The 60,948-nt window shown below is 42.9% G+C and overlaps 2 protein-coding genes and 2 long non-coding RNA genes across 6 annotated transcripts; 2 read left to right on the forward strand and 2 right to left on the reverse strand.

The window, feature by feature from the left end:
- Nucleotides 1-15,874: 15,874 nt before the first annotated feature.
- LOC130454480 (uncharacterized) lies at nucleotides 15,875-28,801 on the reverse strand. Its single transcript, XR_008912074.1, has 2 exons — nucleotides 28,490-28,801; nucleotides 15,875-19,293 (listed from the first exon to the last, which is right to left on the reverse strand). It is a non-coding gene; the product is annotated as an uncharacterized LOC130454480 (long non-coding RNA).
- Nucleotides 28,802-28,842: 41 nt separating this feature from the next.
- LMBR1L (limb development membrane protein 1 like) lies at nucleotides 28,843-40,454 on the forward strand. 3 transcript variants are annotated; one of them, XM_001362899.4, is made up of 17 exons: nucleotides 28,843-29,240; nucleotides 33,016-33,100; nucleotides 34,043-34,076; nucleotides 35,295-35,434; nucleotides 35,582-35,685; nucleotides 35,874-36,000; nucleotides 36,175-36,243; nucleotides 36,433-36,497; nucleotides 36,885-36,957; nucleotides 37,089-37,172; nucleotides 37,291-37,367; nucleotides 37,632-37,709; nucleotides 37,954-38,027; nucleotides 38,207-38,297; nucleotides 38,939-39,005; nucleotides 39,589-39,750; nucleotides 39,836-40,454. In XM_001362899.4, the coding sequence occupies exons 1-17, from the start codon at nucleotides 29,169-29,171 to the stop codon at nucleotides 39,901-39,903; spliced, it is 1,470 nt and encodes a 489-aa protein (XP_001362936.1). In that variant the 5' UTR covers nucleotides 28,843-29,168; the 3' UTR covers nucleotides 39,904-40,454. The 3 variants fall into 3 exon arrangements, with proteins under 3 accessions (XP_001362936.1, XP_056654314.1, XP_056654315.1); XM_056798336.1 differs by lacking the exons at nucleotides 28,843-29,240; nucleotides 33,016-33,100; nucleotides 34,043-34,076; nucleotides 35,295-35,434 and having other exon boundaries at nucleotides 35,938-36,000; XM_056798337.1 differs by lacking the exons at nucleotides 28,843-29,240; nucleotides 33,016-33,100; nucleotides 34,043-34,076; nucleotides 35,295-35,434; nucleotides 35,874-36,000 and having other exon boundaries at nucleotides 35,667-35,685.
- On the reverse strand, nucleotides 38,333-44,518 carry LOC130454479 (uncharacterized). The gene is made up of 3 exons (XR_008912073.1): nucleotides 44,239-44,518; nucleotides 42,784-42,946; nucleotides 38,333-39,306 (listed from the first exon to the last, which is right to left on the reverse strand). It is a non-coding gene; the product is annotated as an uncharacterized LOC130454479 (long non-coding RNA).
- On the forward strand, nucleotides 41,396-46,870 carry DHH (desert hedgehog signaling molecule). The gene is made up of 3 exons (XM_056798341.1): nucleotides 41,396-42,023; nucleotides 45,254-45,515; nucleotides 45,714-46,870. Exons 1-3 carry the CDS (start codon nucleotides 41,712-41,714, stop codon nucleotides 46,337-46,339), a joined length of 1,200 nt encoding a protein of 399 aa, XP_056654319.1. The 5' UTR covers nucleotides 41,396-41,711; the 3' UTR covers nucleotides 46,340-46,870.
- Nucleotides 46,871-60,948: the final 14,078 nt, after the last annotated feature.

Below are 60,948 nucleotides of genomic sequence, written 5' to 3' on the forward strand. Positions count from 1 at the left end.
AGGCTAGGCCGGAGAAATCTTATACCCTTTCCTCTCTCTCTTCTTCTTAATTTCTTCCTATTATTGAAATTAAACCACCATAAAAATCCCAAACTGACTTGAGTATTTTATTGAGATTGAATTTAAATCCCTGGCAACCACTAATATAATATATTCAGTCAACAACCCTAATTTTACCCTTAACAGTCAACACCTTTTCCAACAGTCAAAACAATAGCCTGTCCATTCAGGACACAGGTATTGGAAATACCTATACCAATACCAATATCTTAAAAGGGTTAGGAAATCCTTACAACACACATAAAACAGAAACAAATGTCAGAGTGGATTAGAAACTAGAATCCAACAATATGTTGTTTAAAAAAGATACACTTAAAACAGAACGAGACAAAAGAGTTAAAATAAGGGATTAGAACAGAATTTATTATGTTTCAGTTGAAGTAAAAAAGGCAGGGAGGGGTAGTAATCATGATCTCAGACCATGCAAAACCAAAAATAGGTCTAATTAAAGAAAATAATTAGGGACATTATATTTTGCTATGAGACAAATAAGTAATATTTTAAAAATTTACAACATCTGATAAAGTCACCTCTCAGATATGTAGGAAACAAGAGTCAAAAATTTTTTTTAAATGATCTATTTCCCAAATGATAAATGGTTAAAGGAAATGAACAGGCAGTTTTCAGAAGAAGAAATCAAAGCTATCTATAGTCATTTGATTAGCATTTTTGTTATATTAGTTTAGCCTATCCATGAGCAATTGATATTTTTACAGTTGTTTAGATTTAATTTTATTTGTGTGAAAGTGTTTTGTAATCCTGTTCATATAATTCCTGTGTTTGTCTTAGCAAATAGATTGCCATATAGTGTATATTGTCTAGAGCAGTGATGGTGAACCTTTTAGATATGAAGTGCTAGGTCCTGCCCCCACTCCACCCTCCAGTCTGAGTGTCATGCTTGTCCCTCCCAGCAAGTGAGTGCCATTCCCCTCCCCCTCTTTACTCCAACAGGGGAGAGAGAAAGCTCTCCCACTGGGCTACTGGGTGGAGGGGTGGGTGAAGTGAGGAATGTTCTCATCAAGTGTAAAGAGGGGAGAAGAGTGGCCTGAGTGTTCCACCCCACTTCAGCTCTGCCGCCTATGAGTCACCCACCTTACTACCTGTGTACTCCCAATCAGCTGCTGGGCATAGGGATGGGTAATATGAAAAAGCGTCATCAGGTGTGGTAGAGAAAGGGAAGAGAGTAACTCTGCCCAAGTCCCTCTACCTTTCTAGTAATGAGCTCTTGGGGAGTGGGGCAGCCAAATGCCCATAGAGAATGCTCTGCATTCCATCTTTGGCACCTATGCCATAGGTTTGCCAAAACTGGCCTAGAGTGATTTTAAATTGAGTTTTCTAACTCTTGCTACTGAGTTTTGTTGGAAATATATAGAGATGGTGATAATTTGTGGGGGTTTCTTTTGTACCCTGCAACTTTGCTAAAGTTTAAAATTATTTCAACTAGCTTTTTAGTTGATTTTCTAGGATTCTATAAGAATACCATAATATCACCCAAAAAGAGTGATAGTTTGTTTCTTCATTGCCTACTTTAATTCCTTCAATTTCTTTTTCTTCTCTAATTGCTAAAGTTTGCATTTCTACTACAATATTAAATAATAGTGGTGATAATGGGCATCTTTGCTTCACTCCTGATCTTATTGGGAAGGCTTTTAACTTATTCCCCTCCTCCCCTCCATTATAATAGTATCTCCCCCACCCCACACCTATTTATGTAATATAATTTGCCCCATTTTATTTCTCTCTTCCCAGTTTTCTTAGTGCGGGAAGCCGACAAATCCCCACTGGCTGACAAAGTCACAGTTTGGGAGATGGGTGCTGAAAGGCAGCCCCCTGAAAATGAGGCCCCCACTGATCCCCCTTTGTGACTTCTCTCTCTCTCCAACTTTCTTTACTAATGGACTTGTTATGATTATTGTTCTCTCCCCAATCCAGGAGAAATAATATGAGAGTAAATACTTATGGGGTTAACATACAAATATCCCACTTCAATCCCCCTAGATTATTACCCTAAAAAGATTGCATTCACAGAATTAAAGCCTAAAGGTCATTACCCATTTCTCTCTCAAGCAGAGACATGCTCCAAGGACCCACAATAAACACTGGCCAAATGCTTGAGTACCGTTATAAATCTTTCCTTACTGTTAACACACTCCAATGAATTTATTGGTGGACAGAAACCAGGCAACATTGCCAGGTATTTTAAAGTAACACAAGAAAAACAGAACTTGTAAATTGAGGAAAACCCCAAATATGTTCTGCTTTATGCTACCCTTTAACCCTGTACTTAGACATAAAATGTTTTGTTATCCATTTCCTAAGTAATTGTGATTGATTGTGAAAGCTGATAAAAAGCACAATGATCCTCCTAGAACGTACTAACTTCCAAACTACCATATCCATTTCATTCATCTCCATGACAAAGTTTCTGTTGTAATAACATGGTAAATGATCACAGAATCCTTTGTTATAGTAACATCACAAGATTGTTGATTAAGTGATTTGTTAATGTGTGACATATCCAATTATATGTAGAAGATCATGTATGTAGAAAATTGATTGTGTTCCAAAGAACTATGTACTCACTAAGCCTATATAATAAACAAACCTTCGTGCCATGGCAGAACACTATGTGACACTTACATGTGTGGAACTGAACACATAGGGCTTCTCACTCCATTATTTGCCCCAAATCGTCACACCTGGACAGAGTGAACCTTGGACCCTCAGAGAGAGACTGCTAGATGGCTCTCAAAATCTTAGTACAATTCTCTTTTTCACCCCTAGATTTTTTTTACATATCATCCTAAACAGCTTACTACTATATTCTCTATCTATGTATACTTCTTCTAACTACTATGAGAATGATCATTTTTAAGAGTTACAGATATCATATTTCCATATAGGAATATAAACAATTTGACCTTATTGAAACCCTTAAATTTTTTCTCTTTCTTTCTTATTTATTTTTTATATGTCTCTTGAATTTTGTATTTGGACATCAAATTTTCTGTTTAAATCTAGTCTTTTCTTCAGGAATACTTGGAATCTTCTATTTTATTAAATAGTCATACTTTCTCTGAAAGAATATAGTCAGTTTTGATAGGTAGGTGATTCTTTATTGTAAACTCAGTTCCCTTGCCTTCCAGAATATTATATTCTAAGCCTTGTAGCCCTTCAATGTGGAAGCTGCCAGATCCTGTGTAATCCTGACTGGGCCTCCATGATATTTGAATTATTTTTCTGACTACTTGTAGTATTTTCTCCTTGGCCTGGGAGCTCTTGAGCTTGGCAATAACATTCCTTGGAGTTGTCATTTGGGGATTTATTGTAGGAGGTGATTCAATTTCTATTTTACTCTGTTGTTCAAGAATATCAATGCAGATTTCTTGGATAATTTCTTGTAATATGATGTGTAGGCCTTATTTTTAGGCATCATTTTCAGGTAGTCCAATAATTCTTAAATTGCTTCTCCTCGATCTATTTTCCAAGTCAGTTGTTTTTTTTTCAATGAGATATTTCATATTTTCTTCAATTTTTTCATTCTTTTGATGTTGTTTTATTGTTTCTTGATGTCTTATGAAATCATTAGCTTTTATTTGCCCAATTCTAATTTTTAAAGACTGAATTTCTTCTCTGACCTTTTGACCCTCCTTTTCCATTTGGTCCATTCTGCTTTTCATGGAACTCTTTTCTTCATTGGATTTTTGTGCCTCTTCTTCCAGTTGACTAATTTTGCTTTTTTAAGCTGTTATTCTATTTTTGCTTTACTTTCATTTCTTTTTCCCATTCTTCTTCAACTTGTCTTATTTGATTTTTGAATTCCTTTTTGAGTTCTTCCAGAGCTTGAGACCAATTCCCATTTTTAAAAAAGTTTTTCATGTGGTTGCTTGGATTTAAACATTCCCTGCTGGTTCTGCTCTTTGCTCTTTATCCTCATAGAAATTTTTGAGGGATAAGTATTTTTGGTTTGTTTGGTTTTTTGTTTTTGCTGTTTGCTCATTTTCTCAGCTCTTTTTTGCCTGTGGACTAGGAATTCTGAAAGCTATTAGCTGATTCTGTTTCCTCTACTGCTGGCTTGCAACTTTGTGAACTATTTTGTCCTGGGGCTAGGATCTCACTGAATGCAGCAAAAGTTTGAAAGAGCCTAGCAGTATGGATTTCCAGACCTGACTTCAGGCTGATGACAGAGTCTGGGACTTCAAGAGGTAGGTCTGAGGTGCTCTTTTGTTGTTAGCCTCTGCCCAGTTGCAGAACCTGGTGCAGTAGTGTGAATTTCAAAACTACTCAATCCTGTTCAAACCATTCTTTAGAGGATGGGATTTGGCTATTTCCTGATCAATAACAATGGAGATACTTGGAATGACAGAATCAGGTCTTGGAAACTACAATCTCCACCCTACTCAGGGTAACAGGATTTAGGAAGGGCTGCAGCAGAGCTCAAGATTTAATTATTTGAGAATATGACCTTCAACAGACATGTGCAATGGGGACAGACCTCTGGGTGGTCCTGGGTTAAGCTAGAGTCACCATTGGCACAGGGGAGACACAGGAAGTGAGGTAGAGGACAGCTGAGGAGTCTGGGGACTTCCTGTGTGGAGGAAAGGAGGTTGTTGGAGCCTGGTGTTTTGGAGTGGAGGCCCTGAGACTGTTTCTCCATTTTGGTCACGTGAGTGATAGGGACTGATCTCTTTTCTTTGCCTCAGCTATCTAAGGGCTTGGGCCTTTGGCCCAGCCTAAGCAAAGGGGGTATTTAAGCCCTATTCCCTTCTCTCCCCTTTCTCTCTCTCTCTGTCTCTCTGTCTCTGTCTCTGTCTCTCTCTTTCTCTCTCTCTCTCTAATACCTTTCTTCCTCCTGTTAGTAATTAAAAATTCCATAAAAGGTTGACTGCTGACTTGAGTTTTCATTTAGGAATTACATAGCTGAATTCCTTGGCGACCTTAAATTAATATATATCAGTTTTTTAATGTGATTTCCATATCACAGTAGGTAGGAAGTGATTGGCCAGCACTCCTCCATGTGCAGTTTTGCTTCAAGTTCTCTCTTATCCCATGAAAATCAACTCTCTATGCTGACCTTTTAAGTTGTATTCAATGGGAGAGCTTCCCCACTCTGCCTGTTATTGGTCTTTGACTTCTATTGTTATGAGGTGCTTTCTAAAGATCAGCTTGGAAGGATAGTCAGAGCGGGTTGGGCTTTTGCTGCTACTGAGCTGCCATCTTGGCTCTGCCCTCTCTATAATTGTTTGAAAAAATTGCTCTAAATCACTATTGATTAGAGAAATTCACATGAAAACAACTCTACTGTACTTTATCCTTATCAGAAATGGCAAATTCTAGAAGGGATGAGGGAAAATGGGTACACTAATGAGCTTTTGGAGGAATTGTGACCTAGTCCAGTCATGCAGGAGAACAATTTGGAATTATTCCCAAAGGGATATAAAATTATGCATACCTTCTGACTCTGTAAATCCACTATTACTGTACCCCAAACAGAGAAAAGGAAAAGTAAAAGGATCTATAAGTACAAAATATTTTTAGCAGTTCTTTTTGTATTAGCAAAGAATTGGAAATCAAGGAGATGCCCATCAATTGGAGAATGGCTGAACAAGATATGGCATATGATTGTGATGGAGTACTATTGTGCTATAAGAAATGATGATGGGAATGGCTTCAGAAAAATATGGGAAAATCTTGTGAATTTTAAAATCTCCATCTTGCTTGGTCTAGCACCCAAAATTGTGCACACCCACACTACATGGACATGTGCTAGTCAAGGACAAATCAGAAATAACTAACTGCCCACCTGGGCTATCCTAAGCCAAGCTTGAGCCACCATTGGCATTTGTGAGAAACAGGAAGTGAGGTAGGGAGCAGCCTCTGGAATTTGCTCACTTCCTGTGGACAGGGCTAGGCGGCAGTTGGTGCTAGGAGCTCGAGCAGGGAGGTGGCCCACAGACAGCTTTCCTTCAGATCGGTCATGTGAGTCAAGGACTGATTCTCTTCTCTATCTTGGCCTTTTTGGGCCTAAACCTCCCTCTGGCTCTGCCAGAAGGTTGAGTTAACCTTTTCCCCTTTCTCCTTTCTCCTCTCCCTCTCCTTTTTCTTACTCCCATTGTGATTAAACCACCATAAACTCCATTCTGACTTGAGTGTTTCGATTAGGAATTTCATTAGTAAATTCCTTGGTGACCATAAATTAATATTATAACAATCTTTAATGGTGATTTTCACCACAACAACCTATATGAACTGATGCATAGTGAAGTAAGCAGAACCAAGAGATGATTGTATACAGTAATAGCAATATTATGATGATTAAATGTGAAAAACTTAGCTACTCTAATAAATATAATAATCCAAGACAATTCCAAAGGACTCATGAAAAATGACTGATGAACTCTTAGTAAAAATGGAGGAATAATTTTTTACTTTATTTTTATTTCTTTTTTGGTGAAATGGCTAATATGGAAATATATTTTGTATAATTTCACATCTATAATTGATATCATGGTGCTCATCTTCTCAGTGGGCAGGAAAGAGAGCTTATAACTCAAAACTGTTTTTTAAAAAGTTAAAGGTTTAAAATTGTTTTTACATGTAATTAGAAAAAATACCAAAATTACTTTTAAAATGCTAAAAATAAGTCTTTCTTTGTTTCAAAAGGAAAAATAGCTTATGTTACATTGTGAAGAATTTGTTATAAGGAAAGTTTTTGCTCATAGTTATGGAAAGCTTGTAGAATCTTTTCTTGAAGAGCTTGAAAAAGATGATCTTTCCTTTTTTGTTTAGGATGACTTGAGTACTTCTCTGATGCACAATGTAGAAAGCAGATCCAAGAGAATAATATAAGAAATGCTTACATAATTGGAGTTTGAATAGAGCATATTCAGTTTTGCCTTTCCTGCTTCTAGCCAACCACATGTGTGACTCATCACTGAGTAGACTTGGTGCTTTGAAATTACAAGGCAATCTCTTTGTTGGTCCCTGAGCAAGACCAGCTGAGTTAGAAGCTCTTTTAAAAAGAGTGACTCTAACCTTGACCCTTTCTTCCTTCAACCTTCCAAGTGACATCATCTAGCAATGGGACCTGTTGTGGTGATGGTGCCCTTTTTCCTACTTTACTTTCTATGTGATCATGAACAGCTGACATCTCTTTCCTGAGGAGGTAGGTGTGATCTTGAGTTTTGGCTTTCCTATTTTGTTTTTCTTCTAAAGTGAATAAGCATCAATCCTGAAATTCATCAATTCATGCCTTAGAGGCTACTTTGTGGATCCTAGAGGTCTGGAAATCTTAGGTGCTTTGCTTGAAGCTAACTGGTGGCAAGGGGACAAGTCTCCAACTACTATGTTAGCAGTTTTTGGAGAAAATGACCAACCAAAGAATGAATCAGTCTCTGGTCTTGTTTGCCAGAAGCTATCTACTGGGAGGGAAATAATGCAAAAAGTAATTAAATGTAATGATGCCTTCTTAGCACCCCCCCCCACAAAAAAATAATATAATGAAGTTCATTTTATTCATGTTTTTTGCATTTAAAATTTTACTTCAGATGTTTGGAAATAGTTGGGGAAATTACAAGACCAAACAAAGATAAGAATCAAGAGTGTTAAAAATGCCATATCGCACCTTTTTGTTTTCTTTTAAAATTTAAAAAAAAAAGTTGAACTTAACAAATATTCCAAACAAAAATGAGTTTTTCTACTGACTGAACACATAAAGATGATTATCTATGAAACCATGAACCTCTTTTATATAATGATTATTGTTTAAATGTATAATAAATTTAATATGTAACTTTTAACTATATATTTAAATCCTTACCTTCTGCATTGAATCAATACTGTATATTGGTTCCAAGGCAGAAGAGTGGTAAGGGCTAAGCAATAGGGGTTAAGTGACTTGCCCAGGATAACACAGCTGGGAAGTGCCTGAGGCTAGATTTGATCCTAGGACCTCCTATCTGTAGGCCTGGCTCTCAATCCACTGAGCCAACCAGCTGCCCTCTCTTCTATATTCTTATATGCAGTTTTTAAAATGTTTCAGTGGTCCTAAACTTTTTCCTTTTTTTGTATCATCACTGCTATTGCTCTCTGAATAGTTAAAAACAGAAAGACAAAACAACTCTAATAGATAAACAAAATTAAGCAAAACAAAACCACACAATGACTATGGCCAAAAATGAATCTACGCATCAGCTCTCTGTCAGGAGGTGGATAATACATTGTAGTGTGGAAAGGAAACAAGACTGACAGTTTGTGGGGGAAGGGGCAACTGAGAGTAGCTAGCACTTCCTTCCTACTGGGAGTGGCAGTTGGGTCTGGTGACTAGCACTTCCTTCCTGGTGTGTGGGGCTTGCTTCCAGGTGTTGGAGGAGAGAGGAGCTTGTTCAGCCTAGTCTGGTATGGTGTGCCGCCTCTTCTTGGTTCAGCCTGAAGATTCAGGCCCATTCACCTATGAAGGTGAGACCTGTTCTTGTTTGCTTTCTGTCTACCCCTAAGATTCTAAAAGACAAAACTGGACTGATATAGAGTAGATGGGAGTGGGACAAACCCTCCGCCGGCCTCTGGGGCCTGGCCTCAGGTCTGAAGCTGAGAAAAAACTCCAATCCCAACTGGTTATTAAACTTTATATTATTTGAATTCTCAGTCAGATAAGTGGACTATCTTTTCTGGTCATAGAGGGAGCTGAACTTCAGTTCAGTCATTCTACAACAAACAATCCTTATCGGACCCCTGCTGTTTCCTCTCAGCAAGGGGCATCTCCCTCCCTTGATTCACCGAGCAATATACCTTTAACTCCTCCATACCTCATACAAATACCCCATTTATGCCATTTTCCAATCCTATTTCCTTTCCCAATAAATATTACAATAGATTTTCTAGAGATATTGTCAGGCATTGTTTTGATGAAAGTTCTTAATAAAAAGTATTTTTATTCACAATGTTGTTAATTATTGTTTAATTTGTTCTCCTGTGTCTGCTTATTTCACTTTATCTGAAATAGTCTCATTTTTTTCTTAAATCATATTATGAGGTGCCATTGTATTAACTTACCATAATTTGTTTAACTATCTTCAGTTGATGGACTTCCCCTATTCCTTAGATTCTGGTTTTCTCTTTCATTTTTAAATTTTTTCCTTTTAATTCTCTCTGCAAGGAAGTTTGTTTTACTTGTAACTATTCTCTTCTTTCTATGATATCCCTTTTAAGCACCATCCTTAATTTCTACCTATTGATTTTGATGTATTTCTATACTTTTACTCTAGCTAGTTAGATGGTTCAGGGATAAAGTACTGGACCTGCAGTTATGTAGACCTGAGTTCTGATCTAGCCTCAAATACTTACTAGTTATATGATCCTGGGCAAGTATCAACCTCTTTGCCTCAGTTTATTCAATAGTAAAATGGAGATACATGAATGAAATAGCTGGAACAATTCCACCAACGCTCCCTCTGGTCAATCATGAGGATCCGATGGCAGGACCGAATCACCAATCAGGAAGTCCTCGACAGAGCCAACTCCACCAGCATCGAAGTCATGGTCCTCCAAACCCAGCTATGATGGTCTGGACACGGCATCCGCATGGACCCACAGCAAATACCAAGACAGGTATTCTATGGTGAACTGTCAGCTGGACTCAGGAAACAAGGCCAACCAAAGAAAAGATTCAAGGATCAGCTAAAGTCCAACTTGAAGTGGGCTGGCATGACACCAAAGCAACTAGAACTTGCTGCCTCTGACAGAAGCATCTGGCGAACCCATATTCACCATGCCGCCACCACCTTTGAAGATGAGCGACATTGACGTCTTGCCGCTGCGCGTGAACGCCGACACCAGGCCACAACCGCACCTCCCGTAACAACTGGCATCCCATGACCCTTGTGCCAGAAAATTTGCGCCTCAGCCTTTGGACTCCAAAGCCACATGAGGGTACACCGTAGATGAAACTGCACAAAGACAATAGTCATTCTCAATCACCGAGAGATTACCACTACTAAAATGGAGATAATAATAGTCTCTACCTCCTAGGGTTGTTATGAGGATAAAAGGAGATATTATTTGTAAAGAACTTTGTAAACTTTAAAGTGACATAGGAATATTAGTATATTATTATTACACCAAACTATGAGTGTATTCAAACCTTCTTAGTCTTTTTCATACAAGTAAATTTTACCACATGCCTGCTTCCTCTACTTTCCTGTTTCTATATCATCCCCATTTTCCTTCTTCCTGAAACAGTATGATCATTTTACCTTTCCTTCTTTTTCCTCATTTAAAATTTACAGAAGAAAAGCAATCTACCATATTCTCTGTTTTTTTTAATTAATTTCCTTAATTCCATTTGAAGACACTGGTTTGAAGTGATCATTTTGTTTTGTTTTTTTCTTTCTGCCCCTATTAGAATATTAGTGCTACATAATCACATAGCTTTTTCTGAGTGCTCAAATAAATTTACTATTTTTAGATTTCTCTTGAGTTTTGTATTTGCATTTCAGGATTCCTACTCAGTTCCAGTCTTTTCATCAGGTTTGGAGAGCTGGCCAGCAGTCTCTCGAAGCCAAGGATTTTCCCGAGTAGGTGTGGTAACTTAGGCAAAAGATGAGAAGTGGGAGACAACTTGGATGTTTCTGACCTGTTGCTCAGGCATGGCAAGAAGCTGCTCTGCAAGGCACAGGGTTTGTCTTTATCTGTACCTCAGTGGTTACATATTTCTCTGGCACACAGTCATTTTTCAACATATATGATTTCTTACAGGTAATTGGATGTGTCACACATTAACTTTTAACAAATTGTTTAATTAACATTCTATGATCATCTTACATACCATGTTGCTACAACAAAAATAAAACTTGCTAGAGATAAATGACACAGGCAGGGTAACCAGGGGTCAGTTCCCACTGACCTGTGGGATGACTAGCTAAAAGAGTCATTGTTACTTTTAATCAGCTTTCATAATCAATCAGAATTACTTAGGAGATTCCTAACAAAAATAGTGCTGCTAGGTGCAGGGTTAAAGGGTAAATTTAAGACAGACCAGATTCAGGTATTTTCCTAATTTCCAAGTTTCATTTTTCTGTGTTACTTAGAAGAGTTGCTGGACTTCAATAAACAAAACAAGTTGGAGTGTGAGATACCAGATTCTGCCTAAGGGGGTGATTAATGTACCTGTCCTCTCTAGTTTGTAATGGGGGTGGTGAACCTGGATGTGATCCTGCTGGGGGTGGATAGTGGGTACATGAAATTATTTAGGTTTTAATTCTTTGAATAAGATCTTTGGGGGTGGTATTCTGTGGGGATTAGAGTGGGACATATGTATTAATCCTGTGAATATTTGCTCTCATATTATTTTTCCTGAAACTAGGAAGAGAAAAATAATCATAACAATTTCATTAGTAAGGGAAGTTAGTGGGAGAAGTCACATAGAGGAGTGCTGAGTGGGTGTCTCCATCTTTCCAGAAGGTTGCTTTGCAACTCTGGTATCCATATGTGACCATATCAGACAAGGTGGGTTTGACAGCCCTCAGCAATCAAGAATGCCCTGGAGGGATTTCTGGCTTTATTGCTTTTGGTACTGTTTTGTGTCTTTCTCCCAGCATGGGAAGGCAGAGTCATGCCCTTCACTAGCAGTGCCCAAAGCACTCCTGCCAAATACAGGAAAGTCATGGCAGCACAGGCCTGCGGCAACCTTCTCTATGGAGGAGCAGAGCAAGACCTGCCATAGGAAGATAAAGTCAGGCTCCAGTAGTGGCAGTTACAGAAAGACTACATAGGGAAGAACAGCTCATGCCCTGCACCAGGCTCAGCATCAGTGGACAGTAGTGGATGGTAGGCAGAGATATGGGCCCCAATGGCAGTAGACAGAGGATTTGCTCCCAGAAGCTACACCAACCATGTGGCTGAAGAATGGATGCAGACATGTGCAGTGGCAAAAGACAAGCATATGGTAGCCCATGGTATAAAAATATTGACCCCCATATCACTGCTGATACAGCCCAAAGAGATCATTATGCATCTCTTCCCCAGAGAGGCTTTGGAGGATGAGGGAGCATCAGTGTTGCAAGGAAGCTTGGTTTCTCATTCCAAGGATGAAGTGTCTTGCTAGCTTCTATCCAAGAAGGAGGGGATTCTATCACCAGCTTCTCCTAGGGCAAAGACTTCCTATTCCCCCATTGCATGGGATTCCAAGAAAGGGGGAGGTCCCGGCTGCTGGACCAGGGATGACAGTAAAGGGTAGGTCTTCCTAACCCAGAGAGTATCACCATCTTTGCTGTACATCCAATGCTAACTATGTACAAAGATTTGTCATCATTCACCAAAGCAACCTGATCATTTAGAGCCAGCACGTGGTCCTTCCCAGGACTCTCCCAGATTCAATTTCTCCTTTAGGAAACTGCTATATTTTATTGTTTTCTCTTTGTATTCTCTTTTAGTTTTTCTCTTCCTCCTCTGCATTGCCTGTCTCAGCTTCTTGAATACTAGAGGTCACTGATGAGCAGTAACAACGTTAAGATCATTTAAATGGTACAAAGTCTTTTGGAGAGACCAAGGAGTGGGGTGTGGTTGGAGCAAGCAATATACTAACTTTTCCTTCCCTGCAAGTTAGGCTGGTTTTTCCTTAAAAGAATCAAGTCCTTCTAGACTACATTGGCTCAGGAGACTGTTGACAACACTGCCTCATTACCCAAGTACAATGCCACCACAAAGGAGATCCTGGTACATCTAGATATTTGTCTGGTGGATCACAATTGGTGACTCAACTCAGGGAAAGGATTTTTTGCTCAGCTGCATCAGTTCAAGGTATTCTCAATGCATAGCCTTCTCTTGCTATGGCTAAGAAAAATCTCTTTGTTAACTGTTGAATGACCATAAGAGAATTTCATTTTGTTCCATTGTTACACCTAAACCACCAGGGGATAATAATCCTGAGACGTCAGCCCAGGACAGCAACTCAGGGCAGAGTGGTGGGTACCTACGGAGCCCATGTGCCTAAAGATGTCCTTGTCTGAACATTGCTTTAAGTGGAGCCATCCTGCCCTGGTAACTCCCATTCCCGGTTGCTTCCAAAGTCCACACTGGCTTTCTGAACACCATGGAGGTTTTTCAGAGGAGCTTCTAAATAGAGTCTCAAGAATTACATGTATCTCTGGGCAGTCTCTGTTCCAGCTTGGAAGCTGTGCTCATTTGCCTGAGCATACGTGCTACTTGGTTTACCTTTTCCTATTGCCCATGAGCTTCTGGCTGACTTCTTTTAATGTTCTGCAATGGAGTTTTTAATCTAGCCCACTTGAATGCCGTAGGAAAAGGGGACTCTCTTGCATTAGAGGGACCCGGTTTGAAAATCTCCTTTCGTCAGCTGCTAAAGCTCCACCTGCTAAACAAATGACATGTTAAATTCCCTTGTTGGTTAATTAGTAGCCTCTGTTTCTGAAGCACTGTGCAAAACTGGGAAATGAGCCAGGTACATATGGGTGGTTTGTCAGCAAACCTAACTTACACTTCCTTTTATAACAACACCTAAAAGTGGTCAGTCTCTGATGAATTGTAACAAGCCATCTGACTATAAAATAGAAAAGGTTGGCTATGGACCACTATATGCTCTCAAACTTCCCATGAAAGCCCAACCCTGTCTTCTTGGTTCTAACATTCTACCTTGTCATCATGACAAGCACAACATGGAATAAGGAATAAGCAAGAACTGGAACACATGTGTAAGTGCCTGCTGTGCTCCTGGAAGGGCAGTCAGGTGGCCTGAAGTCAGGAAAAATCTAAGTTAAAATCTAACCTGAGACATTTCCTAGCTATGTGAGTCTGGGTAAATCCCTTAACCCTGTTTGCCTCAAGTTTCTTCATCTGTAAACTGAATTGCAGAAGGCTATAGCAAAATGCTCCAATCTCTTTGCCAAGAAAACCCCAAATGGGATCATGAAGAGTTGAACACAACTGAAATGACTGAACAATAAGAGTTATTAGGATTCTAATAGAGTATTTTTTTAAAGAACAAGAGTTTTAAAAAGGACTTCATTGAGAATGTATATGGGAGAATAAGAAGATGTGTTACTCATTTGACAGGGAGTGATTTGGTACATGACTAATGTCATGGAAAGAACTACATGAACTGATGCAAAGTGAAGTGATCAGAACCAGGAGAACTTTGTACACAGTAACACTAATATTATATGATGAACAGTTGTGAATGACTTATGATTTAAGGCAATCCCTAAGGACTCATGATGAAAAATGCCATCTGCCTCCAGAAAAAATCCTGATAAAGTCTGAATGCAGATTGAGACATATTATATTTCACTCTTTAATTTTTTTTGTCTGTTTGAATTCTTTCACAAAATGACTAATATGGAAAAATGTCTTACATTACTGAACATGTAAAACCTATTTCAGATTGCTTATTATCTTGGGGAAGGAGAAGGGAAAGGAGGTTGAAAATTGAGTTCAAAGTTATTTTAAAATGAAGGCTAAAATTTTTATTCATGTAATTGAGAAAAATATAATATTAAAAGAAAAAAATAATAGTATTAGCATCAAAAGAAAAAGAAAGGAAAAAAGAGGCAGCTGGATGGCTCAGTGGATTGAGAGTCAGACCTAGAGACCAGAAGTTGTAGATTCAAATTTGGCCTCAGACACTTCCTAACTGAGTGACTCTGGGCAAGTCACTTAACCCCTATTGCCTAGCCCTTACTCTGCTTCTGCCTTAGAATCAATATTCTAAGATGGAAGGTAAGAGGAGAGAGACAGAGACAGAGACAGAGACAAAGAGAGAGACAGAGAGACAGAGACAGAGACAGAGAGAGAGTCAACAAATATTTGTTAAGTATCTACTATGTGCTAGACACTGTGCTAAATAAACCCTATGTTAGGAAAAGGTAAGGAAGGCATCCTTCAGATTGGGTGGATTTATAAGACACAAACAAGAATCCTCTGTAGTTGGACAGATACCAGGAGGTTGCATTGTTAGAGGGAACTCCAAAATCAATGAGGCCAAGGATCCATTTAATTACTTGGGTATACTAAAACACAGTTCCTGTGCCACTTAGCTTTGCTCAAATATTCTTTGTAACAAGAGAGCACTCTATACAGGGAATTTTTTTTCTGTCAACATGTAATAACAAATTTCCACATAAGTTTTCTGAAGTTACATGATCCAAATTGTATTCTTCCCTCCCTTCCTATTCCTCTCCAGGAGCTGGAAAGCAATTTGATTTATACAGGGTATTTTAAGTGAGAAAATTGAGGTGTCAAAAAAAGGCAACAATGAACCATTAAAAAAAATTTTCTTAATAAACCAAGTGCTTCTTCCTGTAATCAGGGGAACAAGCTACATCTCCCGCTCCCCAACCCCAAGTCACAAAGTCCTACAGATCTGAGATTACAAATCATAAGTCTCTGGATTTGATTGGGCTCTTGGGCTGTAAAGTACAGAGGGCAGAAACTAGGGTTGATCATAAATGAACAGACCACAAATACATAATGATGATGGCTGAGGAAAAGCTTTGAGAGGCTTCCAGCTAAGCCAAAGGCCAAGTGAGGATTAAAAGTTTTAGGTCAATGCAGTGCTCAAAGAGGAATGAGATCTTGAGAGACTTCTCTGTTTGTCTTTCCTTATGCCCCTTTGGAGCAATAGTACCCTGAAACAAAGGGCAGTCTAAAGGTCTAGGGAAGAATAGACTGAGTCCAGTAGCCTTCTGGGTCCCTGATTACAGATGCCTTGGGCCAACTAATCCTGGGTTTCCATATGCAAAGCAAAGTAAGTTTCCAAATGACTTTCCTGGACACTGCTGGGAAGAATGAATGAATAAATGAATGAGTGAATGAGCATTTATTTAAAATTTCCATATAGTTCATTTTTTTTTACATTTTATTTGGTCAATTCCAAACATTATTTCTTGGTTACAAGAATCACATTATTTCCCTCCCTCCCCTACCCCCACCCTTCCCGTAGCTGAGGTACAATTTCATTGGATATTACATGTGTCCTTGATCAGAACCTGTTTCCACGTTAGTGTTTGCACTAGGATGTTCATTTAGAGTCTACATCCCCAATCATATCCCCCTCAGCCCATGTAATCAAGCAGTTGTTTTTCTTCTGTGTTTCTGCTCCCAGTTTTTCTCTGAATATGGATAGTGTCCAAGTTGTTCAGGATCACTGTATTGGCACTAATGGAGAAGTCCATTACATCCAATTGTGCCACAGTGTATCAGTCTCTGTGTACAATGTTCTGGTTCTGCTCCTCTCACTCTGCATCAATTCCTGGAGGTCATTCCAGTCCCCATGGAATTCCTCCAGTTCATTATTCCTTTGGGCACAGTAGTATTCCATCACCAAGAGATAACACAAATTGTTCAGCCATTCCCCAATTGAAGGGCATCCCCTCATTTTCCAATTTTTTGCCACCACAAAGAGCACAGCTATAAATATTCTTGTACAAGTCTTTTTCCTTATTCCCAGCAGTGCTATGGCTGGATCAAAGGGCAGACAGTCTTTTATCGCCCTTTGGGCATAGTTCCAAATTGCCCTCCAGAATGGTTGGATCAATTCACAACTCCACCAGCAATGAATTAATGTCCCTACTTTGCCACATCCCCTCCAGCATTCATTACTTTCCATAGCTGTCATGTTAGCCAATCTGCTAGGTGTGAGGTGATTCCTCAGAGTTGTTTTGATTTGCATCTCTCTGATTATCAGAGATTTAGAACACTTTTTCATGTGCTTATTAATCACATAGTTCATTTTTGTAAGCAAATCTTATAAAGCCAAACCCCCAAAGTATATGAACAAGTGGTAAATCATCTGCTTTCATCTGCATTCGTACTCTAACTGTTCTTTCTCTGGAGATGGAGAGCATTCTTTGTCCTAAATCCCTCAGAATTGTTCTGGATCATTGTGTTGCTGAGAGTAGCTCAGTCTCTCACAGCTGATCATTCCACAATGTTTCAGTTACAGTGTACAATGTTCTCCCATTTCTGCTCATTTCACTGCATCAGCTCATGAAGATCTCTCCAGCTCTTTCTGAGATCCTCCTGTTCATCTGAATGAGCATTTATGAAGATCTTATACTGTGCTAAATGTTGGGGATACAAATTCAAGCAAGCAAGATAACACCTACCTATCTTACTTTTATTGTAGAAAGATAGCTCATGAAGGTAGGGAGAGGGTGCACCTTGCATGGTTTGGAAATGGCCAGGAAGTCACCTCTTAGAGTCCAGGGTCCCAGGGGCAGAGTCCAGGAGGAAGGTGAGGAGGAGAAGAAACAAAACCGAAATTTGTTTTAGAGGGAGAAGCAAGAAATAAAAGGAGGGTTCTTTGGAGAAAAAAAAATGCTTACTGAAACCCATCATCAAAGTTGAGTGAGTGGCAGAGCTTTACCAAGCTCAGCTTCTAAGTTTTGATGCTTTGACTACCCAAGGTACTTGGAGTTTTCCTGATTCTTTTCTTAGCCCCTGCAAACCCAAATTTTTCAGTTCTTGCTACTTCATCTTTTTTGCTGTCCCATATGTGGAACTTCCCCTAACTACTCCTTAAGTAGTTAAGAAGTTTGTTTGAATGATTTGTCCAAATGTATTTTGTTTTTTAAATAGCCAGTCACTCACTCCCTGTGGACTGGAAGCTCAAAAAAATTTAAAATTGATTATTATCCCTTTGGCATGACTCTTAGGCTCTGAAAAAGTATGGTAGATGATAGTTTTATGACCTTCAAAAGTAAGTTAAAAGGAACAGCTAGATAGATAGAGTGCCAGGCTTGGAGTCAGGAGGACTTCAAATTTGACCTCAGATACTTTCTAGCTGTGTGACCTTGGACAAATCATTTAACTCTAATTGCATAGCTCTTATCTTTCTTAAGAGTTGTTACTAGGACAGAAAGTAAAGGTTTAAAAAGAGCTATTACTCAAAAATCTTCTCTGGGTCAGCTAGGTAGCCCAGTGGATAGAGCTCCAGGCCTGGAGTTGGGAGAATTGGGTTCAAATCCTTCCCCAGATATTTCCTATTTATGTGATCCTGAGCAAATAATTTAACATCCACTACCTAAGTCTTGCCATTCATTCTGTCTTAAAATTGATACAAAGACATCAGCTAAGAGTTTTTGAAAAAGTTGAGCCTCAGTTTCCTTCTATAAAGAGAGGAACTTGGACTTTGGTCACTGGATAAGTTCCCTTGCTTCTCTAGGATCCCTCGCACCTACCTTGTTTCAGAGAGCAGTGAGATCATCCTTGAGAGAATCTTGAGCTTTGAGAAGAAAGCTTGGGGACTCTGATCTGAATGCATTACCATCCCTGGAAAATGACTGTACCAAGTGCTAGTGTTTTATACCCAAGGACTCCACCGTTCTTCCTATCTACCTACACTCCTGCTGCTTCCTTGGACTCTGAGACCCTGTCAAAGGCAGAAATAAACAAGGAAGTCCTCAATGTCGCAGACAATGATAATTAACACTAATAGCATTTTGAATTTCCTGCATCTTTTTTTCTTTTAATGAGGTCAGACCCTTAGCATCAGAAATTTAGAACTGGAAGAGCTCAGCAAACCTCTCATTTTACAAATGTGGAAACCAAGGCCCAGAGAGATTAAGCAGCTCAGAGGAAGCCACCCAGCCCATCAGCATTAGAGTCAGGAACTGGCCCCAACCAAGCCCCACATTCCAAACTCTGCAATGCAATGTGTCCCTTCACCAATAACATTTTATCATCTTTTTTTGTCTGGAAGGGATAATAGGAGGGAGGAGGAAAAAATGTTTTCCGATAAGAAAATTGGCCTGCAGAGAGCAATGACTAGCCAAAAGCCACAGAGCCAGATATGGAGGTTGGCACCAGCCCCCTGCTGGCTGAAATGGCGGCGGCCTAGGAAGGTTTCCTCAGACCACAGCTCACAGGCCTCCTTCAGCCAGGCTGTGGCCACACTGCTAAGAAAAGGGGAGTGTCTCGGGGATGAGGTCACTTCCACCTCCCAACCCATCAGCCTCCTGGCTAATTCCTGACTGACCTGCAGATGGTGCTCCTGACAAGGATTTCCTTGCCAAGCTAGGCTGGCCTCCGATTCTGAACTCTGACCAGCTCATGACTTTAAGGCTGGCCTGTAAGAGAAGCCACAGACAGGCTGGGCCTGGCTTGGCACCCCCACAATTGACATGCCTGTCAGTTTCTCGAAAAAGACAGAATCTCCCGCTGATCTCCAGGACCGGGGCTTTGAGATGAGTGCTTCCTGGACTCTGCCCTTCTCCTTCAGCCCTGACAGCAAAAATGAAGATAAAAATAAGCATCTAAACTGGGAATACTAGCATGAAGGGGAAAAACTGCCAAGGCTGTGGGTCCATCCACTGTACTACTCAGAAAGCCAAAGTACAGGACATCTACAAACGAAAGCCAGTTTTAATGAAGCCGCAATGGAAGATGTAAGTGTGGAAAATAGACATTAAACTGGTGGGAGAAGCCTTTAAGAATATTTTCAAATTGTCAGCAAGCATTTTGTGTACTCGGCCCTAGGCTAATCATTGGGAATACGATGAACAAAGTAACAACTAAAATAATGAACCCTGCTTTCAAAGAGCCTAAGCTCTAGAAGGGAAGATGACATGCAAACAACTATGTACAAATGGGATATATACAGGGTATATATAGTAGCAATAGGTTTGGAGTTGGGAGGATATAGGTTCAAATCTGGTCTCAGACACTTCCTAGCTGTGTGACCCTGGGCAAGTCACTTAATCCCAATTGCCTAGCTCTTACTGTGCTTCTGCCTTAGAATAGAAAGGTAAGAGTTAAAAAAAAAAAGAATTATTGGACTACTTGAAAGCCATAACCAAAAAATAAACATAGATATCATCTTTCAAAAAAAGATCAAGGTCAAATGTAATAGACTTTGCTACTAGCAGCAATACAATGATCTAGGACAACTCTAAGGGACTTATGAGAAAGAACACTATCCACATCCAGAGAAAGAACTGTGGGAGCAGAAACCCAGAAGAAAATTATGATTTATCACTTGTTTATATGGGAGATGATTTGAGGTTTTGGTTTTAAAAGATAACTCTATTACAAAAATGAATAAAATAGAAATAGGATTTGAGTGATAATATATATATATATATATATATATATATATATATATATATATATACACAACCCAGTGAAATTGCTTGTCAACTCCAGGAGCAGGGAGGGAAGAGAGGAGAGACACAACAAGAATCATGTAACCATGGGAAAAAAAATTTAAATAAAATAAAATTTTAAAAAACGCTCAAGGAAAACTGCCCTAGTGTTCTAGAACCAGAGGGTAAAATGGAAATTGAAAGAATCTGCCAATATCCTGAAAGAGATCCCAAAATGAAAATCTCCAGGGACATTATAGTCAAATTTCAGAATTCTAAAGTCAAGGAAAAAATATTGCCAATAGCCAAAAAAAACCAATTCAGGTATGGAGGAGCCACAATCAGGATAACATAAGATTTAGCAGCAGTTACATTAAAAGGTCAGAGGACCTGGAATAAAATATTCTGAAGGGCAAAGGAGCTAAGATTACAATCAACAATCTCCTATCCAGCAAAAGTAAATATAATCCTTCAGCAGAGAAAAATGGGCATTCAATGAAAAAGATGACTTCAAACATTCCTGATGAAAAGATCAAAGCTGAATAAATCATTTGACTCTCAAATAAAAAATTCCAAACAAGCATAAAAAGGCAAACAGGGGATTTAAAAAGGTTAAACTATTATTAGGGCAGTTAGAGTGAGTATTCATAGACAGAGGGCAAGGGTGTGAATTGAATATAATGGGATGATATCTTGAAAAAAATTAAGGGAAGAGAAAGAGGAATGCACTAGGTAAAGGTTAAGGGAGTGGTAGAAATGGAAAAATTATCTCACACAAAAGAGGCACAAAAAATCTTTTATAGTAGAAGGGGAGATGGGGGAATTGGGGGTGGGAGTACTTGAACATTGCTCTCATCAGAATTGGCTCAGAATAAGAAGATATATTCTCAGTTGGATAAAGAAATCTATTTAACCCTAAAGGAAAGTAGGAGGGTAAGGGTATCAATAAAAGAAGGGGGGGGGCTAATAGAAGGGAGAGCATATTGAGAGAGTAAGTAAAAGAGAAGCAAAACACTTCTGAAGATGGACAGGATGAAAAGAAAGAGAGTAGGATAAACTGGGAAAAATAAAATGGAGGATAATACATAATGATTATAAGGCTGAAAAATATTTTACAAGTTTCTCAGATAAAGGCCACATTTCTCAAATAGAGAAAAAAATGAGCAAACTGTATAAGAATACAAGGCATTCCCCAACTGATAATGGTCAAAGGAATCAAAGCTACCAATAGTTATTTGAAAAAATGCTCTAAATCACTATTAGAGAAATGAAAATTAAAACAACTCTGAGGTACCACTGCATGCCTGTCAGATTGGCTATTATGCCAGAAAAGGAAAATGATGTAATCTGGAGAGGATGTGGGAAGATTGAGACACTAATGCACTGTTGGAGTTGTGAACTGATTCAACTATTCTAGAGAACAATTTAGAACTATGCCCGACTATGTTCAAAGGACTATAAAATAGTACATAGCCTTTGACCCAGCAATACCATTACTAGGCCTGTATCCCAAAGAGATGGAGAAAAAAGGGGAAGGACCTCTATGTACAAAACTATAACAGTTCTTTTTGTGGTGGCAAAGAATAGGAAAACAAAGGAATGCTCATCAATTGGGGAATGACTGAATTATGGAATATGATTGTGATATTTGACTATTGTGTTATAAGAAATAATGAGCAGAATGATTTTTTTAAACCTAAAAAGACTTACATGAACTGATGCAGAGTGAAATGAGCAGAACCAGGAGAACATTGTGCACAGTAAAGCCATACTGTACCCTGATCCACTCCAAATGACTTAGCTATTCTCAGCAACACAATGATCCAAGACAATCCCAAAGGACTCATGATGAAAAGTGCCACCTGCTTCTAGAGAAAGAACTGATGGAATCTTAATACAGACCAAAACATATTATATTTCACTTTCTTAATTTTTTTGCTCAAGTTTTCTTCCATAAAAGAACCAATTTGAAAAAATGTTTTGCAAAATTACACATATAGAAAGGGAGAGAATTCAGGGCTCAAGATTTTTTAAAAATGAATGTTAAGAATTTCTTACACATATGAGAAAAATTAAATTTAAAAATAAAAACGAACAAGCAAAACAAAAAGACTAGAAAGGTAGAAATGGGCCAAAGAGAGAGCCAAACCAACCAAGATTAGAGTAAATGTCTCTGCCAAGAATCCCATTTCTCAAATATATAGAGAACTGAGTCAAATATATAAGAATATGAGCTCCAATTGATAGATGTTTAAAGGATGTATATAGGCAATTTTCAAATGAAGAAAGTAAAACTCTAAGGTACTACTTCACACTTATCAGACTGAGTAATATGAAATGGAAAATGATAAATGTTGGCAGGAATGTGGAAAAATTGGGATACTAATCCATGGTTATATTGATAATTGATACAACTGGTCTGGAGAGCAATTTGGAACAATGGCCAAAGAGCCATAAAATGCATATCCTTTGACACTACTACTACTACTACTACTACTACTACTACTACTACTACTACTACTACTACTACTACTACTACTACTAGGTCTGTATCCCAAAGAGATCAAAGATAAGGGGAAAGGACCTACTTGCACCAAAATATTTACTGCAGCTCTTTTTTGTGGTGACAAAGAATTGGAAACTAAAGGGAACAGGATAATCACCAAAAACATTTGGAAAGTGATGAAAAGTGAAATGTGCAAAACCAGGAGAATGTCGTACATGATAACAGTAATCACATACGACGTTCAACTGTGAATGACTTAAAAACATTATCAGCAATGTAAGGATCCAAGAAAAGTCCAAGGGACTCATTACAAAAAAAGGCTATCCCCCACTATAGAAGGAACTTAAGGAGTCTGAACACAGATTGAAGGATACCATTTTCCACTTCATTTCTTTCATGAGTTTTTTTTCTAATATAAGTGACATATTTTCTTTCATAACATGATGAACATAGAATACATATTGCATGACAGCACATATATAACCTGTATCTTATTACCTGCCCTCTTGTGGAGGGAGGAAGGGAATTAATATGGATCCCAAAATGTCAGAAAATTATTATTAAACTTGTGTCTACATGTAATATAGAAAAAAATATAATACAAAAAATGTTTTTAAAATGTCCAATTTTGTATTTGATCATAGAAAAAAAAAGGGAACCACTAGAAATCTATGCTGAGGGTTAGTGTAACGTGGTACAACCTGCAATTTAAATTGATAGCTGAGTAAAGGATGTTTTGAAATGGGGAGAGCCTTAAGGCAGGAAGAGGGATCAATGGTTCATACAACAATCTAGGATTGATAAGAGCTTGCATCATGGTGGCAGCAGTATCAGGGAAGAAGGAACAACATACAAAAGATCTTTCAAAGATAAAATTGTTAATAGAAGGACCTCAGCAGGGTCCCTGGGTCACATAACCAGGATTACTAATTAGGGAGAAATTTGCTTTAAAACACACTGACCACACTTCTTTGAAATTACCCCAACTTATTTGATTAGACTGCGTAGCTGTGGCTACAGAAGGCTGTAGAGAAAGAATACATTTGAACCCTGAAGTCAGTGGGGGTGGTAGGAGCAATTTCTATTCATCTAGGCTAGTTTTTCCCTATTAATTTGATGGCCAAATCAGGACAGATGTAGGAGGAGAAGGAGAGGGGCATGGCAGCTAAAGGGCCAATTGGCTTAGGTGCATGATGTGATCAATATCTATTAAGCTCTTCCTATGTGTCAGGATGTGAAGGTGACACATGGTCTGAGATCCAGAGTTTGGGGCCAGCAAATAGGCTACTTTATACTGAGTCACCAGTTAAGTCTGATGCCCTTCTAGGCAAGAACTCCAGAGTGGATTAATTTTCTTTTGTAGGCAGACTGGATTAAGTGACTAGCTCAGGGTTTTATGGCTGGCAAGAATCTGAGGTGGGGATCTGAACTCAGAAGGAGACTTCCAGATTCCAGTTCCTAAGGGGATTAGAGACATAGATTCCAGAAGTCCTGGGAAACATAAAAGACAGGAAAACTACTATTCGGACTTTAACGGTGCGGGAGAATAGGTTTTCCAGTTGTCCAAGGCAACCACCCATCCCTGTACACTGCATATTGACTTAGAAAAACTCAACATATTTTATTATATTCTTCTTTATTTGGTTAAACATATCCCAATTACATTCTAGTCTGCTTCCAATGATACCTTGACTGGCCCATAAGGAGTCAATGCCCTTGAGCCAATTATTTTTCTTCCTTAAAAAACTCTTACCTTCTGTCTTAGAATCAATACTGTATATTGGTTCCAAGGCAGAAGAACCAAAAAGGCTAAGCAATGAGGATTAAGTGACTTGCCCAGGGTCACACACTATCCTGTTGCTTTCTGATCAGGTGAGTATCTATATGGAGAAGAGGGGCTGGTGTGTCTACCTGAACCCCTATCATATCTTTACTGAATATCCTTTCCATGCTATTATGACTAGACTTTTAAGTATTTCATAAATTGATAAATTTGATAAAACTGATCCGAGTCAGGCCTGGTCATTTTGTCATCTGTGTGTAATTATAATTTGAACCCTAGAATTACAACTCTCAGCACCCCACTTTTCTTCTCCCTTTACATGCTGAGGTAGGGGGATATAAATTTTGTGTAAAGCCACCTTTCACCCTCTTCCTGTGATGGGGTTTGGTGGAGGTGGCCTGAGGTGAGATCCAGGAGAGTTTTTGCTCATGTGGTCTTAATTTTGTTAATTGGGTTTTTTTTTTTACTTCTAGTCCTTTTTTATTCCTTCCACTTCAAGTGATTACTAGTAAACTTTATAAAATATAATTCTTGGATTATTGGATATTAATTTAAATCCTACATCTGTCTTCCAACCATTTCTCTCCACCTGGACAAGGATTCTCAGAGCCTTGGACCTCTGGAAGACATCTGTCTTTAAAGCCCCTTGAGAAGTTAATGCATTCATCTTTGGAATTCCTGCCCAGAAGGGCAGCTGTCTTATTGGTGACTGAGTACAAACCAGTCTGCTTGTTTAACCCTCTCTATCTAGCAGGCCCCAGTATTTCCAGCCCTTAGCAAAGTATCTTGCACACTGTAAATTCTTACTAACTTTCTGATTCATTCCTTTCCATTTTGTATGAAACCAGTGTGTGCCAAGCTGCTGAGCCCTCGGGCTATCAGACACCTTTAGGATTTCCCTGGCCTCTCTTGGCCTAGGAGCTATTATTTATTGGCTGTAAGTGTCACCTGAATAGAACACAAAGAAGCATACAAAGTCAGTAAGGTGTGTTATCCTAGTATGACAGATTTAAAGTTAGAAGGGGATTTAGAGATTATTTAGTCCAGCCCTCGAGATTAATTTGGACAGGCATTTACTAAGCACCTGCTATTGGACAGGTGCTATCCTGAATGCTAGAGATGCAAAGAAAAAGACACGAGAAGACTCTCAACACTTAGGGAGATTGTTTTCTATTGGGGCTGGGAGGAGTGGTGGAGAGGAAAACAAGTATTTAGATGAATTAAAAACATGTACAAAATAATTTCAGAGTTGGAGGAGAGTGTTAAAAATTGGATGGATCAGGTGAAGAAACTAATGCCCTGAGAGGATAGAACTGGCTCCCTCAAGGAGGATGCTAATACTTCTAGATTCTTCCTTCATGGCTGACTGGTAGGAATAGATGCCAAATGCTGCATGTTAGTAGAAATGTTAGTTTCTACTAGTTAGTTAGTGGGTTAAACAAGCAGACTGGTTTGTACTCAGTCACCAATAAGACAGCTGCCCTTCTGGGCAGGAATTCCAAAGATGAATGCATTAATTTCTCAAGGGGATTTAAAGATTCCAGAGGTCCAGGGCTCTGAGAATCCTTGTCCAGGTGGAGAGAAATAGTTGGAAGACAGATGTAGGATTTAAATTAATATCCAAGAACTATATTTTATAAAGTTAGTAGACAAATGTTAGTAGAAACTAACCACTCCAGATGGAGAGATGAGGGAATGCTCTTATGCTGTAAGATTCAAGATATGTAATAAAGCCAAAAGCCACCCTTAACATAAATAGTGCTTCTATTCTTGACCACAAGGCCAGCAATATATTCCTTCCCATTGATGTTGTTAGGTAGACTTATGGAGGGCAAACACTGCCTGAATACCTAGAGGAAGAAAAGTCTGGATGAGATCAGAGAACAGAGAGAAGTCTAATCTGACTAGACCTGGAAGGGAGAATACTGTGAAATACTGTGAAATCAGGCCACTGGGGGGGGGGGGGTTACCCTTAAATGATAAGCTACTAAATTTGTAGTCAATAGGTACTAACGATTTTTTTTTTTAGTAGGAGAATATTGGGTCTTTGGCAGATTACTTTGTCAGTCATGTGAAGATGGGATTGGAGACAGAGAAACAATGGAAGTAGGGAAGAAATTAGGAGACATCAATGGTCCAAGCAAGAGGTGATGATAACCCAAACCTGGAAATTCAGTGGTCCAAAAGTGAGAAAGGTGAATTAGGATCAGAGGATCATAAGTCTAGACCTAGAAGGAAGCTGAGTCAAGTCAAATCATCTTGAGTGTCCACTAGGTGACAGGTTCAGTGCTAAATGCTACAAAGAAAAACAAAAACAAGTCTCTTCTCTCAAGAAGCTCTCAATCTTGGGGGGGGGGCGACATGCAAATAACTGTGTCTATCAATTTATTGAAGACAATTTCAGAATAAAGGCATTAATATTCAGGGGTAATGGTTAAAAGGTTGTTATTCTTGTTTTTTAAGAGAAGGAAGGATTTTAGCTGAGACTTGAATAAAGTTGGGGAAGCCAGAAGTCAGAGATGAGGAGGAAAAGAATTCCATGCATGGGGACAAGTGTGAGTCTAGCCTATATTGTTTCCTAATAAGACATTCCATCTCTAGAACTGAGTATTGGTTTCAGGGCAAAAAAGTAGTAAGGACTAAGTAATTGAGGTTAAGTGACTTGCCAGAGTCATATAGCTAGGAAGTATATAAAAGCATTCACATTTGAACCCAGGACCTTCCAGCTCCAAGCCTGGCTCTCCATCCACTGTGCCACCTAGCCACCCTTTAATATCATTGGTTCAAGCCTTCTATAGCTTGACTACCATGACTACCACTCAGTTCTATTTAACTAGTTAACATCAAGGAATTTTTGTAAAGATATATTTACTTCAAATATAAAGCAAAAACAAAGGTATAAATATTTCTCCTTTCCCCCAAGATATTATGCTCTCCTCTATACCATCTCTGCCCTTGGAAGGAATGGGTTATGGTTTCTACAAAAGCATTGGTCCCCACCAAATTCACATCCAAATGAGGCATCTTTCAGATTTCTATTCAGCTGCTGTTAGATGGGTCTCCAAAATGAGGAATTTCAAGTTTTTACTGGAGAAGGTCCTAGGATTCTGAACAGCCTGACTATTTCAGGCAGCCTTCTTGAGTACCCATCCTTACATCTTACAAAGGTTTCTCTGTCTGTCTGTCTGTCTGTCTGTCTCTCTACTTTTTTTATTTGGGGCTGGAGGTGGGGAATTTTATCCCAGGGAAATCAGGCAGGTAAGTTAGAAACAGATTGTGGAAGGCTTTAAAAACCAAAAGGCTGAAAAGTTTGTATTTTATCCTAGAAGCGACAGGGAGCAACTCACTGTCAGATCTGTGCCTTTAGAAAGATTATTTCTGCAGTTATATGAAAAGTATAAATTATTAAAGCAGAAGAAGCATGGAGATGAGAAATTAGGAAGGATATGAGCTAGGCGATTATTACAATAGTCCAAGGAAAAAGATCAGGATCCATGCCTTCAATCTTCTCAGTGAAGAAGGGAGTGAATTCATGCCTTGAGAGTGAGGGGGAGGGGACCGGATTCTCTAGGAGAGAGAGATGGTTGGAACAGCAGCAGTGTTGTGGGGAATGTCACAGGGAGTCAATCCGACATGAATAATAGGCTTGTCTGGCAGTGGGAGGTCTCAATTGAATGTGCATAGTTCTTTTGTATTCCTTCAAACAGTTTTCTGCTGGGCATTGAAAAAATGTGGTTGACTGAGTAGGAAAGGAATGAGAAAAAGCTCCAGGAGATAGGGAAATATGCCGATCCTAAAACTTGTCACCAGAAAATAATACCCGGGGACCTGGGGCTCCTGTACACTCCCACGGGGATTTCTGCTCCTCCGGGTAACCTCCATGTTCCCCAGGTACTATCGCCACCATGACGAACTGTCTGGTTGTCTCCTACCCTGTCCACAGGCAAACGTTTATTATCCAGCCTTTATAAGACTCTAAGCTCCAGGAGGGCAGAGGCTCTATTTCCAGCGCTTAGCACAGGGCTGGGCACATTAATAAGTATTTACCGAATTGGAACCTCAAGGCTTTTCTAGCCACAAAGCCCTCGAAGGATCTGGAAGTCTTCGGCCCTCCAGGTCAAGAGGACAGCGACGGTCTTCTCCCAGCTAATCAGGTTGCGGACAACTGAAGATAAACCTAGGAGGATTACAGAGACAAATCCAACCCGCAGCCCAGCCGAGCCGAAGTACGGAAACATTCCTCCTTTTCCCCTGGGTGAGCCTATCGCTGCACGTCCTCTGGCCAAAAACAGTTTCCTCGGATTCCAGCACCAATGAATTCAGCCCGTTCGGGTGAGATCCCTCCCACTCCTTGTGTCGTCACGTTGTGGCTTTAAACTGGAACGCAGAACGCCGCTTCCCTTATTTTGTAGTGAAGCCGACGGCGAATGCGCTTGTAATTCGGAACGTGGTGGCGTCTGCACCTTAAAGGGACAGTTGCGCTCAGGGGCCCACGTTCTGTTTGGAGGCGGCGTGGCGGTGGCTGCTCCTTTAAGGGCGGGGCTACGAGGGGAGGGACGGCTAGAGGGGCGGGCGAAGCTAGGACTCGAGTTGGCCCCGTGTCCTGGTCGAGGCCGCAGCGGGGAGAGTCTGAGTTGGGTCCGGGTGCTCGGCAGTGGGAGAGCTTTCTCCCGCTCGAACTCTCCGGACCCCGGAGAACCCCGCTCCCAGCCATGCTGAGCAGAGCATGGAAGCGGCGGACTACGAGGTGCTGTCGGTGCGGGAGCAGTTGTTCCACGAGCGAGTTCGGGAGTGCATAGTGAGTCCGGGAGTTGGGAGCGGGAGGGATGGAGTGAAGGCATCTGCCCGCGTGGGACTGGAGGCTGGCGCCAAGGCATCGGGGCAACTGCAAGGCGCCGTCCATCCAGGACTAATAGGAGGAAAAAAATCCCACTCGCTCCCTGGGGACCCCCAGCGCTTCTTCCTTTTTGCGCTTGGGTGCTGGTGGGTCTGGGTACTTGTGAGTGCCTGGATTGCTTTGCACCCTCCACAAAACTCGGGGAGAAACATCCAGGCCCTAGTTAGCCAAAGAAACTCTAAAAGGGCTAGCCTATTTGGAGAGAAGTTGGAAGGGGTGGCGAGGAGGAAAACACAGCCGCACACTCGGAAGAAGGGTGTTTGTTATAGGACGGGAAGAGACCGCTCTCCTCCCTGTCTCACTGGGTCAAGTTCCGTAGTTATCAGGGTGAGACCTGTAGCCTACCTACTTCTTCTCTTCCCCCAGTATAAATTTTTTCAGAAATGGACTCTGGAATTCCCGATTATTATAGACATTTAAAAAAAAAATCCTTACCTTCCATTTTAGAATCAAAATTCTTTTGGTTCCGTGGCAGAAGAGTGGTAAGAGCTAGGCCAAGTGACTTGCCCAGGATCACACAGCTAGAGAGTGTTCGGGTTTGAACCCAGAACTTACCATCTCTGGGCCTGGCTCTCAATCCACTGAGACACTTTTGCACCCCCACATCCCCTCCCCAGCTTGGTTATTGCTTCCTACTTGCCAGCCCCCAGTAATATGGCTCCCTGGCCTTTGTTGGACCTGTGGGTCCTAGGAGCTAAACTGAGCTTCAGGTCTATGTATTTTTGCTCTCTGGGATTTCAGAGCACCCCCAAACCCCCCTTCCCCAATCCTTAACCTCTTTTGCTATCTGCAGTTATTACTTCATATTGTATGTATAAAAGAGGGAGGAGAAGAGTAGAAGTGGGGGGGGGATACTATAGAGGATTGCCACTAGGGTGGCTTATCTTGAACTTCCTTTGGGGCTCCATCCCACCCATCCCTCTGTCACCTCAGAATCAGGAGGGGCAGGCTTGCCAGGGAAATGCCCCTGAGGATGGGAAACAGGTGAGGAAAGAGTGAACAATTTAGTATCATGACTTGGAGTTTTCTCTCTGGAGAACCTGCTGGAGGGGGTCTAAATCGGAGGCTCTGGTGAATTGCCGAGCTTTGATTTCTTCATCTGTAAAAGGGGGGGGGGTAACCCCATTTATATTATCTACACCTCATAGGGTGGGTGAGAGCAAGGCACATGGCAAACCAAGTGCCCTGTAAACTTGAGCTACAATTTCTGTTCCTGCTCTGCTAAACTGGAAGGCTGGAAATTCTGGGATGTTCCCCAGCCTCTGTAGGAGCCCCTGGTTCGGGAGGAGTCAGCCTAGCTCCAGGTGCCTCCTCCACCTGTTAGGTGAAAGGCTTCTTTGGTAGCCACTCAACCTCAGCCCAAACAGGACTGCGTGGAACTCCGGCCTCTGACCTTTTGAGCTCTGCTACCTTCTTGGAGATGATGCAAGCCAGGAAATTGAGGCATGAGCTGTAAAACTGCTTTTAGAGGTGACTTTAACCTAAATCGTCTGTTTCTTTGGCCATAGTCTGTATGTATTGGAGCTCTAGTCTGCCCTCTTTACCAACCTCTAGAACAAGGATTAACCCTTTTTTTGTGCTATGAACCCCTTTGGCAGTCTGGTGAAACCTATGGACCCCTCAAAATAATGCTATTAAATGGATCAAGTAAAACACAGTATTATGAAGAAACCAACCTCATCCAAATATAATTAAAATATTTATTAAAAATGAACCAAATTTAGAAACTCTTGGTTAAGAAACTCCCACTCAGGGGGCAGCAAGGTGGAACAGTGGATAGAGTTCTTGGCCTAGAATTGGGAGGACTTGGGTTCAAACTTCTTTATAGCTGTGTGACCTTGGGCAAGTCACTTAACCCTGTTTGCCTAGTCTTTGCCCTTCTATCTTAGATTGTTACTAAGACAGAAAGTAAGGGTTTAAAAATAAGAACTTCACCACCACTTCCCTCAACCTGTCCTGCTCCTCTGGGCCTCAGCTGAGCTTAGCCCTATGAGGTGGTTTTTCCCCTGATCATCTCTAGTAGAGGAGGGATGGTATATAGAGCATAGCCAGAAGTTTACCCTATTTTAGTCATACAGGGCTATAGTTCCCATATAATGCCAGAATATTATGCAGTGAAGAGAGTCTTGTGCCTAGGAGTCAGGAGACCTGAGTTATGATAATTAGTAATTGCTCAAATGCTTTAATGTTTACAAACAGCCCTTCTCATAATAGCCTTGTGAGGTAGGTAGTACAAGTATTTCCCCCATGTTATAGATGAGCAAACTAAGATTAAGAGACGAAGTAATTTGGTGGCAGAGTTCAAAGATGGGACTCAAATAAATTCTGGCCTTTCATTTACTCTATTATATTGCTATACTTCTCTTACTCTTAGCTCTATCCAGGCATTTGGACCTCAGTGACCTTTTTTGGCAAAATGACCGGTTTAATCAGACCCTTCCAGCTCTTCACATTCTGAATCTGAGGGTATTTAATAGAAGGACCATGGCTGGTGCCCCTCTTCTGTTCTTAGAGTCAAAAATATTAAAACTAGAAATGGTAAATATTAAATCTAGAAGGGAACTCCATCTCAGCAGATTCCCTTAGTTGTAGAGTACCTAAAAGCAGTAGCCATCCGTGTGGGGATCAGAAGAAAGGACACTTGAAACCCCCTTCTCAAACCCTTGAGTGCCATGGAAAACCTGCTTAACTTCTGGATTTCTAGCCACATAAAAATGGCTGCTAATCAGTGACTTAGAAAGTGGGAGTCTGAGTCCTAGAAATGAGTCTTTCTGCCCAAGATTGAGATCCTAGTTCTTTCCTAGCTACAGAAGCTCCAGGTCCACCATTTATCTGCCACAGTAGCCCTTAAGGTATCTGCAGTGTAGTTGTTAGCTCCTCAGAAGCTCCATCTGAGCCTGGAATGTGAGGGTGAGCATCAGAATTGGTGTAGAATTGGAGAGTCCATGGGATAAGACATCAAGATCATTGGAGTTAGAGCTAGAAAGAATAGATCAGCCCTAATATATATATATATATATTTTTTTTTTTAAATCTTCTCTGGGTTTTACTCTTGTGGCTTGTTTGTAAGGTGCCCTAGCAAGGAAGGGACTCTTCACCCACTTGACTATTTTAGACTTTGTCTCTCCTGAGTATTTTTGAGAGTATCTTTACTTATGTGCCATCCCACCCATCTTATAGCTGGGAAAAGGGCTAAATTGGAGTCTTCCTGCTGCCCAGGAAAACTGGGAAGATCCCCAGTTTGGCTAGGACAAGCTCTATTGACCATGCCTGATGTTTAAAGTAGGAATCAATAGGACCCCAGACTGTGAGAATGGTACTGGAGTAGAGAGAAGGGGGAAATCAGTGAGTAGGCCTTGAGAAAGATGTACTTTGGGATTAGAAGGGAGGGAAGATTTCATTAGGGTGATGTGGGTGGGGAACAGCTTTAAGGTTTAGGATTCTGGATCCAAACCCAAAAGAGACTCCCTTGTAAAATGGAAAAACCATAGACCCTAGAGTCAGAAGTCCTGAATTCAAATCCCCGCTCCGATACCTGTGTGACTTTGGACAAGTCACCTCACTTGTCAAGGTCTTAGTTTCTCCATCTCCAAACTGAGAAGGTTGGGCTGGATGGTCTTGGAAGACCCTTCCAGCAATAGAGCTACTGTTCCTGTGATCTTCCCCTCCCCTTCAGATCTCCACACTGCTGTTTGCAACGCTTTACATCCTCTGCCATATCACTCTGACCCGATTCAAGAAGCCAGCTGATTTTACTACAGGTATGGGTGGGCCGCTTCTGTTGGCCTCTCCAGCTGTCCTGGTACTGGTAGCTATGCAGAAAGCCTTAGGGGAAATGGGATCTTAAGTGTGTCCCCCTGGGAAGGGAGAGGGCTAAGTTGTATTGAATTAACATTGGTTTCTTTGACTTCTTTCCTGCGGGTTCAGATTCCTTGTTAGTCCCTCTCCCTGGGCTGCCTAGACCCCTTGCCAGGAACTGTGCCAGTTTTCTATTCATCTTTCTGCTCAGTGGAGACTGTTCTAGGAACTAATCTGCCTCTCCAGCTAATAGGGCAAGTCCTCTGTAGCATGTGCTTTGGGGAGGATCTTTTAGGAAGGAGAGTTGGTGCTCTGGGGTAGCTCCGTCCTGTAAGAGACCTTCCATCATCCTGGGATATTCGAGTTGAACTATCTGTGACTCAATGACAAGCTTTGGCTGCCTAGGAGTGCCAGCCCCTTCCTCCAGCCCCAGGGTAGCCAGGTCTACATCCTGTCTCCCACTCTAGGTCTACTGGAGTTTTTTACCTTAGGAGGTGGCTACCTATCCCCTAAAACTCCCTAGGGAACCAGGAAATTCCAGCAACGACTGCCCCATCCTTCTTAGTGCCCTCTTCAATGAACCCAGCCTGTGACAAAACTGGCCTCACTAGTCACTTGTTTATGGTCTCGGTGTCCAAAGGGGAACCTGTGGCAGTGATATTTCTAGGAAGAGATAGGAAGGGAGGGGCAAATTGTGATGAGGAAAGTGGAGGAGGAAGGAAGAAAGCAACAATAGACAGAACCAATGTTCCCTTTGCTTTCTGGGACCAGAACTCCAGGCTGCACTCAGCCCCGTATCACCAAGTCCCCAAGCTCTTGCCTCACCCAGTCTAGTAATCCATTAGCCCTACAGGGATCACTAGCTGACATCTGTCTCTTCTTCTGTGTCTGTCTGATTCTGACAGTTGATGATGAGGACGCCACAGTCAACAAGATTGCGTAAGTGTTGCTGCTGCTGACCATCCTGTCCCAACACCAAGGCCCACTTGACTAGCAAAAACCATGCCCCAGAGATGCCCCTGGAGCAGGGATCTTAACCATCTCTTGCTCTCTTTAGTTGGAGTGGTAGGTGATTTGGGCTGGGGAAAACTGATTTTTTTTCCCCCCACAAATAGCTACATCCAATCCTCAGCATGTTCCCTGCCTCAGGGTACCCTGGAGAGGCTCAGAAAAGTTGTTCCAGTCTCCCTGGTTGTGCTAGGAAGAGCCTGGTGGACAGTCACCAGAAATGGAGATAGCATGGCTCCTCTTCTCTAGACTAGGAGTTCCTCTGGGCATAGAGTTGTAAAACTGAGCTCTTGTTTGTCCAGGTGGGATGGAGAGATGTGATGGTTCCCTAGGAAGAGAGAGATGAGAGAGGTACATTCAGATATCTAGAGAAGCTGGCCTTGGGACTGTGGCTCCCACATTCTTAGGGAGGCAGCTGGCAGCTGATGAGGCTATGAGTTCCTGTGGTAATTACTCATCAATCGTGGTAGGCTGACCTACCAAGCATCTGGGACAGGTGTTTTTAACCTTTTTAAAAATCCTTACCATCTTGTCTTAGTAGCAATTCCAAGACAGGAGATCTGCTAGGCCTAGGCAATCAAGGTGAAGGGACTTGGGAAATCAGTGCTCCCCTGCTTTTTTTTTTTTGTCTTTCTCAAAATCCCCTGCCCCCAGGTGGGAGAGCTAGCATCCAAAGAGGTCCCTGGGATAAGGCTCAGGGTCCCATGGCTAGGAAGTGTCGGAGTCCAGATTTGAACCCAGGTCTTTCCAATTCTAAGCCTGGCACTTTATCTTCCATGTTACCTAGTTGCCCTTCTTAACCTTTTTGGTGTATCATGGATTTCTTTAGTAGTCTAGTAAAATCTGTGCACCCTTTCTTAGAAAAGTGTTTTTAAAAAATTGAAGAAAATGCTTGGGGAAAATAGAGATGCTATTTTTTTTCTCCTCCAGGATTGTGTATATCCCCTGAAATCTGTGAAATCACCCTGGTCCCAAGTTCAAAACCTCTGCTCTTATGGGAAAAGATTAAAGCAGTATATTCCCCTGGCTAGATCCTTCCCTTCCCTTCCCTGTCCCCAGGTGGGACAGCTAACATCCAAAGGTACCCTGAACAGGCCCTGGGACAACAGGGCTCAGGATTGACCCAATTCCAATCCCATGTCTCCACAGACTTGGCCTCTGCACCTTTACTTTAGCGGTTGCCCTGGCTGCAGTCCTGCTCCTGCCTTTTTCCATCCTTAGCAATGAAGTGCTTCTTTCTCTTCCCCGGAACTACTATATCCAGTGGCTCAATGGCTCTCTCATCCATGGTGAGGACCTTTTTCCCCACAAGGGTGGGCTGGATGGAGGACCAAGGGGATCTGTCCCCCAGTCAGCCCAGCTCCCTGGTAATCCTTTTCCTCCCCTCTGGCTAAATCCTGGCTCTTATCAGTAATTAGTCTTCCCTTCTGCCCTAGGACTCTGGAACCTGGTCTTTCTCTTCTCTAATCTGTCTCTTGTCTTCCTCATGCCCTTTGCCTACTTTTTCACTGAATCAGAAGGCTTTGCTGGCTCCAAGAAGGTGAGCAAATGGTAAAGAGCAAAGTTGGGGGTCAGCAGGGGTTACTTTGTAAGCGTTCCTTCATTCCAGTCCCAAACATCCCCTGCCCAGCACTACCCAAGTCCAGCCTCCCCTGATTATGTCATCCCCGTCCCTAATTCCCTAACCATCCGACTAACCATTTCCTCCCGCTCATTCCCTTCCTAAAGGGGGTCCTGGGCAGGGTTTATGAGACAGTGGTCATGCTGCTACTCTTGTCACTGCTGGTGCTAGGCATGGTGTGGGTAGCCTCTGCCATTGTGGACAACAGCAAGACCAGCCGGGAGTCTTTGTATGGTGAGTGATTCCAGATGGCCCCGAGCCTCTCTGCTGGCATTCTGCTGGAGAGGCACACGCTGGCAGGATTCTTTCCTCATCCTGACACATCGCCTGGGGGGGGAGGGATGGGGGCAGGAAGAGAGGAAATCCTGGGACTTTTCCCTAACCAGTTTTTGGCTCTTTCCTCACTAGATCTCTGGGAGTACTACCTCCCCTATCTCTATTCCTGCATCTCCTTTCTGGGTGTGCTGCTCCTCCTGGGTGAGTCCCTGCTCACAGTCTGTGTGGAATATTTGCTTTTTTAAGTTGTTGTTGGAACACCGAGGCATGGGATCAGGGTGGAAATTAGGAAAGTGAATACGGATCCTGGCTTCTCGTTCCAAGGTCCATAGGAGTGGAGGGAATGGGGAGATAGAGGTAAATTAGATGTGGACTTCTTCTGCTTTGCAGTGTGTACTCCACTGGGCCTTGCCCAGATGTTCTCTGTCACTGGAAAACTGCTGGTCAAGCCCAGGGTAGGTAGTGCCTCCTCTCCCTTCTCCCTTGTAGGATGATCCTTAGGCAGAGATAGAAGTGGATAAATAAGTGGAGAAAATGGGGAAAGTCTTCTTTGCCTCCAGGCTTCCTTTTCTTGGTTCCCTTTCTCCCTTCATTTCAGGGGTCCTCTATCCTCCCTGCTCAAAACCTGCCCATAGGGAAGGATATGTTCTACCTTCCCTGTGATTTTGGTTTTTCATATTATTACTTTTCTCATGGGTTATTTCCTTTGGGCATACTGTTGGCCCCTTGGTGGGGGGCAAGGGATGAGTGAGGTGTTACGGCAGGGGGTACCCCTAGGCAGGGCAGAACGCCAAGGCTGTGAAGCTACTAAAATTCCCTCCCCCCCTCTTCCCACTGCCTAGCTTCTAGAAGACCTGGAAGAACAGCTGCATTGCTCGGCCTTTGAGGAGGCAGCGCTGACCCGAAGGATGTGTAGTGAGTGGCCTTCTCTCTTTCAGGAGAGCTCAGCCCAACTCTCAGATGGTTTTCTGGCCAGGAGGCTGCTTGGGTGAGAGGTGGGGCAATGGTTAGGGCCCCCCCTTCAGCACTGCTCTTCTTTGCCTCAGACCCTACTTCGTGTTGGCTGCCCCTGGACATGCAGATGCTGCACAGACAGGTTGTGACTCTGAAGACACAAAGGCTTATGCTGGGTAAGGGTGTGGGCAAACCAAAGAGGGAGAGATATCCCTGAATGGAGAAGCAGGAGGAGAGCTGGCATTTCCACCACAGCCTATTCTCTGCTAATGATGCCTCCCTGTCCTTGCCCAGAGAAACGACAGAAGGCCTCTGCTTGGCAAAGAAACCTGGGTTACCCTCTGGCCATGCTGTGTCTGCTGTTGCTGACGGTGGGTGTGGGACTTGGCGGGTGGGGGTAAGTCCACTGAGTGAATGCCTCTGTGGCACCATGCCCAGGCCAGGCGGGGGTGGGACACGAGAGAGGAAAAGGAGATGTTTTGTGCTTACCAAGTGGGGAAAGAGATTCCCAGAGGGAGGGACCTGGTGGGGGTGGGGGTGGGGGGGTGAGAACATGGTATCTCCACCGGACCTGGATAGGAGCTGATATGACTGTTTCCTCTCTTTTCCTTTCCTTCCCTCCCTCCCCCAACCAGGGTCTCTCTGTGCTCATTGTTGCCATCCACATCCTGGAGCTACTGATTGATGAGGCAGCCATGCCCCGTGGCATGCAGGTACCACTTCTTCCCTTCTCCCACAGCCTTGACCTTTGAAATGGAGTTTGTGGTTCCTTCTCTTGTTATTTATTTATTACTTGGTTTCACTCATTTGGTTTTGTTGTAAGAATAGTTTTCCATTAGTTTTCAAAGGGATAGTAGTGGGGATTAGGTTGGGAGAGAGGACTGAAAAGTCCATGACTTCTGAGGGAAGAGATGAGGGAGCTCCACAGGTGATGAAATCACCTCTTTCCCCACACAGGATACCTCCTTGGGCCAGGTGTCATTCTCCAAGCTGGGCTCCTTTGGTGCCATCATCCAGGTCATACTCATCCTGTATCCTTTGGGGGAAAAACAAAACAAAACGCTTTATCCTGTGTCTCCTAGGCAAAGCTAGGATGGGACTTGGAGGTTGTATTCCTGTCCAGGAAAGGAGAAAAAGAAATGAGATGTTTGGAGGGGATGGGGAGGACATTTAACCATTCAAATGTCAGTTCTTCCTTAAGTCAAAGTAGTTACCTGATGTTGTCCTCTGTTGTGGGCTTCTATAGCTCCCCATTGTTTAGAGGCCTTCGACCCAAACGCCAAGATACAGCCATGACCCAGGTATTGAGATTTAGAACATTTTTTTTATTTGGGGGGGATTTTTATTTAATTTGTTAATTTAGAATATTTTTCCATGGTATAAGATTCGTGTTCTTTCCCTCCCCTCCTCCCAGCCCCCTCCCATAACTGACACACAATTCCACTGGGTTTTACATGTTATTGATCAAGACCTATTTCCATATTATTAATATTTACATTAGGGTGTAGAACATTTTTTTTTATATTAGTTGATAGCTTTGATTTCTTAATATGGAAACTGCCTGTTCCTCTCCTTTGACCATTTATCAATTGGGGATCTTATAAATTTGACATATATTTATATTATTAATAGATATATTCTATGTCATATGTTATATGTTAAATTATATCTTCATATTTTTGAGAAATGACCTTTATCAAAGAAATTTGTTAAAACATTTTTCCCGGTTTGTGGCTTCTCTTCTGAATCTTGGTTGCCTTGCTTTTGCTAGTACAAAACCTTTTAAATTTAATATAATGATTCATTTTACATCTTATAATGTTCTTTACCCAGGTGTTGGGGGAAGAGGGACCAGAATTTTATTGGGGTCAATGTAGGCTCTTGGCAGCTGCTCAAAGGACTGTTCTTTCTGTCTTTCCTTCTTTCCCTTTCTTATCCTTAGATCATTGGGAACTGTGTCTGTCTCCTAGTGCTGAGCTCAGCCCTGCCTATTTTCTCTCGTACACTAGGTGAGTTCTCTTGCGTTTTCTTGGCTTTTGGTGGGCCGATAGGATCCTTGGGAACAGGAGAAGCCCAGGAGAGTTACTTCGTGCTAGGCCAAGGCTCCCCCTCCAACAGTCCTTCTGGGTTGAGTATTTGGTGCGAAGTAAGAAGAGAGGAGGAGAAGATGTGTAGGGTAGATAGGGTTGGCCGTGACCATGGCCGCCATCTCTGTCTGTGGGCACAGGGCAGGGACTGACTCTTCTGTCTGCAGTATCAGCCTCTGAATCCTTCCTTCCCTTATTTTTCCAGACCGCGTCTCCATGGTGCCTGGGGAAGGGGAGATAGAAGGTTGGGGCCCATTGGGGATAGGGAAGCCTCTTAAGACTGGTGACTGCAGCGCTGAGATGGGCCCACACGAGGGCAGCAGAGAGCCAGATTCGGAGTGATTTAGGGGCTCCAGGAAAGCCCTTCTAATGGGGGGGGGGGGGTATAGGTTGGTTCCGTTTGGAGGGTCACAAAGGACTGGAGAAGAGGCTGAGGTGAAGCCCTAGGAGGGAAGCATCGGCTAAAAGAACCAGGCCCAAATCGGCTTCTGCCCCCTCTTCCCAGGGCTTACCCGCTTTGACTTGCTGGGCGACTTTGGACGCTTCAATTGGCTGGGAAACTTCTACATCGTGTTCCTGTACAACGCTGCCTTCGCCGGCCTCACCACCCTCTGCCTGGTCAAGACGGTCACTGGAGCCGTTCGGGCAGAGCTTATCCGAGCCCTCGGTGAGGGGGAGGGTGATGAGAGGCATGGGGGGGTCTTTAGATTCTGCCCCAAAGCCGTGCCTTGACCGCCTCTCCCTTTCACCAGGCCTTGACAGGCTCCCGCTGCCCGTCTCTGGGTTTCCACGGCAGCACAGCAAGACTCAGCTCCACTGACCTCGATCGGAGGCGTCAGGGTGGAGGGGAGAGAAGACTGGATACTGCCAGGCACCTGGGGGTTGGGGGGGGGACTGGGTGCTCTCTGAGGCCTGGAAGTTTTCTGTGAGGGGGCCAGGCCTTGGAGGGTAGCTAAGACCTTTGCACTGCTGTATAATCTGAGCCAACGTTTGGGGCCCATTTCTTTTCCCTCCCCCTGCTACCAACCCTTCTCAGAAAAATGCTGGGCCCCTGGCCCAAAGGCTGGTACCCCAAATGCTCTCCTGGCCTCATCTTCGTTTACATATTAATCTGCCTCATTTTAGTCCTGGGCATTGCCCCTGGCCATGTTTACATGATCGATGTGCAATAGGGGAGGGGAGGAATTGGGAAGTGGGGAAAGAATGGGGAGATGGTGGGTCACCCTCAGCCCCCGTGTCCTGCTCTGAGGAGGGCCTCGAATGGGACGAGGCCAGCAAGGTTTGTTCCCGCTGAAGATAAAGATCCTTCCCTGCCCTCCTTTCCTTCCCTCCCCCCAATAAAGTTGTTCTTTTGGGTTCTTTTTTTAAAAAGACTTTTCTCGCACTGCTTTTCCGGGGAGGACATACCTGAGATATCTGTGGGACTCCCCGAATGTTTCCCATTGAAGGGGCAAGGAGACAGGCTGCCCGCCATCCCTAAGTCGGCGCTGTGGGGGGTTGGAGTGGACGTGGAGGCAGCTTGGAAAGCGCAGGGCTGCCCCTGCTCCAGGCCGGATCCATGTATTTTTGGTGTAGGTGAACCCACTTCCCCTTCCCTGTACCTCCCAGCCTGACTCCGGGGGGTGCCCTGCCCCCATTCGGCCCTGGGACCGCAGGCTTTGAGTGGAGGGGTCTGGCCAAGGGGATGGCACCCAGGGCCGGTGACAGTAGAGGCTCGGTGCTGTCCTGGAGAAGGGCTGCTCCCCAAGGAGGAGACCCGAGGCGCTTTTCTAGATCAGATTCGGGCATTTGGGAGAACCCAAGTTCTGGGATAGAGGATGGACGGGCTGAGACGTGCGAAGACTAGAAGCCAGTCTGTAGCCTAACGGGGCCTGGCATTCGTTTACTGCAGAGTACCTCCGAGTTGTGTGTGGTCCCCTCAGATGGTTCTATTTACCCCTCGTTTAACGAAGCGGGCCCCGGGATCACCCCGCTAATCAGGAAGACGATTAATTCGGGGCCATCCCCAGCCACTGCCACCTAGCTGCCAAGGAGCCCCGTGGGATGGGGGGAACCCTCCAGGGGGCACGGGGGCACGCATGTCCGCAGCCTCCATCGCTCTGGAGGGAGAGGGGTCTGACGGGAACTGAAACGGTCTCAGAGTGGCCCAGCCGCTGGTATTTCTGCTGACCGTCCCCCTCACCACCACCCCCCGCCCCCGGGGGCCGACTCCAGCCTGTGGCTGCTTGGAAACCGGGTGGGAGGGGGAAAGGGGCGTTGGGTCTGTCGCTTGAGCCCTTGGGGGAGGGTTGGGCCCACCCGGGGGGCGGGGCGGGAGAGGGTGGGCGGGACGTGCAGCCACTTAAGGCGGAGTTCGGCAACCCGGTCCGGCGGAGCTAGTAGAGCCGGGTACGGGGCTGGTACCCATCGCTCCTTTCCCTAGAGTATTCGGTTCTAGTCCCTTGGTGGGGGGTCACCCAGTCCGGGGGCATGAAGGAGAAGCCTCAGGGTCGCAGCCGCGTTGTCCAGCTGCGGACGTCGCTGTGAGCACCGGGCGCATCACCCACCTGCTGCCCAGCGGAGAAGAAATGGCCAACTGACCAGAAGCCCCTGTGAGGACAGATATTCGCTCCTCCTGGGGCCGGTGCCATGGCGCTGCGGGTGAGCCTGGTGCCCGTGTGCTGCCTGGCACTCCTGGCTCTCCTGGCACTGCCCACCAGGAGCTGCGGACCCGGCCGGGGTCCTGTGGGCAGACGCCGCTACGTGCGAAAACAACTTATACCGCTGCTCTACAAGCAGTTCGTGCCCAGCGTGCCAGAGCGGACCCTTGGAGCTAGCGGGCAGCCGGAGGGCAGAGTGGTCCGGGGGTCCGAGCGCTTTCGAGACCTGGTGCCCAACTACAATCCGGACATCATCTTCAAGGATGAGGAGAACAGCGGGGCGGACCGCCTCATGACCGAGGTAAGGAAGCCCGGGCTGGCCGCGTCCCTCAGGTGTCCGGCCCCTACCTGAACCGCACTGGCCCTTCTCCGGGTGGGGGCTCCGGGAGAGATTTCTCAGGAAGCCCGGGACACCTCGCCCTCCCCAGCAGCCCGGCCCACAATTGTTGCAGAAACACTGGATAGGGCAGCCCTTATCTTGTAGGGAGATGTCTCCACAGAAAGGCTCTAAGGCTCCCGGTTAGAGGAGGCTGGGGCGGGAGGGATAGGGAGGGCTGGCAGTGGGGAGGACCAGTGAGAGTGAAAGGGAGAAGCTGGGAAGATGGGGGGAGGGGACATGGAATGGCGGCAGGCGAGACGGGAAATGACTGAGGCGTGGACCGGGGGTCAGTCCCCGAGCTAGGCAGGAAGGACTGAGGTGAGCAAGGGGCCAGCAAAGCCCAGGGGTGATCAGGGAGTCTCCGGAGGAATAAGGGCTAGAGCTTCCATAACTGACCCTTGTGGGCCAGGCTTTCTTCAGGACTGTGGCTGAGGAGGTGGAGAAAGGCATTCCTGAGCCTCAGGGTGGAGGTACCCACACTGGGGAATTTGGGATCCCTGTCCGGTTCAGGGTACCCAGCTCTTGTTGGCTGATCCCTCCTCCCACCCCCCAGTATGTGCCCTACCACTGTTTCTGAGGATGCAAAGAATCATTGTCCCCAGGAATCCCTTCCCACCTTGAGAAGTCCTGGTAAGAAGCTCTGAGGTTGGCTCAGGGTGCCCCAGTGACTCCGTTTTCTAACCTTAAGCCCCAGTTTGGCAGGGTCCACCATGCCTCCATCTCTGGAATCTGGGTGCCTCCTTTCCATGTAGGCTCCAGGAAGTGAGGAGCTCACAAAGTTGAAATGGGAATCCAGGGCACTCAATGTCTTTGGATTAAGGAGCCCCTTTTGACCAGTAGGAGGTCTGGAAGAGGAAACCATGTATTAGAGCAATTGTCTAAATAGAATCACAGAATATTAGAACTGGAAGGGAACTCTGCACTCAACCCATCCCTCTCATTTTCCAGATTAAGAGACTGAGGCCCAGAGGAAAGTGACTTGTCCAAGGTCACTCAATTCGTTGGAAGCAGAGCTAGGATTAGAACCCACACTTCCCTGGATTTCCACTTTTGTTTCCAGAATCCTTTGTTTTCTCCTCCCCTGTTGGACAGTCTCCTAGTCATAAACCCTTCAAATTTAGAGTACAATTATTGAGCCCTTTGCCAGGTTGTGCTTCAAATCCACCCAATTTGACAGGAGCTGTCAAGGCTTGTGCTTCACTTCCCTGGTCTTTTGAGAACCCAGGATCACCTCCTTCCTCTAGGGCAAGTTGGAATAGGCTTTAATAGATGTTTTATTTATTTTGGCCATCATACAACATTAAGAGAAGAAGAAAGGGAGAGATAAGCTGGATAAATTAGTTCTCTATACTAGCTGTCAGTTTACTCATCTGTAAAATGGGGATAAGAATAGCAACTATCTCACATGAAGATCAAATGAGATACTACTTTGAAAGCTTTAGTCCTTATATAAGGGCTAGCTAGCTATTCTTATTCTGGGTTCTCCATCTAGGAAGACTTGGTCCTCATTCCCCATTCAAACCCAGAAGACTCCCAAATCTACCCCTCCAACAGGTTCCAGCAACGCAGTCATTGCCCTGGGACCTGGGGCTTCTTTCCATGACTCACTTCCAGCCAGAGGCTTCCCTCCTCAGTCCCGTGCCCACTGCACCTGATCACATTTCCCAAAGACTCCTGCAGCTACGGAACTGAAATGGAACAGGGAAGCCTCCCCACTCCTCCCCACACTATATAGTGAAGTCCTTGAGACCCTCACCTCCCATTGCCTGGCACCAAAATAGCCCCATTGAACCGGACCAAACTCTCATCGGTCCTGCCCCCGCAGGTCAGGGCCTCCTCCTAGCCCACTGGCCACAGCGGTGCAGGGACGCCCCTCCCTGTGTGGAACTTGGAGGCCCAGAGGTAGGGGGTTGGGGACCAGGAGGAGGAAAGCCGAAGCTAAAGGTGAGCCAGCGGGTGAGGCTGTCCCTTCTCCCCCTCCTCTGGGAAGGGGGGGGGGGGCTTCCCAACCCCTCCCTTCTTCCCCGCTGTGAGTCAGGCCAAGGTCTCTTGCTCCTAGACTGTAACCATGAGTGATAAACGCTGGCTCACTCCCCCAGAGGCAAGCTGTGAGCGTGCGCCTCCCTTCTCTGCTCACCGGCAGCTTCGAGCCCAGATCAGGGCCCTCTTTCCAGGGCCGTCGGGCAGCACACCCCTCTCTCCCAGGTGCAGCAGGCCTTTCTTTCTGGGCAGCAGCCTGGAGTAGAAAGAGGGGCGGGTTCGGGGCGCTTGGAGATCCCTGGCTGAGGCTGGGCAGACAGAGTTGGCCGAGCTGAGGGAGGGGGCCGTGACGTTCCTCTGGGAGAGGGGGGCGCGGTTCACTGCCCTTTATTCTTCCCGCACTAGGGCGGCTGAAAAGAGTCTTTGTGACTAGAGCTGCTGAGTGCGCTTCTCCCGCCACTGCCCCAGCCCCGGCCCCGGCCCGGCCCCGGCCCCGGCCCGGGATTCTCACCCGGTTAAGTCATCCCGGAGAATGGCCATTGTGCTTTCCGCTGCCCCCGCCACTCTAACCTTTCCTGTAGTCTCGGCCTCTCTGGGCGCCCCCTAGGTTCCTCACGCCCACTCCATGTCCTCCGGGCTGGCAGGGCCTGAAGGGGTTAATGCTGGGGGTGAGGTGGTGGTGGTGAGTCTGGTGGCGGGAGGAGGAGGAGGAGGAAGGAAGGAAGGAAGGAAGGAAACAGTGCCCAGTGCCAGGGGAGGCAAAGAAACAAAAGATGAATCAGGCGGAGGGAGGTCTGGGCCCGAGCTGGGGCCCAGCTGGTTTAAACAGGGACTCTTCTTGGGGGAGTCAGCCCAGCCTCCCCGTACAAGTTCCCTGGTGGCGCCACACCCTGCCTTTCCCTGGAGGGCAAGCTGCACGGGGCCAGGGTGAGGCAGGGGTGGGGTGGGGGTATCTGCTAGACCCTAGGCTTAGTTGTAGTTCCAACACTTAGGGGGGGTCCTCCTCCCGGCCCTCCCTTGGAGAAGGGGTTTAAAGGGGATGGTGTGGGGCCGGGGGCGGGGCGGACAGCCTGCTTGTCGGTCTCATTTCTCTCCCCTTCCTCCTCCCCGCCACTCCAATTCCAAATGCCGTCTGCCCTCCCCCACCCACCACCCCCCGTCGTGCACCGCAGCGATGTAAGGAACGAGTGAACTCGTTGGCTATCGCGGTGATGAACATGTGGCCCGGAGTGCGCTTGCGGGTAACCGAAGGCTGGGACGAGGACGGCCACCACGCTCAGGACTCGCTGCACTACGAAGGCCGGGCCTTGGACATAACCACGTCCGACCGCGACCGGAATAAGTACGGCCTGTTGGCACGCCTGGCAGTGGAGGCTGGCTTCGACTGGGTCCACTACGAGTCCCGCAACCACGTGCACGTGTCTGTCAAAGCTGGTAAGGGGACGGTGTGGCTGGGTAGGGCGGCTCCTGAAGGCATTCCTGGCTGCTGCGGAACCGGGCAGGAAGTCACAGCAGCGCCGCAAAGCCTTTGTCTAGCCCACGGCGCAGATAAACGCGCGAGGGGGAGGGAGGGTGGGAAGCGGGCTTGTGCCCACCGTGTCTAAGCCTTCTTTATCCTCGCTCCTCGCGCAGACAACTCTCTGGCGGTGCGGGCAGGGGGCTGCTTCCCGGGAAATGCCACGGTGCGTCTGCGGAGCGGGGAACGGAAGGGACTGCGTGAACTGCACCATGGCGATTGGGTGCTGGCTGCAGATGCCACGGGCCGGGTGGTCCCTACGCCGGTGCTGCTCTTCCTGGATCGGGACTTGCAGCGCCGGGCCTCTTTTGTGGCGGTGGAGACCGAGAGGCCCCAGCGCAAACTGCTCCTCACCCCCTGGCACCTGGTCTTTGCCGCGCGCGGTCCGGCGCCTGCCCCAGCCGACTTCGAGCCAGTGTTTGCGCGTCGACTGCGTGCTGGTGACTCGGTACTTGCCCCGGGTGGGGATGCCCTTCGACCGGCGCGCGTGGCCCGTGTGGCAAGGGAGGAGGCTGTGGGTGTGTTCGCACCTCTTACTGCACACGGGACTCTGCTAGTGAACGACGTCCTGGCCTCCTGCTACGCTGTCCTGGAGAGTCACCAGTGGGCTCACCGTGCCTTCGCGCCCTTGCGTCTGCTCCACGCGCTAGGGGCTCTGCTACCGGGTGGGACCACCCAGTCCATCGGTATGCACTGGTACTCCCGCCTCCTCTACCGTCTGGCAGAGGAACTACTGGGCTGAGAGTTCTTGGGGGAGAGTCTGAGCACAGTCAGAGACCTGGCACAAGGATGGAGACCGGAGGAAGTAGACGAATAAGAAACAGCGAACCGAAAGAACCGAGAGAAGGACGGAGACAAAGGAAAAAAAGGGTTGGGTGAGGGGAGTTTGGCCAGGGGTCCTGGGAGGGAGATAAGAAGGTGGGAGCAGTGTTTACCATTCTCTCCTCAGTCCTCCACGGGTCCCATTCAATTTGTTTCAATTCCACAATCACTGAGCATATATGTACTGTATGCAGGGCACTTTATTCGATGGGGAGGGAGAGACAAAGAGAAATGTGTTTGAGAGCGCTGACAACCACCTGCCCTGCTCTGAGTGCCCTCAGTCCTAGCCGATAATTTTATTTTTCTATTTATTAATGTTAATATAATCTTCCAACTCCTGCCCCCTGTTCTTTGCCCCGTCCGTCAGACACCAGGATACCCCGATCAGTTCTAACACTGTCAAAATCCTTTTTCTCCATGTGATCTAATAAAAGGAATAATCTGGATAGGAGATACCAGCTCATGCCTTGTTTCTGCCAGCACAACGTTCCGGGCTCTGCACCCCAGGGCAGTTCTAGTTGGAGCACAGCGCTCCCAAGGACTCAAACTTGAGCTAAGGGATAGCCAGCCCAGATGAGGAAGAGATCCAATGAGAATCGAGCTGTCAGTCTATCTGCCTCCACCCTCTCTACACCGTCTCCCACACCTTGTGTTCCGTCCCCACCAAACTCCCCTCAACTCCTATTTCTGTCATTTGTATGATGAAGGTCTGGATGAGGGGGATTGTTCTTTATCTCCTCGAGACTCCCAGCTGGAATTAAGATGGTAATGGTGTGTGTGTGACCTTCTCACCCCCCTCCCTTCCTCTGCCTCTGCAAACCTGAAATCTAGCCCTAGCCCTTTCCCTTACAGGAGCCCTGGTGATTTAACTCCCCTGCTCCCACCCCCTCACATATGTGGACTGGGAGAGGTGAGGCGCTGAGGTTTGCCTGGTTAAGGAGTCCCCACTCTAAGGTGGCCAGAACACTTGGGGTCCTATCTCAGTCTTTGGGGCTCAACCCAAAATCCACACTGCGTCCTCGGAGGACTAAATGCTAGGCCAGGCTAAATCCTTCGAGGAGCAGAGGCCAAGGAAATGCCCAGTTTCGTTCTGGTGAGGAAGAAACCGAGGGCGACCCCCTGGATTTTGTGCAGGCTCTTCAAGGAAACAGGACCCTGATGTGTGCTGCCCTCCGGTGGCCACAATAAGAACTCTTTTCTAGCAGTCTCCCCTTTAGATAGATGATGGTACATTCCTGCCGTAGTCAAAGGAAAGGGGAGACTGTACCACATTTCAGAGTTAGGGGTAGGATAGGTCAGGGGGAAAGGGTTTGTGGAGTTTTTGCAAGGAACAGCATTCTTTGGATTTAGTTCTTTCAGAGCGAGTCGAGTCGTCAGAGTTTAAACAGAGATACCAAGAGGAAGGAAAATTTCCTCTAGGTTTTTATCCTCTTTAGCTTGTCAGTCGACAGCCCTGGGTTTACTTAGGAAATGGAAACAGTGAGAAAAATGAAAACTAGGCTACTTTGGGGGGTTGTTTGGTTTTTTTTTGTTGTTGTTGTTCTAGTTAAGCTCTTGTGTTTTAGCTATCTTTTCTCAATTCTCATTCATTTTGACTTCTGCAACCTTTGAACCTGTTGATTACCTTCTTGAGTTCTTTTCTCTTTTTTCTTGACTTTGCTTTCTCCTGGTTCTTCTCCTACTTATTTTACTATTCCTTCTCAGATTTCCTTTAGCTGGATCTTCATCCAGGTGGCACCTAATAGTAGATGGTTTCCCCAATGCTCTGCTTGAACCCTTTTCTCTCCCTCCCCAATATTGTTTAATTTGATGATTTCGTCAGCTTCCATGGAGTCAATTGAATATCTATGCAGATGGTTCTCAGACCTATTTATCTAGTTCTAACTTCTCTCCTGGGACTAGATTCAGGAAGATCTGATTTCAAATCTGGCCTTAGACACTTACTAACTCTGTGACTCTGAATGAGTCATTTAACCCATTTGCCATGATCCATTGGAGGAGAAGGAAATGGCAAACCACTCCAGTTTCTTTGCAGAGAGTGGATAGTATGGTCTGACCTATGGGGTCACAAAGAGCTGGGTATGCCTGAATGACTGGATAATAACAGCCTCTCTCCTGACCTCCAGTCTCACATATCCAATTACCTATTGGACTTCTCAAATTAGATGTCATAGATGTCTCAAATTCAACAAAGTCAAAACTGGATTCATTCTCTTGTCCTCCTTCCTCCCCTCCTCCCCCAATCTTTCTCTCTTCCTAAGATCTCTATAACTTTTCAGGGCAAAATCCTTCCAGTGATCTAGGGTTTAAATATAGTCATTGCCCTTGATTCCTCAAACCAGTTTTGAAGCCCTGTTGATTCTATTTTTTCCCCTGTTTCTCCTCTCCCCTTTCTCTCCTCTGCCACTGCTACCACTATGGTCCACACTCATTTCCTGATGGCTATACTATTGCAGTAGCCTGATGGTTAATCTTCCTATGTTAAGTCTCTCCCAACTCTGGTCTATTTTCCACTCAGCTATCAAAGTAAGCTTTCTAAAATACAGGTGTAGCCATTTCATCTCCCCATTTCATAAGCTCTTGTGGCTGCCTATCATCTCCAGGATCAAATATCACTGGCATCTAAAGTTCATAACCAGGCCACTTCCTCCCTAGCCAGTCTTCTTACAGCTTACTCCCTTCCACATACTCTGTGACTTAGTGACACTGGCCTCTTTGCTATTCTTCAAACAAGACACTTCATCCATCAGCTTAGCTCTTAACTCCCCCCCCCCCCAATCTGACACCCATGCCTGGAACTCTCTTCCTTCTCACCTAGTTTCCTGACTTCTTGACTTTCTTCAAGACTTGTCTAAAATCTTACTTTCTGCAAGAAACCGTTTCTGATTGCTCTTTTAAAAACCCAATACACTCTTACCTTCTGTCTTAGAATCAATAGCAAATATCAGTTCCAAGGCAGAAGAGCAGTAAGGACTAGGCAACTGGGGATAAGTTACTTGCTCAGGGTCACATAGCCAGGAAGTATCTGAGACCAGATTTGAAGCCAGAACCTCCAATCTGGCTCTCTTTCCACTGAGTCACCTAGCTGCCCCTCTGATTCCTTTTAATGCTAGTGTCTTCCCTCTGTTGACCATCTCTAATTTATCCCATTTATACTTTGTTTGCATATAGTTGTTTGCATGCTATTTCCCCATAAGATTATGAGTTCCTTGAGATCAGGAATTATGGGGTGGGGGTTTGTTTTTGGTTTTGCATTTCTCATCATCTCAATCTCTTAGCACATTGCCTGATACATGGTAGGCACTTAAATGTTTGTTGACATGACATGAATTGGAGTCCCATGTAGTAGTCTCGTGACCAAAAGGCAAAATTTCAAAAATAGAAGAAGCTTACCTTTAACTTAAATGAACAAAAAATTATCAAATGCCTATTGTAGCAGGGTGTTGGTTAGGGAATTTGAATCAAGTGAATTCTCTCCATTCTCCTTGATAAAACTGAAGGGAAGACACCTTTGTCAGAAAGGGGACCCTCTTTGGCTCCATTTTGAGGGACATAAATCCTAGCAACTCCTGATTGGTCCCCATGCAGGAAAGATTTTCCTGAAAGATAGTGGCTAAGAAGCAAAGAGAAAGAACCCTAGTTGGATTATAGAAGCCATGGAAACCCAATATCTTTTGGATGCATCTCTTTTGGGATCCCTTCTATCATTTCCCTTTAGACTTCCAGCAAGAGGTCAGTGTCAGGGAGGGGATAGAGGATGTCTCTTCCCTGTAATAAGGAGGGTTTTAGGGAAATTAAACAGAAGGGATCACTAACAACAACAACAACAACAAATATATATGGTTTGTTAGCTAAATGGACAAGGGATGAAGGGAATCAGGAATTAACTTACTTATTAATCCCCCAAAGATATTAACCCCTTATCTTTCTAATTATCCTAAAATAACTAATAAAATGGATAATTAAGGTTAGAGAGGGGTTTGTAGGGGCAAAGACAACTGGGCCCAAAGATATTTTCACAAGTGTCCTATTTGGTACAGCCAGCAGTCTAGAGGGATGTCAGCAAATTCTAGTAGAAATCCACTTTCTATGTAGTTTTAGCAGCTGGAAGCAGGCAGGAATATCCAGACAGCCAAAAGAAAGTAACTTCAGTTTCCGGGCCTACCCCAGAAACCTATACAGGTATTCCTCTGGTCTATCTTGAGAGCAGGAGAGATGCAGCTTCTCCCTTCAATGGAGTCCAGCTAAAACTGACACCAACTGACACAAACTGTTTTTTTCAATAACAACCTCTGTGTCCAGTTTCTGCTCCTGGGAGAATTCTAAGTGGAATGTTGGCCCTGCAACCTCTCATGCATCCAGTTTTGTAAAATCCCTTTATTATAGTCCCCCCTTTGCACAAAGCCAAAATTGTGTTGAAAACATTATTTTGGCATTTGTGCACTTATCATACTTATAATTTCTTAAACTAAAATTTCTACCCACAATAATAAACAACCTACACTCAACTATCTTATCCTATCTAATACTATCCTATTCTAGGAATTTAATCAAGGAATGGAAAAAAGGGAAGTCTACAATGAACAATTACAAAGTTCAAAATACTGACAAACATATGCAAAAGCAAAACAAGCAAATAACATCAAAATCAAAATGCAAATACAAATACATGCAAAACATTAAAATAAAAATACTACTCTTATCAACTAATACAGAAAATTCTACTACTATTGCAATGTATAAACATCAAACTTAGAGAAAAATTTTTGCAAAATACAATAAACACAACATTGCATAAGTTTTACAAAAAAAATTAAACCAAACCATCAAACTCACTTATGCAAAATACATTTAACAATAGATAAAATTAAACATAAGTGATCTATTTACATAAAATTTACATATATACACACAACACACTATATATGTATGCTATACATATACAAATATATACACTTCGTATTTACACATGTGTTACATATATACATATACCTGCACTATAATACAATTAATTTTACAATCCTATTATATATACAATTAACATATATTTACATATGTATTTATATTTTGTGTGATATGTGATGTTTTATGTCATATGTGCTATGTAATGTATGTTGCAATGTATTTTGTAATGTAGTTCAATATCTTACCTTATCTTATCAATCTTAAACTCTAATCTTATCTAACTAAAGCCCTATCTTAATAAAATCTTCTGTTTACCTATATTCCTATACTAAACTAAGTAGCTAACTATTTTTGTTAGTAACTTACTACTTTATATCTAATTATAACATTGTTAGTGTCTTAGTTATGCATTGTTTCACTTATTCAACTAGTGAGTCAATGTAACCTAACCACATTTATGTTTTTGTGTATATGTGTTGTTATGTTGTTATTAATGTTATGTTATATTGCTTTGTTAGTGTCATGTCAGTGTTGCTGTTGTGTTAGTGTTGTGTTAGTGTTGCATGCAATATACTTACCAAAACTTCAGATTATTCCTTTTCTTCTCAACTTGTTTGAAGAATTCTTCCTCTCCAAATCCATGATAGTAAAATGTATTTATGAATGCATGTGAATTTATGTTATGTTGTGTTGTTTTATATTATATTATCCTAATTCCTTAAAGCCATTAATCCATTAAGCACTTGATCCTCTTCATTGAAAATTCTCTTCAAAGTCTTTATCTGCTTAATATTTCTAAGCCTTTCAGTCTTTTGCAATGTCCATCAATTTTTTGAATCCTCCTCTTCCTCTACACTGTCTTCTTCCATTGGAATGGTCCTCTCCTTACTGATCTTTTTGACTGCAGACTTTATTTCACTGATGAATCTCAGCTTTCCACAATCTCTTCTTCATTTTCTTCTTCAACAATTTGTACATTTTCATTATTAATTCCACGAGCTAATTTAATATGTGAACAATGAATGATACCATGAATCTCTACCTAATACTTTCATTGAAGATGGTGAAATTAATACAATTGCATAAGGACCTATCCTACTTCCTTGTTTGCTGATGTTTTAGCAAAATTTTTTATATCTACCATATCACCTGGTTGAAAATTATGAAGAGAATAATCCAATGGACCAGATTGGATCAATACTCTCATATCATGCAGTTCTCTAAGCCATTGTTGTAATGCACTTAAATATGAAGCAAGTTGACAATCTCCTCCTAGGAGAGATGTATAGACTGTCTTACAAGTTTTTGCCTGCAATGGAACATGTCCAAAGAGCATTTCATAAGATGATATATGTAAATCTGCTCTTGATCTTTACGTAGGTAAAACAAAGCTATGGGAAGAATATGTGTCTATTTTAGATGAGTTTCAGGACAAATTTTCCCCACCATAGTCTTGAGTTCCCTATTCACACACTCCACTTGACCTGAACTTTGTGGGTGATAAGAAACATGATATTTAGTTGTTATTCCTAGATTCTCATAGATTCTTTTCAGGATATCTTGTGTGGAATGAGATTCTTTATCAGAATCTATGGTTAGAGGTACACCAAATCTAGGAACAATTTCCTTAAGCAACATTTTTATCACAAAATTAGCTGTATTTGTATTTTATGGGAAAGCTTCAGGTCATTTGGTCAATCTGACAACAATTGCCAGACAAAACTTGTATCTTTCAGCTTTTGGCATGCTGATGTAATCAATTTGCAAACTCTTGAATGGACAATATGCTAAAGGTCACTCAAACCTTTGTTTCTGAATGTACTTTGATTGAATTTTTGGCAAACAGAACAACTTGTATCTTATTTGCAACCGTACTTATTCCTGGTGCTATCCATTGCCTTTTTAAAGAGTCTACTATAGCTTGAGTACCAAAATGACCTTTTGTGTGAATGGCTTGACACAAATAGGTATATAAATCTTTTGGTAACAGTGGTTTTCCAATTTCTGCAGCCCATATTCCATTTTCTTTCCTCACTCCAAATTTCTCCTTCCACTTCTGAATTTCTGAGTCTACGTAAGTTCTTTTCAAGTCATCAAGCTGAATACTTGACAAATTCATTACATACACTGGAGCATTCCTGGCTGTAAATTTTGCAGTGATATCAGCTCTATGATTTCCTTTAGAGCCTGAATCTCTACCACAAATATGACTTATACAATGGATCACCACTAGCTGTTTAGGTTTTGGGATAGCATCCAACAACCCAGTTATTATTTCTGCATGAGCAATTGGTTTTCCCAATGCAGTAATAAAACCTCATTGTTTCCAGATGTTCCCTGTAGCATGAAATACAGAAAATAAATGATGTGAATCTGTAAAAATATTTGCACTTTTATGTTCTAAATCTCTTATAATCAGAGAGATGCAAATCAAAACAACTCTGAAGTACCACCTCACACTTAGCAGATTGGCTAACACGACAGTAGCAGAAAGTAATGAATGCTGGAGGGGATGTGGCAAAGTTGGGATATTAATTCATTGCTGGTGGAGTTGTGAATTGATTTAGCCATTCTGGGGGGCAATTTGGAACTATGCCCAAAGGGCACTAAAAGACTGTCTGCCCTTTGATCCAGTTATAGTACTGCTGGGTTTGTACCCCAAAGAGATAATAAGGAAAAATACATGTACAAGAATATTCATAGCTGCACTCTTTGTGGTGGCAAAAAATTGGAAAATGAGGGGATGCCCTTCAATTGGGGAATGGCTGAACAATTTGTGGTATGTGTTGGTGATGGAATACTACTGTGCCCAAAGGAATAATGAACTGGAGGAATTCCATGGGAACTGGAATGACCTCCAGGAATTGATGCAGAGAGAGAGGAGCAGAACCAGGAGAACATTGTACACAGAGACTGATATGCTGCGGTACAATAGAATGTAATGGACTTCTCCGTTAGTGGCAATGCAGTGTTCCTGAACAATTTGGAGGGATCTATGAGAAAGAACACTATTCACATTCAGAGGAAAAACTGTGGGAGTAGAAACACAGAAGAAAAAGAACTGCTTGATTACATGGGTTGAGGGGATATGGTTGGGGATGTAGACTTTAAATGAACATCCTAATGCAAACACCAACAACATGGAAATGGGTTCTGATCAAGGACACATGTAATACCCAGTGGAATTGCACGTAGGCTATGAGAAGGGTGGGGGAAGTGGAGGGAGGAATAGAATATGATTTTTCTAACCAAGGAATAATGTTTGAAATTTACCAAATAAAATAAAAAATATATATATTTGCATGTTTACCATCAGCTTGAAGACATGCTTGCTTCAAAGCTACTACCTCTGCCCCTTGAGCACTAAGACCACTAGGTAATGAGGCATACCACAGTGTCTCAAATTTTGTGACCACTGAAGCACTTGTACATCAAATTCCATCACACATGTATGAAGTATGGTGCAAGCACAGTAACATTAGTACAAAGCTCAGTCATTTCCTATCTATCCAAATTTACATTTGCTTGAATTGCATGATATTCCCAGGATTTCACATCTTAAACAACATCGTCAGCTCTTTCACTACTCTCATTGGTCCTCATAATCTCTACCTTGGTATCATTGTTCTCATTCACAATCACATTATCATTATTCAATTTATATTCTTCACTATTTTCCATTATTTCCCAATCATTGGAATTTCCACTAATTTTACATTACAATTTTCTTTTTCCTCACAATTATTAACACTAATTACATTATCCTTTATTTCAATCACATAATTTATAACTTCATTAACCTTATCACCATCACCATTTCCCCTTGATTATTCAAATACAGAAGAACTCTGGGTACACCTTCATAACGAACATCCCCTTCTGTTCTGATCACTCTTAACTACTTTTCTGTATTTGGGTCTTGCTCCAGATTTAACCCATTCCTGCATAGTGTTTAAATCTGGTGCTTGAGCCCCTGACAGCAAGCATTTTGGCAAGTGTTAACATTTCTCCTTAAATAATTATTGTTCCAATTATTATTATTATTCCAATTATTCTGTCTATTGTACCCTCTATTTTTATTTAATTGCCTGGAAAATTGCCCTCTACCTACAGTCCCTGACAAAATGTTCAACATGATTACACAAGAAATACCTCTGGGGTCCAGATCTCCTTTCCCTAAGCTTGTATTGATGGCTCAGTTGCACAGATCTTAGAACTGCCACAGCTGTCACTTCCTTTATTTTGCTGTCCCTAGCTTTCTTTTCTACATTCCCTCAATTTCTTTTTTAAATCTTCTATTACAGTATCCTTTTCATATTTATTCATTCATTCATATTTATCCTCATTATCAATACACAATATACAAATATGTTGCCTTTCTTCTCAATTCCTCTAGTCCTATTTCTTCCCAAGAATGATTTAATTTTAGGGATTGAATTTCTCACAAATATTCTCTTAATATGAGCAATTGTTCCTTCTTCTAAAACATCCATGTTTAATAAAATTTCTGCAGCTTCTATAATTCTCTCCAAATAATTTGCAGGTGTTTCATTTATTATTCATTATATTCTCAAATTTAGACCAAGCATTAGGTCTTTTTGTGTGTCTCTTCATGACATCCATAATTGACTTCCTGGCCTCTTTCATCAATTCATAATCAGCTTTATTATTCATATCCAAACCTTGGAATGTTTCTGGCCATGGGGTCAATAATGGATCTTTTTTTGTCTCATCAACAAACTTATTTCTTTCTCTTTTTGTTAATAATTCTCTCATCAATAAATAGAAATCGCCATAATCAGGGTCAAAGATGTTTATAGCACTTTGAAATTCCTTTACAACCTTAGTAGGTTCTTCTGTAAATGATGGAGTCCTATGTTTAATTGATTCCAAATTCTCTGGTGCAAACAATTTGTGTGTTTTACTTTGTATATCTCATCATCAGTTACAACAGGAATATTCCTTAATGGAAACAAGGATGCCTGATTTTTATTGCATTCTACCTCTTCCCATTGTAATCTAGTTAAACTCTTGATTTTCCCATCATTATCCTTTAAATCATTTCCAAAATCATTTGTTAGAATCATTCTTTCTTTCATGCATGATTCCATTGCCTCTATCTTGTCCTTCATAATTATAATCCCTTTACTACATCCCCCAACCCTAATGACATTTGCCTAAGCTAGCCTTAAGGCAGCACCTTACATCCCAGGTGCCTTTTTTTCTGCCTTTCCATTTCATTCCCTAAGTAAAAGCCAGGAATAATGGAACCTGAAGGTGGACATTTCTAGTTTTGTTCATCACTAGATGTTAAGCTTGTGTGCCAACTGCTCAGAAGGAGATGAAAGTATGGTGGCATGCTTTTTGGATCATGAAGCTGAAGGACTAAGGAAAAGCATTTGTAGCTGGCCAGGAGATCTGTATCTTGTAAGTCGCTCACCAGAGGGAGTATAATGAGTGTAATGTGCTATTTCAGATGTTTTGTTTCTCTATGTTAATGCTCTCTTGTACATCTTTTGTGTCTTAAGCATATTCTGTGGTAGAGGAATAAAGAGCTATTCTATATCTTGTTTACCCACAATGTATATTGAGTACCTTTCCTAGAAGGTTCTCTGTTACCCCCATTTTGAGGAGATCCTAGGCATGAATCATACCTCAATTTTGTTTCTCTGGGGTTTTACTCTGGGGTGAGGGAAAAGCTAGAGTGCCACTTTGCACCCTTTGGAGTCAGACCTCTCATTCTCAGATAAATCCTGGTTCATTTGAGACCCTTTGTGGGAATGGGCTGTCCTGATCCATCAGGTACACTTCTGTATGAAAAGAATTGTGCTAGGAACAGCTGAGAATATAAATACAGAAATCCTAATGGTCCCTACCTTCGATGAAGTTACATACTTCTGGAGTACAAATAAATATAATACAAGGAACAGTGTGACTTTGTTCAGTTGGGTCTGACTCTTCCTGACTCCGTTTGGGGTTTTCTTAGTATAGATCCTGGAATGGTTTGTGAGGAAACTGAAGCAAACAGGGTAAGAGATTTGCCCAGGGTCACACAGCTAGCAAGTAAGTGCCTAAGGCCTGATTTGGACTCAAGAAGAGGGATCTTCATGCTTCTAGGCCCTGTGCACTATTGTAATAGTAAAAGGATAAACTGTAAGGGAACTGACAAGGTGGATGAAGACTGTATCCAACTTCCCTTACTTTTTAAACTATTACTCTAGTAATCTGACTGTGTTTGAACTGAACAGGGTTATATAACAGGTTCACCCTGGTTAAAAAACAAAACAAAACTCCTTGGAGGCAGATTACAAAAACAAGCCTTATTTATTATATTAAGGCTTTAAAAGAAAGAAAGGATAGTAATAAGGGTTTCAAAATAGGGGTTCCCTAATTCTGCCAGGGGTACTAAGCTTTTCCCACTCTCCTCTAGTCCTCAAGGTCTTGCTTCATGCCTTGAGTAAACTCAAAACCTTCCTATTTTTCCTTATTCTGTCTCAAAATTCCCAACTATCTGATCTCACCTACTTCTAATATCCTTATCAATTAACTTGTATATTGCCTCCAAGGTGGGCCTTGGTGAGGCTAAAAATGGCTTCTGGCCAACTTGGGCCAAGAGTCTGTCTTCACATGGTGAGGATCACAAAGACCAGGAAAGAAAGATCTTCTTTGCTTCTTTCTCAGTTGGTAATATCTCACAGTCACAGTCACACAGTCACTAAATGTTGAGATTGGTATTCCCAAACTGACACAGAAAATGCCATGAGCTCCAGAGAAAAAATAAGCTCCAGTAGGTCAGAACCCTCAGGAAAGGCAGTTGACTCAAAAAACAAAAACAAAAACAAAAACCAACTCTCAGCATTCCACAGAACTTTGCCTTGCTACCCCCACTGCCTGCAAGTTCCAAGGGAAGAGGCAGCTTTGCAGGACTTAACATTTTGAACAAAAACCTAAAATCTTATATTAGTAATCCCCACTTTGAACTATCAACATGAATTTAGAAACCCCACACTTGTGGCCTAGTGGGATGTGGAAACCCAAGGTTTCGGCCTTGTCTCATGAGAGTTCCTCCCTGAGGGAAAGTCCTACTTCACTGCCTCTTAGACTAACAATAGACTTTAAGATGTCAAATGACTCTCCTTGTCTCCAGAAGCCTCTCCCAGTATATCACACCCTCCTTCCATCTGGACCTTCAGCTTGGGAGACTGATGCACTACCTACTGCACCAAATCTTAAAGTCTATTGTTAGTCTAAGAGGCAGTGAAGTAGGACTTTCTCTCAGGGAGGAACTCTCATGTGACAAGGCCAAAATCTGGGGTTTCCAGATCCCACTAGGCCACAAGTGTGGGGTTTCTAGATTCCATGTTGATAGAACCATTGGGGAAAAGGAATTTTCCCCCATTGGACTGCAGCTAACTATATAATTTTAAAACTATTCCTAAGCTTATTATTTTATTCTCTCCCCAAAAACCAATCAATCTTATCCTATTGCTATACTATACCTTATCTACACTACTAGGGATATAATTCAGGTAAAAGAGAACTTCATAAAACAGAAAAAGAAATTAAAGTAAACATATTTGTACACATGCTAGTGCAAAGCATTATGATTACAGAAATACAAAATGCAAATTTTTGAAAAATTAAATATAGTTACAGAAAACAAATTTAGCCTGCTTTTACAGAAAACAGAGCCTCTCTAAGATAGTAACTATGCAAAACTCATACAAAACAAACTGTATCTTATAAATCCTATTGGAACAATTCAAACCAAACTTTTTAACTATGCTAAAACTGTATCTTATCACTAATATAAGAAACCAAAAACTAACTACATGAAACTCAAAATTAACTTGCTATGCTAAGAAAACCAAAACCTTGCAACACTCTAAATATACACACATATACAGATATACACAGATCTGTACAAATTTACACTATTTATATGCTATATATATATATATATTATGCATATAATATTTAAAAATTATGTATAGCTTTTCACACTATTTATAGTATATATACAACTATTTATGTCATGTATGAGGAAGATAAACTTTCCCCTTAAAATAATCACAGAAAACCTTAAAGGTTTACTCTTTAAAACATTTCAATGTCCCTGATGTTATCTCATAGAAATACTTGACACATTCTTCTGAGATTAGACCTTATGATCATTAATATATACAGTCATTTCATATTCCCATTCCAAGGAGATTTATTTGTATTCATTTATTGCTATGAATATATTACCTGGACATAATGTTGCAAACATTGTAGTAAATGTATCCTGTATGTGCATATTGTTTGGAACTGAATACTTAACAAATCTTCAAAGTAACCTCTTCATTCTTCCTCTATCTTCTGCCTTCATTCTCCCTCGGTGCTGTTAATATGTAGTGTTGTATGCAACTATAGTGAAACTGTGTAATGTTAGAATGGTGTAAAAAGTGTTACAGTTTGTGTCCATAACCAGTCTGTCTTCCTCTTCTCTGTGTTGATATCTTCTGCAATGTCTTTGTTGTTACCATGAAACTGTCCTTTCCAATGTCATCTTCTCTGTGTCTTGTATGCTGCCTTCTCCTTTGCCTTGATCTTCCTCTTTCTCTCCTCATTCCTTTTCCTCTTGAATAATTTCTTCACCTGAAGCTGTGTTGATTGTAGTCAGGTTATCTGGTACATTCTCTTCTGCTGCTGCTTTTTTAACATATAAGCCATGCAGCCAGGAGTCTTTCTCTTGAACTCTAATAGCTGATGGTATTATTAAAATTATGTTATAAAGCCCTAACCATGCTGGTTGTGTCACATTATTCCTATTAAAGTTCTTGATACAAACTGAATTCCCTGGCTTTGTATTGTGAAGCAAAAAATCTAAAGGACTTCCCTGAGTCAGTAGCCCCATTTCTTGCAATTCTGTGACTCTGTGTTGAAGTTCCTTTATGTATTCAGCAAGTTTTAGATCTCCCCCAAGCATAAATACATAAGGTTGTTTAAAAGTCTGTGCCTGCATAGTGCGTGTCCCAAGAACATTTCAGATGGTGAGATGTGGAGATAGGGGCAAGATTTCTGGCCATTTCAAATGGGTTTCTGTGCATAACTTCCCCACCATACTTTTGATCTCACAGTTTAATCTTTCTACCTGACCAGAGCTTTGTGGGTGATATATGATGTGAAACTTTGGCATAATCTCAAGAGTCTCATAAACCTGTTTTACAATGGAATTTGTGAAATGGCTCCCTTTGTCTGAATCCACCCTCAATGGAATACCAAATCTTGGAATGATCTCTCTCAATAAGATTTTAGATACAAAGCTTGCTGTGTTCTTGCTAGAGGGAAAAACATCAGGCCATCTAATTAGCTGGTCCATTATCACTAAGCAAAATTTAAATTCCCTGCTTTGGGCATGTTGATATAGTCTATTTGCAGGTGTTCAAATGGTATGAATGCTATTGGATGAGCCCCCAAATCTTTCTGTTTAAAAACACCCTGATTGAATTGTTTACATATAGGGCAAGCTGAGCATACTCTATTGGCCATGGTGGTAATCCTAGGAACTATCTAAGTTCTTTTGACAGTATCATTTATTGCGTGTGTCCCATAATGACCCTTAGTATGTATAGCCTGATA

This window comes from Monodelphis domestica, chromosome 5 (genome assembly GCF_027887165.1).
Source record: "Monodelphis domestica isolate mMonDom1 chromosome 5, mMonDom1.pri, whole genome shotgun sequence".
NCBI classification, from domain to species: domain Eukaryota; kingdom Metazoa; phylum Chordata; class Mammalia; order Didelphimorphia; family Didelphidae; genus Monodelphis; species Monodelphis domestica.

What these genes read in the sequence shown, in the direction of transcription:
- LMBR1L (XM_001362899.4), top strand. Translation starts at nt 29,169, where the DNA reads ATGGAAGCGGCGGACTACGAGGTGCTGTCGGTGCGGGAGCAGTTGTTC. An exon ending in CAATGGCTCTCTCATCCATG is followed by an intron (nt 35,435 to 35,581) that starts GTGAGGACCTTT and finishes CTTCTGCCCTAG; the next exon opens with GACTCTGGAACCTGGTCTTT. An exon ending in TGTGTCTGCTGTTGCTGACG is followed by an intron (nt 37,368 to 37,631) that starts GTGGGTGTGGGA and finishes TCCCCCAACCAG; the next exon opens with GGTCTCTCTGTGCTCATTGT.
- DHH (XM_056798341.1), top strand. Translation starts at nt 41,712, where the DNA reads ATGGCGCTGCGGGTGAGCCTGGTGCCCGTGTGCTGCCTGGCACTCCTG. An exon ending in CGGACCGCCTCATGACCGAG is followed by an intron (nt 42,024 to 45,253) that starts GTAAGGAAGCCC and finishes CGTGCACCGCAG; the next exon opens with CGATGTAAGGAACGAGTGAA. An exon ending in GCACGTGTCTGTCAAAGCTG is followed by an intron (nt 45,516 to 45,713) that starts GTAAGGGGACGG and finishes CTCCTCGCGCAG; the next exon opens with ACAACTCTCTGGCGGTGCGG.